This window comes from Mya arenaria, chromosome 2 (genome assembly GCF_026914265.1).
Source record: "Mya arenaria isolate MELC-2E11 chromosome 2, ASM2691426v1".
Classification (NCBI taxonomy): Eukaryota; Metazoa; Mollusca; class Bivalvia; order Myida; family Myidae; genus Mya; species Mya arenaria.
Genome location: NC_069123.1, coordinates 36,515,769 through 36,566,510, shown reverse-complemented (window position 1 = coordinate 36,566,510; position 50,742 = coordinate 36,515,769). Strand labels below are relative to the sequence as shown.

The 50,742-nt window shown below is 34.6% G+C and overlaps 3 protein-coding genes across 3 annotated transcripts in view; 1 reads left to right on the top strand and 2 right to left on the bottom strand.

The window, feature by feature from the left end:
- Positions 1-237: 237 nt before the first annotated feature.
- On the bottom strand, positions 238-11,821 carry LOC128214667 (visual pigment-like receptor peropsin). The gene is made up of 5 exons (XM_052921259.1): positions 11,744-11,821; positions 11,304-11,409; positions 8,867-9,048; positions 7,162-7,278; positions 238-342 (listed from the first exon to the last, which is right to left on the bottom strand). The coding sequence occupies exons 1-5, from the start codon at positions 11,783-11,785 to the stop codon at positions 238-240; spliced, it is 552 nt and encodes a 183-aa protein (XP_052777219.1). The 5' UTR covers positions 11,786-11,821.
- Positions 11,822-22,096: 10,275 nt separating this feature from the next.
- LOC128214663 (visual pigment-like receptor peropsin) lies at positions 22,097-34,811 on the bottom strand. Its single transcript, XM_052921245.1, has 6 exons — positions 34,749-34,811; positions 33,191-33,862; positions 32,458-32,563; positions 30,028-30,209; positions 28,621-28,731; positions 22,097-22,201 (listed from the first exon to the last, which is right to left on the bottom strand). The coding sequence occupies exons 1-6, from the start codon at positions 34,809-34,811 to the stop codon at positions 22,097-22,099; spliced, it is 1,239 nt and encodes a 412-aa protein (XP_052777205.1).
- A 14,893-nt stretch (positions 34,812-49,704) lies between these two features.
- LOC128214657 (neuronal acetylcholine receptor subunit alpha-7-like) overlaps positions 49,705-50,742 on the top strand; it is a 10,645-nt gene continuing 9,607 nt past the window's right edge. The window contains exon 1 of the mRNA XM_052921232.1: positions 49,705-49,873. Within this exon, the coding sequence (XP_052777192.1) occupies positions 49,705-49,873 (169 nt within the window). The remainder of the gene's footprint in view (positions 49,874-50,742) is intronic.

Here is a 50,742-nt window from a genome sequence, read left to right as displayed (position 1 = left end):
AATTATATGTACTTTATCATAAAATATAACTCCTTTTGTCTTCTTCAGTCGAGTAGACCCTACCATTTCTTGGACAGACAGAGTCAATATGTCCATCACTAAAATCACCATTTCTTAACTAGGACTCTTCTAAGTAGCTATCATACATATTTTACTCTTTCATGGTACTTCCCACTCGTTGATATAGTTCGTGGATTTTTGGATTGCTAACGTCGAGGGACTATTTCGATGTGATTTCTAGCACTCCACCTTTGCTGGCCCCTGTTCAGGCGCAGGGGCAACCTTGTTGGTGTTTGGGGCCGTCACTACTGTTGTTTCGGTAGTCTGATTTGCATTTTTCGTCTGAAATAAATTTAAACACAGAAGTGAATCTAAATATTGTTCCAGTCTTCAGTCCAGTTCTTCAAAGAGGCTTGCGATTACCACAAATACAAGAAAGAAAACTGCAATAAGTTGAAGTAACACACGCAAAAAGTAACTCTTTAACATCTTTAACTACCTATTTTCTCTATCATTCTCTGCCAAGTTTATTTCCCCATTCACTTGGTATACAAAGGTGCAATTTGATAAGAAATCTTCAATAGTTTTTACATTATAGTGCGCAACCCTCGCACGCGTCTTGTACCAAGAAGACGAGTTCAAGTTCTTGTCTCACGGGTCGTGCACATCAGGTTATTTATTGAAGAACCAGACTACACTACGGTATATGTCGCCATGCATTTGAAAAAGGAGACGCAGTCATTATCATCGCTAAATAACATAATATTTATAGAAACACTAGTCCACAATGAAAAAAGCAACTGTTTATCAACAGCATATTCGTCAGAATATTTTGAGACTGATTTTTTAACGTAACTGAGCAAACTTTGTTAAGAATTTCGCAGATATTTGTGACAAGGAAAATCAATATCAAACAAATAAGTAACAAAAGAATAAAGCCAGTGTTGCATGTATAGGTTTTTTAACATCCATTATTTTAGAATGTATTTATTAGGATGCGTGTATATATGATGTCGGATTTAGAATGTATTCCATGTATAGAAGTTTTATAATGAACAAGATTACAGACTTTGAGAACAAGTTCTTGAGGACTTTTATATCATGTTCTGGTACATTCTTATTCTTTTCGTATTCAGTATATTAGGGCAATCTTATCTGATCTGGTTAACATTTAAGTTCCTATTAAAGCTTTACGATTGCTAGAAAGACCCTCCATTGGCGCATAACGCCATCTAATTTCACATTGTTTACAAATATCAAGGCAGCGGAATTGATTTTTTTCTCTTTTTTGTCTTTTGTTTGTTCATAGTGTATTGCTGTTTATCTTTGTAAAAGTGGAGAATTTCACAGGCTCATTTGAGGCAATCAGGGTCCGCCGCGCGTACTGGCTATTACTTAAGCAAATGATAATAATAGTATACTACAAATTATAAAAGATGTTTTTTGGTAATCGAATATTCTGATATACGATTGAAAGAATTACAACTGCTAATAGAGCATTCTTTCTCGGAGCCAAATATACTCTGTAAAATGCTTTATGAAATTGTAATCTAGCGGAATGGATTTAGGCCCAATATTACTAAAAACAAATTTGCAAATTTTGTAAGAATTAAAGGCCCCTAAAGCACAAAGGTTTTAATATTCCAAAATAGGCAAGGACGAACCCCTGTGATTTGAGTTAACGTTGCAGACGACAAAAATGCCAATACTAATATGTTGATAGAGGATCCATATTTCTGGCCCGCGGCATATACTGTCGTCCATGAACGTCTAATAGAAGCTTTTGAAACGTTGAAACAGGCCACGATTCAAACTAACAGGACAAGAGGTCAATAACGGGCACGCGTCCATTCAGGTGGCTATTTTTGTATCACAAATGTCATTTGATTGCTTTACATATTGTGAAACAATTAGAGGAGCATGCAACAAATGTTTCTACCCATAGGCCAACAATGTGTAAGTTAAGCGTTCCAATAAACAGGTTCTGACTTCTTTTAAAATTGAGACTAGTCATCAAATGACTCAACGTCAAACAAAACAGTATCGATATTTATACGAAATTCCTAGAAAACACTGAGGTCGTGCATTTTGCACAAGAACTACCCATAGTTTCCACATCAGACATTGACATTCTCTAATCGGGCATTGATGTGATAGTGAAACTAACCACTGACTTGTTAATAGCCACACTAAAATTTAAACCGCTTATAAAATCATATTGGAATGAAAATCTAAAAACAATTCACAACAAGATGGAAGTTGCGTTTGCTTGGCTAACCGTTGAAAAGCCCCGTGACGTCACTTCCAGAAGGTACAAACATAAAACACAGTTAAAAGCATTACTATAAGTATGCATACAGTTTCCGAATATCTATCGATATGGTTACATCAGTTCTTAAACACATAAAAAAGAAAGCTTGTTAATATGATAATCTGTTTTATGAAAACTGCATCCACAGCGGGAATCTCTTAATTAAATGCATAACGAAATTGTTTAATCATATGTTACAATTCTCCGAATACTAAAATAATTGAAGAAGGTTGTGATCAAAGTTCTGTCCAAGGGATGCAACAAAATACAATTTGACCCGTCAATTTACAGAGCTATCTCCCGTTGTTCTAAAATGTTGACATTTTTTTCAGTTCTAAACATCTAAATCTCTCTCAAGGTGGCTTTCAAATGAAGATAAAAATACAACGAAGTCGTTTATGTTATGTGAATATGTAAATTCATTTACTACGCCAAAGAGATTAACTCGAAACTATTATACATGTTTTCTTGACTCCAAACACGCCTTCGATCATCACACTTTGTTTCTCTGAAATGTACAGAGCCGGAGTTGATATTTCTCTATTGAGAATATTAAAATCGTTATTTGAAATGTTTTACAGTTGTGTCAAAACAAACGGATCTTCATCTGAAGGGTTCCAAATTCAACATGGCACTCGTCAAGGCCAATGATCTAGTCCGCAATTTTATTCCCTCTTTTTAATGGATTATTGCATGCAACAGAGGCTTTAAGAAACAAAAATGGTGTACACATGCCTTACATCAGCTGACGATATAGTCATTTTTTTTTCTAATGTGAAAGGGACCTGGACAAACTTTTAGATGTATGTCGTTACTATGTCGGAAAAGTAAGATATTACTATAATCCATCAAAATGTACAGTTTTACTATTTTATGATAAGAATAATAGATTCATGACATAGAAACACACGGCCGATCAGTTAATTGATTAATCAGATTCGAAAAACCACCTTTGAGTACACAGTAAACTATATTTAAATGGCAATGAAAACATTACAGAAAACTTCCAGTATCTTAGAAAACGTTTTCCACTGTGATAAACGGTGAAAACGGAATAAACCCAATCACCTCAAAACGAGCGAAGGTACTCTAAGCCGCTCTAAACGGGAGCGAACTCTTGAGCGGTGTCACTTAGCACCAGTTGCTCTCATTGGAAAGAGTCCACCGACAAGTGGATCCAAGACGTCCTCAAAGACACACAGGGTCATGGCACTCAGTTGTCTTGGAATCCAACCAATTTTAATTATCATTGATTCGAAAAACAAACAAACAACATTTTAGTATTCTAGGCAAATATGAACTCAGATAATACCTTATATTTTTTTTTAATCTTCCAAATTTCCAAACAAATGTGTGTGGAAAATAATTAACTATAATCAGCTATTGAAAAAACATTTTACAAAATCGGGGAAAATAAGAACATGCGATGATGAAAACCTCTTAATATTCATCAACTTCTCAGTTTAGAACATGCAATGTTTCTCAATATACGACTTATTATGCAAATTACTTCCAATGACATAAAACATCACATGCAATTATTGTGATGCAGTTATACATGTTTTTTTGCATAAGGTGTTCTTTTATCCATATTTTGAAAATGAATAATTCCGACTATGTTCCAAACTTATAAACCTTTTAGGTGAAGAACACTTCACGCTTGGGTTGATCAAATCCGAAACACTGACTAATTGCGATCTAAAGAGGATTAACCGATCACTAATGAATGTCGAATTCAGGGTTTTATTATTGTATCAAATTCTGCGTAAACACATAAGTTGAAGATATGTGCCATTGTAACAAGAACACAATGAGTATTTAAACTATCTATACAAACAGATCATAAGCGTTTGTTACCGTCAAAACGCGAGATTCAATGGTTTGTTTGTATAAATCCTTATGTGTTTATATGTGTCCGCAATGTTTGTTTTTCTATGTAATTTATTTTGTATATATTGGTAGTGCTATAACAGTTTTAACCTATGGAGGATAAATAACAAGCTGAACAAAATTAAGCATTATTTCGGACACTCAATACTCGTAGAAATGTTTTTTTTTGAAGGGGCACTACACTACAGATGCGATATTAAAGATCCACTATTACTCCCAAGTAAGATTTAACACATTTAATGCAATTGATTTAATATCACAAAACGGATGACGAAATGTCGAAAACAGTGGTTTTTATGATGGATACCGAGTTTAATTTAAAAGAAATGTGCAGAAAACACGGTATTGCTACCTTATAATATGATAGAAGATCACAGTAAATCTTTAAGCATTCACCAATCATTTAATTTATTTTTTTGCGTTTTCGGCTATTAAATACACGGTTACAGTATTGTTAATAATAATTTATATTTCACATAAATGCATTATTTAGTAAGCAGTTGAGGGTGAATCACTAAAAAATAAAAGGGTTTTTAAATGTGTATGTATTGATTTTGAATAAGTGTGTCACTTTAATTTAATGTTATCATTGCAATGTTTTTTAATGACAATAACATGTCTTATACTGTAAACGCCAATATGATGAAATGTTTTAATTCTTATTAAAGAAATGCATCGTATAAACTGTATAAGTGCGGTTTTCAAGATACATTACTTATAATAATAATAATAATAATAATAATAATAATAATAATAATAATAATAATAATAATAGATATATATCAAAAAGTTATATCATGTGTTAAATCATGATCATCATTTTATGATATTTCGACTTTAGGGTCGGTCTCCATCAATGGGAAGTTATATCATGTGTTAAATCATGATCATCATTTTATGATATTTCGACTTTAGGGTCGGTCTCCATCAATGGGAAGTTATATCCCCTTTGTTATTTTCACTCAATGTTGAAGTTCTAGTGCTGTACAGTTACAACACATTGTAGACACTAGCTCGGCAATTAATTTCTTAATATTGTTATAATTTGTAGATGACATGACCATTGTAATCAAAATAACTGACGGAATTATACGGCATTTTGATTTTAGAATATTGTAATACCTATTAGGGTTTATCAGTTAATTCACTAAGTAATAAAATTACGGAATTTCGACAAAGGGGAGAACTATTGCCCAAAGGAAAAATGGACCTGTGTTAAACTACACTGGACATTATGTTTTAAACCAAGAAAATTCAATTGGCAAACACTTAAAATCTCTGACTTTATAACTATCTAAATGCCATAGTTAAAACATAAAACCAAATATACTGTGTTTGCTATGTTATGCTTATGTTGCGCCAATCTTGATTAATTATCCGAAATATGGGGAAATACCGTGTCGAAAGAAATTTAAAAAAAAAAACCCCAAAACATTTAAGTGTTTTAAAACGTCTGTGAAATGTTTGGAACAATGTATGTATTTCTGTATTGGTTTGTATGTGTTCATAGAGTTACTAAATACAAAGAAGACACGAATTTATAAAAGTTTATTTGTCAAAAAAAGGCAACTTAGAATGTTGCGTTAAAATGATATTTTGTTCATCCACACCTAATTTGATCATGGCCATATAATAGTTTATGTTTCAAATTTTGTATTACCTGTGCATCTACCATGTTTGTTTTTGTAGGTTATATATTTGGGGTTACAGAGGTGACGTTCATTGTACCAGTCTAAAAGAATTATGTGTTCTGCTGTGCTCTTACTCACGCTTCTTCTTCTTCTTACTTAACTAAGGTTACTCGTATATTAAATATTAGAAACGTTTTGAAATTAAAATGTGTCAAAACGTTGCTACCTAGCACCATTGCAATTTTACGAGTAGCACGGCATATGAACTTAATGCAACATTCAGTCCTTTTCTTAGATTTGACCACGGAAAAATCTTAACCATACTTTTGGGTGAGCTTTATTGTTAGGACCTAATTCTCTATAGCGAAATATGCCATCATTGGTCGGTTACGTCGCAAATATCGGTAAACCACTTGTTTGATGTCGTTCATTTGTCTCTTGTTGAGGTTGAGCTGCATACAACATATCGGTAACTGTCGAATCATTGTATCAGTTAAGGCCCAATATGCACCGCGTTACCATATGTAAGCTGAAGGCATCATTCAGCAGAACCCGATTAAATTTGCAATGAAGCAGAACGGAAAAAACCGTAAATAATTCGCAACTATCGACGCCGCCGAAATCATGAAGACTCGAACAATCTCTGACAAGGGATGGCAAGCCTGATTTTGCTCATTTCAGTCGATTTCCGTACCTGGACGTTAAGGTTACGTCTTGATGTTTGTCATTCAAGTCGAACTACTTCCATAACATGGAGAGGAGGCTAAACAAACGGAAAAGATAAAACATGTTGAGGGCATGCTCGTGAATCCCCATCTTGAAACTTTGAACGTTGAGCTTTTCTAACACGTATATGTGCCTAAATTATGACGTGAAATATTACAAACAAATCCATTTTCAGATATATTTAACTCTACCCATAGGGTGGTAAGGAACGGAAGGGAAGCGAGACACACGGCTTACAAAACTACACATGTACTTTGGATGTGAAGTTGCCATATCTAGACCAGACTCCTATCTTCAACACGAGGAAGATAATGGAAAGGAGTGAAAAGACAAAAAGGTTGTGAAACGAAGAAAAGAAGAGATTGCTTGTAAGAACGTACATGTGTGAGCGAGGAAATAAGATAATGAGAACGTGTCAAGATTGTTAGACCGTAACATTGCCTGATAAATGGTTGTGGTGCCTTCTTTTCTGAAATACATTTTGGACTTTGGAAAAAATGAGACGAGGAAGAAAATATGGGTATCAGTTTGAACATGAGTAGAGAAGAAGAAATTTCAAGCAAGAAGGAAAAAACCCATTAGAACATGATTTCCATTGCGAACCTGCGCGTTGGAGGCTGCGGGGGCCGTCTTGTCATCGAGATCCGACTCCTTAGAGGACTGTTCTTTTTCTTCTTCCCGCTTTACAAGTTTGTTCCGGATACTCTCGCATGGAAGCGCCTGAAACATTATAACATTTCTTACATTATTGTATGGGTTGACATACATTGTAGCAAATGTGTTTGGTGAAAAAATGTTGTTGTTTTTTCACTTAAGTTGTCAAAACAATAATTGGGCTTTCGTTTCTATTGTTCCATGTTGGTAAAAACATTTGAAAAACATCCGTTAAAAGCCTATTTAAAAAGGAAATATCGCATCGAAATTCTAGTGTCTATTTTGAATATTTAATGTAAAATATAATTATTTAAAGAAAAGACGAAAATTCTTTAACATTTAAGATTTTATGCAAAGCATCTATCCGTCATTCTAAGTTTCAATGCATAATTTTATTTCTATTACCCAAATTTTAAAAATAATGTGTACTAAAAATGTTTTGCTTTAGAGAAACACATCTGCGACTGACAAATTTAAACTCACTTACTTATTATTACAAACACTTTAATACAAGCTACTGTCCATTAATAGTTTTCTTTAGATTATCAATCATTGCAAATTTGCTATGTCGTGAACAATTTCCCGGATAAAAGATCGTGAATGAACCTGACTCTGTCGGCGTGAGAACAGACATCCAATTACTTCATCAAGAGGCATTGCGTGATGTACGGTCAATACACAATAATTCCGCTTCATTATCAGACTCAGCCATTCTATATATTTGCAGATTTTAAGATACAATCGTACTTGTAAAATTTCGGAAAGCTCTGACGAGGTTAAGACTTTCATCATATTAGACTAGAAATCGAGGCCGGTCGATGGCATAAACCTGAATATATGCCTGTTAATGAAAGAAAAATAATAAATGTAATATTCTCAAAGATGAGTTTCATTTCTGGTTAGAATGCATCAGTAAATATTATTGGAAAATAACAAATGTACTGAAATTTGTTGAACTTATTGCCAGTGATAGGAAAGCTACATGAAGAAAATTATCGATATATGTACATAAAGCTTTTGAATTAAGAAATACATTTATTTATATCTATAATCAGCTATTGAAAAACATTTTACAAAATCGGGGAAAATAAGAACAGGCGATGATGAAAACCTCTTAATATTCTCACCATTTTTCATCAACTTCTCAGTTTAGAACATGCAATGTTTCTCAATATAAGGCTTATTATGCAAATTACTTCTAATGACATACAACATCACATGCAATTATTGTGATGCAGTTATACATGTTTTTTTGCATAAGGTGTTCTTTTATCCATATGTTGAAAATAAATAATTCCGACTATGTTCCAAACTTATAAACCTCTTAGGTGAAGAACACTTCACGCTTGGGTTGATCAAATCTGGAACACTGACTAATTGAGATCAGTGATAGGAAAGCTACATGTAGAAAAGTATCGATATATGTACATAAAGCTTTTGAATACATTTATTTATATCTAACATATCTAATAAATTGACCTCTTTATAGCAACCACTGTCACCTCACTGTGGTAATATTATATATATTTAAGTTTGTATAATATAATAATCTAGTGTTTATTTTAATATCAAATGCATTTTGTATTGCTGTAATGCGTATATAATTATAACAATTGATGTAAAAGTTTATGTTAAAGTAAGTATAAGCCCGTACCGCATAGAACGCCTTGCGGAACTGTTTGTTGGTACCAACGTAGATGATAGGATTCCAGACGATCTGGGACTTGGCGGCAGCGGCCGGCAATTCCGTGAAGAAGAGCGGTATGGAGTCGGGGTCGCCGAACGCTTGGATCAGAGAGACGACAGTGTAGGGCGTCCACACAGCCCAGTAAACAGCTGTAAAGAGGGAGGTCGTCATGCACGATTGATTTGTATTAAGAAATCTAAAATAACATAAATGGCGTCAGTTACGTTATATTTTATTTTTGGCCTACGAACCAACATGAAGAACAATATATGCAAGATGACTAAATGCCTTACCGAAAACCACTAAAAAAGTTAACATACAGTCATGTTGACTTTCTTTTGCATTGGATAGGAATTTATTTGTGTATAAATAACTTATTTATAAAAAAATACTTCCCAATCCACGCCGGGCGATACCTTAAAGGGGCTATACTCCGTATGATGAAATAGGGGAAAAAAAGAAAATTGTCGAAAACTGACATAAACTTGGTATCGATGTGTACAATGCATTGAAACTTACTAACTGAAGTACCACATAGTTTACAATTAGTTTATTTTTTTGCAGGTTTTTCTTATTTTTCCATTAAAAAGATTACTAGGTATGTCTACCTAGTAGAATTCATTTCTTTTGCGTGATTGGCTAGTCGATGTTATCACGTGATATTACCAAGATAGGTATTAAGCTTAAATATTCCAACTGTTTAGGGTAAGCTTTCGTAGCACAGTGGATACAATACTGATATTATATTCTCAAAACATAATTCTACATGTATTTTCATCATTAGGCATACACTATGAAAATTGTTTACAATTTTGACAGCTTTGGGGAGGGATATATATGTTTGTTTAGTTTACCACGCCAACGGGAAATTCACGAAGTCGGACCCAGAGTATTAGTCTTTGTGGGCCATTTTCAGTGTGTGTATACCACGTAATAAATTGCGTAATAAATGCTACGTCGGAAGGCAACATTTTGCTTCGAATGAAGACTTTAAACAAAGATAACTTCCCTATTTCTTCACCATTTTAAACGAAACAAAGCGCAGTCTACGCCTCTTACGGAGCCCCGCATTCCGTCTTCTACCAGAGTTTGATTGAGAGTTTAGTTTCTAAAAACACTTCGACAAACCTTTTCACAAAACTAATCACCTTATCAAACTCCATAAATAAAACGAAGGCGGGGCTCTTTAAACGACATAGACTGCCCTTTGTTTCATTTAAAATGGTGTAGTAAAAGAAAAGTTATCTTTGATTTAAGTCTTCATTTTAAGTAAAATATTGCCTTCCGACGTAGCATATATGACGTGATTTATCACGTGGTATACACACACTGATACTGCACAAGCAGGATGTAACCCCTGTTTGAGCTTCTCTGTGTTTTTTTTAACGTACATCAGTGTATAAAACTGTCAGACGGGATCCCCGTATAACGTCTCTTCCGGTAGACGGTTATTTCTGTTAGTGCCGAGGCAGGGTAGCGAACCTGCGACCGCTATATTGACAGTCAAGTATCTCACAACTAGACCACGAATCAGTCACACATTCTACATTCGCGTTTTATGGTATTGCCTGACAATCATTGTGTAGCCTGATCGACGTCTGCGAAACTTTTGTAATTTCCCTTGGTAGTTCATGACACAGGTTTGAACGACTCGTAAACTTTAGATTACTGGCAAAAACTGTACTCAAGGTGAATGTTGCATGGTTTTGGCCCCCTTCTATATGCAAAATAAACATGTTTGAATTGAAATGTCGGGATTGTGTGTGTGGTTTGATGGTATTTATGAGCATTTTCCTCCCACCGGGACGGTAGGTAATTATGTATAACACACGGATGTTTGGTTTTAATATAATTGGGTAATTAGAAATTTGATCCGAGATGTTGTATTCCACTTGAGTGGATATTTTTATTCGAGTTTCACAAGACGTCCGACGAGGAAAATCAAGATCTTCTAAAATTCACAAGATTTGAATACGACATTCCGGATCGAAACGCAATTCTAATAATCCTTTTACTATAAACATTACTGCTTTAAATCTCTTAGAAGACACATGCTGTAATTTTAAATGTCATTCTAATGATGCACAGTTTTGTTTCTTTGACGTAATTTATCGCAATCATATTGTATGACCTGGCGTCAGCAGAGTGGAAAACGAAAACGGTCTAGGGTATTTTGCGATATGTATTGCGAGATTGGGGGCGTGCCGAAAAAAACAACTCAACGCTTCAGCGTGTTGGGATTTGACGGGCATAGCGCTGATGGTGAAGGGTTGATGGGTTAAACACAGCTCATGAAAAACCCAGCAGTTGGTCATGAGTTGAATCAGTATGGGAAGTTGATGACGCAGCTAAAAAGCGTTTGAGCGGAGCTAAAGGGTGATTGGATGGTAAAGCGGGTACGCACCACACATGATGACACAGGTCTTGAGCATGCGCTTCTCTAGCTTCAGGTTTTTCCGGGCCATTCGGCTCTTCATGTCCCATACCATGTTCTTGTTCACCGACCTTACCTGAACAAACATAATCAAGAACTAACTTATTCATTCATCTCAAATATTGATCGTAAGAAGTCATTGGCCAAAGTCCTACCACAGTTATTAGAATGCAGATTTATTTATAGATTTGCTTACATTTTTGTTTTGTTTATTTTTCATTCATTGCTTTTCAATTGTTTTCATATTCTTCAAACTTATTACATTTATATAAAATTTTGTTCAACATTTTCTAACGTTCGTTTGTATCATTGTGCCAACATGCAAATAAGCGAACTAGCTATGAACCAGTTACTATCTGGTGCGTTTAATGGATTTTATATAAAAAAATAAATGCAAATGGTATACATACGGTCATAAACACGTGGTAGTAGCTGTATATCATGACGCCCATGGGTACAACGAAACAGAATATGAAGATGGCGATCACGTAGCTGGTATTACTTAAACTCTTGTCCTCCCAATGAAGCCCGCAGAACACCCCGGGAGCCTCGAGCCCATAACTGCTCCAACCAAGGAACGGCATCAGCGCCCAGAAAAACGAAATCCCGAAACAGACGGCCACGCTAAGGAAGGCAACCTTTTTTGTGATCTTAGGGGAGAGAAGAGGCTTAGCGATGACGATGTAGCGGTCCACGCTGACGGCCATAAGAAGATACATCTGGGACAAGCCCAGAAAGTAGACAACAAAGCCCTCCCAGTAGCAGAAATATTCGCCAGCGAACCAACCTCCGTGTAGTGCGCTTGTAAAGGCAAGCGGGTTGCCCAGACACGCCATGCCAAAATCCCCGAACGCGACCCCTAGGATGAATATGTTCGTCGGTGACAACAATTTTTTGTTCTTGAAAAAAGTAAACATTACCAGAATATTTTCTATGAAGCCCAAAATGCCGACGCACATGAGAAAGGCACCAACCATCTGATGTCCCCATCTTGGGTACTCTAGACGCTTTATTTCTAAAGGCGTAAGCCCCTCGTAGGGATCCCCTGACTGGTCCGTCTCATTTAGCAACATTTCAGATTTTTGGCGCTGTATGTCCAATTAATAGAAACAAATACTATGACACTAGAAAGAGAGTTTGTTTTTCACATTGCGTTTCCTCCATGCAATTAAAGAAAAGTTTCTGTCTAAGCCAGTCCGGTAACTTGAGAATGCGCGAACATATTTTCCATTTTGGGTTTATATATGGATTAAACACAGGTTCACAGTTTCTGCCGAGTCAATTCACCTGAAGAAACTAATTCTGCCCAAATGGATTCATCTTACTGATGGATGTGAACGTAATTAATTCACAGACCACGCACCAAGAGTCTCCATTTAGTGCGAGATTCAATCAACTAATGTACACTCGAAAACCAGATACACGCTCACATATTCAGTCAAAGAAACAATTCGAATTTCCATTTCTCTTAGAAAAAAATCTCGCACATATATAGACAAACTTTCCAGATGTACCAACAACATATACGTAGGCTGGAACCGAATACCAATAGTATTATGACACAGTTACAACGATATTATATATATAGCTTTAAAAATTGAAGTACACAATAGTAGGATTACTATTAATTCAAGCTTTACAATGGTAGGAGAACAATTGATTGGAGGTATACAATGGTAGGAGAACTATTGATTGGAGGTATACAATGGTAGGAGTACTATTAATTGGAGGAACACATAGTTGGATAACAAGTATTTGAAGGTATACAATGGTAGGAGAACTATTAATTGGAGGAACACATAGTTGGATAACAAGTATTTGAAGGTATACAATGGTAGGAGAACTATTGATTGGAGGAACACATAGTTGGATAACAAGTATTTGGAGGTATACAATTGTAGGATAACTATTAATTGGAGGAACACATAGTTGAATAACAAGTTATTTGAGTTATGCAATGGTAGAACAACTAAAAATTGTAGGTACAATAGAAGGATAATTAGTTTTTGGAGGTACACATAGCTGGAGAAGTAGTTATTGGACGTACACAGTAGTAGGATAATTATTGAATGAAGGAACACATAAGAATGAGACCTTGTGATTGGAGGTATAAAATGGTAGAACAATTAATAATTGTAGGTATAATAGAATGACAATTAGTCTTTGGTGGTACACATAGTTGGAGACGTTGTTATTGAAAGAACACAACAGTAGGGAAAGTATTGAATTAAGGTACACATAAGTTTGAGATTAAGTGATTGGAGGTATTCAATAGTAGAACAATTAACAATTGTAGCTATAATAGCAGGATACTTAGTATTTGGAAGTACACATAGATAGAAATGTTTGAGGTTACAAAAGTATAGGAACTAGCTGTTACAAAATAGTAGAATTACTAGAAATTGGAGGTACCCATTTCTTAAAGAACTACTTATTTGACGTACACAGTCGGAGGAGAACGAGTAATTTGACGTACACAATTTTAGGCGAACTTATAATCGGAGGTATAAAATTGTAGGATAACTAGTAACGGGATGGCTACAATAGTAGGAGAGCTAGTTATTGGAGGTACACAAGTGAAGAAGAAGTAACATTTTGACGTATATAGTCAGATAAGAACTAGTTACACAGGTTCACAATTTTGGACGAACTATTGATTGAAGTTACACTCTAATAGGTGAACTGATAATTAATTGTTCAGTTAAACACGAGTTCACTGGAACACGAATTTTACGGGGGGTTAAACTAGTTTTAACGATCATAGCCGCATGCCTATCTCAACACAGACCAGAACAAAATAGCTGACAAATCATGATGCCCAGCACTTGTAAACAATGGTTATGTTACCGTTTTCACCCCAGGATCAGAGATCATATGTAAACAACAAAACAAGGTATTTATTTACGACAATCACGTGTTCATAGTATTTGTGTTATACACCACAATATAAAATGTTCAAAGTGGAAATATACATACGTTGATGTATTTAGTAAAAAAAGCAGGCACAAGCTCATAAAGCTACCTTTTATGATATGAAAGTTGTAAGCATTAATGGCAAATTAATCAATTCTAGACTATACATAGGAACACAGACTTTTGTCTGTATTAAGGCAAACAAAATGTGCTTTATGGATTTATACAGTTGGTCATATTGATAGAAACATCATACTTCACAGTTACATAGTTTTATTTTACTCTCATCACATAATACAAATATGTGTTTTGAGGTCTGCAACATGAATAATACAAAATGTTGTAAAAAACATGTTAAAGAACAATACTATATATTAACCAGGCTGTTGGGTTAGAAGTGTAGAACTAAGTAGGTATAAATATAAGTCGTTGAGTACATAAACGGATAGAACTATTTTTAAGGACAGTGGATGTTATAATTAGTAAAAAATCAAGTTATGATAGTAAGGGTTGCCAAGTGGGGTTTTAAAGGCTTGACATAGAATTTTGTCAAATTTGCTCAGGTTAATATATTAGTACTTTGCATGTTTACATAAGGTAAGTATATTGTAGCGTTCCGATATTATGTACACCTTTCCACTCGCAACCTAGGAATACCTAGGAATACCACCGAGTGGGTATTATCCACATATGTTTACAATGGAGTACCAACTACCGTGTACTTTTTATACACATATTTGACCTTTCAGAAGAATTCCGTCTATGCAATATACTGCCTGATAACCTGCCCCAGTGGGCACTATTTCGAGTAATGCTCGTTGTATAGATTCTCCTGCCTATTTACAGCTAAATGATGACCATTTGACAAGTTATTCTCAATAAACTTCTGAGTACTGGTTATATAAGTGCACATGTGGGTTCTCTCACCTTTACCCAAGAGTAGCTTTGATGTTGGAAAGCTTCGCTTTAGCTTTCAACAGCCACAAAAAATTATGTATTAATCTCATAATTTTCCTAAGTAAGTAATAATAAAACAAAGGATTACATGTTAACTATTTATTTGTTAATTTCCTAACAACTCTTCTAAACGTGTATTCAAAACTATGTGCAAATATCAAGAATAAGAATATTCATATAATTTACTCTCAATATATTAGAGCAATAATGTTGTATTCCCAGAATTTAAATAGGAAATTCTCTCCCTCTCATTCTCACCCAATCTTTAAGAAAACTATTCTTAAAGTAATACTCTATTTCTATTGAAATTGATTATAAAGAATTTAACCAATGACTTCAATACTTAATTCTTACTTATTTTGTATTTCTACTATGAATTGGTAGGGTGCAGGACGAAGTGAACCATTTCACAAGTGAACCAGTTCCTAAGTGTACCATTTCAGGACCAAGTGAACCACGTATGTATTATATAGTGGTTATTGTGTGATGGCACACTGCCTGAAAGGTGATAATAACTAGTAATTATCGCCATTTGAATGCATTACTTCACACATTTGCCACACTGTTAAAGATGTTTGTTTAGCTGTTAGAAATTGAAAAGGCATGAAACTTAAAGACTTTTACGTTTCATGACATTTAAAATAGTAGTTTTTTTCACTTCATGAAAGTAACATAAATACAATAGATGCATAAATATTATGATATTTATTACATATCAATAAATTAACAACACATGTTACAGTACAAAATAATTGAAACTATCCAAAATAAACCTTTTAAAGATATGACGAATAAGCAATTATATCAAATATACATGTATATGGTATTGTTCATAAGTCCATTGTGGATAATAAAGTCAAACAATTCAAAATAAATGTATTGCATAATATTGTAGCAACAAATTTAAATTTATTTACATTGAAGTTGAAGGATTGCCCTTAATGTATTTATTGTAATGAAGTAGAAGGCTACGAACACTTTTTTTTATAAATGTCCATTTTTGACAACTTTCTGGAATGCTATACATGAGATTTTTTAAAGATGTGGAATACAGAAAGAAGTTAAGGATATATAGTAATAGGTTATAAAATTGACCAAAAAGAGTATAATATTGTAAACATTGTTTTAAGTCAGATTGCCTATTGCATAAATTTATAAGACATACTTTATTTGTGAAAGGAGATCCAAACCGATAAATATTATGTACCATTTATATAATGATTTGAAAGTTCTTCAAACTCACTTGAACAATAAAAGCAATTCAAAACGTTTTTTGAACACTTTTGTTAATGAAATCACAATATACGGTTAAGGCATTATCAAAATGTTTACTATTCACCTCATTTGTTAAATGATACTGTTCCACTTCTATATATATATATATATATATTTATATATATTGTATGTAATGTTTGTTTTATATAAAAAAAAATAGACGTGTTGTCATGAACTGGCAGTTCCAAATAGAAAAAAAAAATTGATATAATAAAAGTCATATGCCACTATGTTTGTTCACAGCTTCTGTAAGTGAGCTGTTTACAAACTGATAAGGCCTATTAAAATTTGAGTACAATTATCCATTAATTACGCTTAAGACTTATTTGTTTTTGGGACATGATTGAGGTGTAAATAACAAACATAGAGAGGTTTTTGAACATATATTGAATAAAATTCAACAAAGTAGGATGTATTGATAATATATATTCATTATAAGGATTAAAAAAAAGGTATTTTGTTGTTCATTTTTCTTTTCTTTTTTCAAAACATTTTTATATCAAAATACAAAATTCTAATAATTAAACACTTTGATATGATTAACAATATATTCTCATTACCTATAAATTGAATCATTTATAACCAGGAAAATAAAATCTGAAACATAATATAACATTAAGACAATATTCCCTATATAACATATAGATGGTTCACTACGTCTCACCAAGTGGTTCACTTAGTCCTGGTTCACTTGGGAAGTGGTTCACTTAGTCCTACATTCGAATTGGTATAAATATAACAAAAATTTACTTCAAAATGAAAATTCAGCTTGTCGCTGTGAAAATGGCTGCCAGAGTCATTGATCGTCTGCAAGCTCGAGCTTATATACTAGAGCCGAAGGAACATAAAAATTTGTTCATTCGGTGAAAAAGTGTTCCTTCGTGAGTTTCCGTAAAAATAGAACGTTTACTACTGCTCCAATTCAAACAGTGCAGACATTATTATAATGAATGAAATGGTTTCTAAAATTTTGTATATGAATAGAGGAAAGTCTAATTTACATGACTGTCAAAAAGGCATACAAATCGAAATGCTAAAAAGAGAGAGATTACAATCGAGACCCCAAAAATCGGCAATTTTATGTCAGCATCTTGACAGTTGCTAGGGAGATTTCCCAGAATGCAAAGCGGAAGTAGCTCATTCAAGATGGCTGCCCCCATACATAACAACTTGCTCTTTAATAATTATTCGAAAAAGGGGGAACATATAAATTGTGGCTGAATAAAAGTGATTTATATTTATGTTTTCAACTGTGGTTAAAGCTTTAAAGGAAAATATGGATGCTGTCATAACATATTACAAAAGAAACAGCTTTGTTACATGGTAAACATTAAAAACACAAACATGTACATCATTTACGAATAATGAAGATTCGTTGAAAATTTGGGGATATTACAATATTTTTCTATCATTAACAAATTATAGGCAAATTGATTATTAAAATGTCTAACATTTATTAGAGACTGGATAAGGTTTTTATTGACATTAAGATAACATTTTTCAAGTTCTAATTCAATTTTATAAATTCTGTAATTAGTACATTTGGAGGAATTAAAAAAGACACATCACTATTCCAGGTCTGTTTGAACTGGCCTTTTAAACAGGATTCGACAAGATTCAACAAAGATTGCTTTGAAGCAGCATGATATTGGTTCTGCCATATATAGCTCAAACCACATTCATAAAGAATAGCTTTGACATTACTTAACCATCCATAATAATATTCATGAGCAGTAAAATATTTCAATAGAAACTTATACAAAATAGATTCTCAACTCAACTCAACATCTTTATTTCCCCCATGGCTGGAGATATTCATGGTATATACAAACATTTATAGACATAGAACGTATATAATATATGTATAATAATAGTACAGTTCTAAATTATTGCGTATTGGTGTCAAAATATTTATACAAACATTGCAGGATATAGCTTCATATCTAAGTATAAATAGAAAGCTTATATTCTACATGCAAATAAAATTAGTCTATTTGACTTCCATGATAGTATAGTTGTATGTGATTCGCCGCTTGGATGCAAAAATCTTGTCAAAACGAAATACAAGAGATTTGCAGCAGCGAGTTATAGCATACATAAATTTTGTTTACGTTAGAAGGATAACATGAGCATAGATTAATTGATAAGAGTAATCCATAAATTGCCTAGCAGTTTTATATGAAAAATGTCACTAAACTTCACAAGCATAGGGTAAAACAGGTACAACAGTTTTGTTAAATAACTACTTTTTTCAAGTATATATCAAGATCAACATCATTTATATCAATGCATAAGTTGCTGTTAATTAACATATAATGCAATAAATCATTTAAAATCAATGAAAACAATACAGGTGATAAATTTTCGCCTTGTCTGACACCGCTGCAACATTGAAAATATTCTGTTGTGTTATTATTCATTAGTAAACATGATTTAATGTTGTTAAACATATCTTTTACGATATCTAACAATTTCCCATCAATATTATATTTATCTAGTTTTTCCAAGAGGCCCGCTCTCAATACAGAATCGAACGCCTTTCTAAAGTCAATAAATGCACAGTTTTCTTATGCTTACACTATTCTGACAATAAATACAAAAACTAAATATAATTTCAATAGTGCTATGGGTTTTTTTCGAAAGGAAGCTTGATTTTTTAACAAAAAATCATTTTCTTCAATGAAAGCACATCATTTAATATTGCAGTTAATAGTATACCAAGGCAGCTTAGGATTGTAAATGGTCTGTAGTTTTCTGGGGACATCATGTCTCCTTTATTTTTATAGATTAGTTGTATAACACCAATAAGCCAAGATTCTGGTAGAATACCAGTTTGTAACACAACAATTTAACTTAGATACCAATAAAAATATAACGTGATGATTTAATGTATTCATTTGCTATTTAATCAAAGCCACAGGCTTCATCATTTTTCAACTTATCAATAGCTTCTGTAACTTCTGATTAAGTAATGTTGTTATCTAAACTATGTGATACATCTGGAAAATCTTTATGTAGCGTTCAAATTTTTAAAGGAATTCAAAAAAGCTTCTTCATCAACAGAATTGTTTCGAGATTTGTTTTTAAACTATTTACATATTTCCAATAATCTTTAAGAGATTAACTCTAACTTGATTTTAAGGTAAATTGTGAAATAACAATTCTGAAAGAATGAAATGCGTGATTGATGTCATTATCGGGATATGAGCGCAGTTTTGCTAATCACAGTATTTGGAGTACCAACTGCGTTCATATCCCCGATAATGACATCAATCACGCAACTCATTACTTAAAATTACACCAACAGTTCATTTATTTTTTCCCAGAATTGTAAGAAAAATACTTAATTTGAGAAAACCTTACACTTTTTCTCTCACGTTTTGTAAATAGAATGATCCGACCGTAACCTGAAACAATTTATCATATCTTGTCACAATAACGCGGGAAAAAAATAATTATATCAAATCACTATTAAACTATTAACATATCATAAATTTACACTTACTTACAGTTTATTATATAAATATTGAGTCATCCAGTTCCAATAAATCGCCTTTCGGCATTTGGAATGTTTTCCGATGAACACAACCCCTTAGGATATGCTCGGACCGCTAAATATCGCTTATTAATATGTATATATGTGAAAATGTATTCACAAGCGGAAGTAATCCCTATAGTAGGTATACAACAAAGAAAAATTTCAAAGCTGATGTACTTAAAAAAGTATATCGAATCATACAGATACAGTTGTTAACATTGTGATATAGATAAGCCTATTTATAAATATGCTTCGCCATACATGTATATATAAGCTATTGTATTATGTTAATTTGATCAAGGGTCATATTGGCCTATTTCATATATGTAGTGTGTTGTATATTGCTTTTGAATAAACTTTATTCTATACAATGTACATGTAAATTGAAAATTGTTGATCTTGTTATTGTTTGAATTTTGTCAGCAGGATACGAAAACTTATGAACACATTTCACTAATATAAGTAGTCATAGCAAAATGTACATGCAATTGGTACACAATTAAGCACATGTTTGTATTGTATTTGCTGGTTATTGGTGAAGATGAAATTTTATGAAAATAGCTGGTACCACGCAATATATGTACTTGTATACACGAAACATTTAATAAGTTCAGGTCAATATATACACGACTCAGCCAATAAGTTTATGTCAATATATACACGACACAGCGAATAAGTTTGTCAATATATACACGACTCAGCCAATAAGTTTATGTCAATATATACACGACACAGCCAATAAGTTTATGTCAATATATACACGACACAGCGAATACGCTCACGTCAATATAAAGACGACACAGCGAATACGCTCACGTCAATATATTCACGATACAGCGAATACGTTCACGTCAATATATACACGATACAGCGAACACGCTCACGTCAATATATACACGACACAGCGAATACGCTCACGTCAATATATACACGACACAGCGAATTCGTTCACGTCAATATATACACGACACAGCGAATACGTTCACGTCAATATATACACGACACAGCGAATACGTTCTCGTCAATATATACACGACACAGCGAATACGCTCACGTCAATATATACACGAAACAGCGAATACGCTCACGTCAATATATACACGAAACAGCGAATACGTTCACGTCAATATATACACGACACAGCGAATACGTTCACGTCAATATATACACGACACAGCGATTACGTTCACGTCAATATATACACGACACAGCGAAAACGCTCACGTCAATATATACACGACACAGCGAATACGCTCACGTCAATATAAAGACGACACAGCGAATACGCTCACGTCAATATATACGTCGACACAGCGAATACGCTCACGTCAATATATAGACGACACAGCGAATACGCTCACGTCAATATATACGTCGACACAGCGAATACGCTCACGTCAATATAAAGACGACACAGCGAATACGCTCACGTCAATATATACGTCGACACAGCGAATACGCTCACGTCAATATATAGACGACACAGCGAATACGCTCGAGTCAATATATAGACGACACAGTGAATACGCTCACGTCAATATATAGACGACACAACGAATACGCTCACGTCAATATATAGACGACACAGCGAATACGCTCACGTCAATATATACACGACTCAGCGAACACGCTCACGTCAATATATAGACGACACAGCGAATCAGCGGCAATACCGTCTCGGTCAATGTGTTCTGATACAACGGCCATGTAATTAAAAATGTAACGTTTACTACGTTAAGGCTTATACAAAGAGCGCCGCTATGCTTTATGTCAAATGGGACAGTCATGCAGATCAGTTCGTATTAAAATAACATACATGTTTTCACTATGACTCTTTTCGTATTTCATTACAAATGTGCCTCCATTTTCTCTTATTCAGTCGAGTTGACCTTACCATTTATTGGATTGACAAATTCAACATGCCCATCACTACGATTAATCATTTAAATAAAGCACTCTTCTCAGCAGCTTCTTTACATATTTTACTACTTCACCATATGTTTCCACTCGTTGAGAAAGTTCGTGGAGGTTTTGGCCGGTGACGTCTAGAAACTATGTCTTGGTGGACTTACGCGGATTATTAGCACTCCATCTTAGAGGGGCCCGGTTCGGGCGTGGGTGCAACCTGGTTGGTCTTGGCAGCCTTCGCTGCTGTTGGGTTCGTAGTCCGGTTTATAATTTTTGTCTGAAATGAAATCAAACACAATAATTAAACAATAAAGGCATATTTTTCAGCCAAGTATTCTACAAAAAGTATTTCGATTTCTGCAAATACCAAGAAAGAAAACGAAAATACAAATGTAAGTTGAAATAACACAGGCATATAACCAACTGTTAAACATCTTATACGATTTATTTTCCAGAGCATTCACTGTAAAGCTTATTTTCCCATTCACTTGGAATAAAATGTTGCCTAGCAATCTGATAATAAATCTTTAATATCTTTAATGTTTAAGTGCGTAATCACCGATAAAGCGCAGTACCAAGAGGCCAAGTTCTCAAGTTCTAGTCTCACGGGACGTGCACATTATGTCAATTATTGATGGACCAGACTACGTTACACTTTATATCGCCATTGTTAAACACATTGACATAGAGGACGTGATCTTTATCGACGGTAATTTAGATAATTTTTATGGGAACAATACGTCTTAATGTCTGTTAAACAATTGAAGGTTATTTGCTATTTTTTCCCAAAAGCAGATATTTTCAACAGTATATGCGTGGGACTATTTTTGGATCCATCGGTTGCGTATTTGAGCAATTGTCACAAACTGTGTTTAACTGAGTTTTGAATTTCGCACATATTTGTGACAAGGACTTTCAATTTAGAACAAATTTGATACAAGAATTGTTTTGCCAGCGTTACATGTTTATGTATTTTAAAATCAGAACTTCATTGTTAAATAAGCCAGTTCCATTGTTAGGTGGCCTATATTCCTTTAGGTAAATTCTGTCTTTCAGAATGTATCTATAAGGATGTGTGTTTTTTTGTAGTTCTGTGTAAGTATTCCATGTATACAAGTTTTAGAATAAACAAGATTATTGTAGACTTTGAGAGAAAGCTCTTGAGGAATTTTGAAGTATGTTCTTGAACATTTTAATATAAGGGCAAACTACTTCAATTTTGTTTTTGTTTAAATCTTGTTGCTGGTCTCTCTTTTTGTTGCATTAAGTGAACATAACACCAGTCAAAGTTTACCAGTATCTCTCGAATTCGTGATATTAAAACGAGGCTCAACGGAATAACTGTTCTTACCGGAACTTAACAATGAACAATGATTGGATTAATGATAGGGACTGATCATCCAAAATCATTAAAAGCTTAACAGCTTCATGAATAAAAATCACAGCAAAACAAATTTCATTTCTATTATTTCTTAATTCTGATTCCTGATAATTGCAATACAGACGTTATAAGTGTGTGTATACAACGTGATCAATTACGTCATATTTACATTAACACTTCATTCCTTAACGATGGTTGTTGTTTATCAATTTCACATTATTTCTGTATAAAATGCAATAGCATGTCCCATCGAAATCCCGTGCGTTTGTTCGATACTTCTTTCCTGTCATTGGGCGCAATAATACTAATGAGCGGGGCATATTTACTACTGAACTATTTTTTTTCAATGAAATCGTAGTAAAATAATTGGCGACATGCAAAACTGTAATCTGCAGTAAACAGTTAAAAGAAAAGAAGCAACGATAATTTGATTGAGTTTAATGTAGATGATTTCATGATGGATGGAACAGTTGAAAAAAATATTAAATGACAATGATGACGTTTTAAAAATAAAGCATCTGACAAAACATGAAATCGAGATATGAAACAATAACATCTTGTAGTGCACCCAGCAACGTCCAGAAGAAAGAGCTCAGTTCAACACTAAGTCTTCTCGCGTCCTCTGGCTTTCCTTCCGCGAAAGTTCACGTTACCCCACCCACCGCCACTGTCGTTTCGTCCAAATTGAATTTTAACTTCCAAAGAAATGACAATGCAATTGCTGATTTGTCCAACACCGTATTCCAAAATGATTTATACACCAACTGATTCTTCAACATAACGCTCAACAAGTAATTTGACTAGAATTTCTCTCCAATTTGAAAACTCGTGACTTAACAAACGCTAGTATCGCGTATTATCGCGATTTGTTTGCTGTTTTCTTGTTATTGTTAATTTTTCATAGCTCAAGTTATACGTTTTTCTACTTGTAATTCAGTTATAACGTATTTATAATATTCTTGACATTGAAAAGATAGAAAATAAACATATAAATAAGGAACTAATTTTTCTGCGCATTTATTGTTGTATAAAATTAGGTTACGATAGCTGCTCTAATTTACCCACCGTTGAGAACAACGAGAGAAAGAAAAAAGAGAAAATGCTCTTGAATAATCTATTAATTTTAGCAGAAATGTAGATTTAAATAAATGTAAATATAAGTATAAAAATCGACATGTAAATAAAATGCAACATGTCAAATTTAATCCTTAAATAAATGCTACGGCGTAAAGCAAAATGTTGCTTGAAATGAAGACTTTAAACAAAGATTACTTTCCATTGTATTCACCGTTTTAAATGAAACAAGGGACAGTCTATGCCGCTTCTAGAGCCTTGCGTTCGTTTAAGTTCAATAAGATAAGTTTCCTCAAACACTTCGAATAACCTGTTTCAAAAACATTTTTGACAGTGCTCAATCAGGCGGCAGTTGTTTGAAAATGTTTGTCAAAGTATTTTAAGAAACTAAACTCTCAATCAAACACTGGTAATAGACCGAATGCGGGGCTTTGTAAGCGGCGTAGACTGTGCTATGTGCTATGTTTCATTTCAGATGGTGAAGACACTGTAAAGTTACATTTGTTTAAAGGCTTCATTCGAAGCAAAATGTTGCCTTCCGACGAAGCATTTATGACGCAATTCATCACGTGGAATACACAGATACGCGTAAGTAATTTACATATTTTTAGTAATGAGTACATATTTATTGAGTTCTTGTAATATTGATGAGTGCCTTTTCCACAGAAGGCATTTCCAAGACTGCGTAACGCTTGTTAGCTGTATGTAAAAGATATTATAAACTGTACAACCAACACATTTTGTAAGGGAAATTATATTTTTTGGACACTCAATTTAGATTGCGGAAACGGCGCTCCATATTTTTTATTCTGATGTTGTTTGTGTTAAAACATTAAAATGATTATATAATATTTTATGTTGTATATGTCGATTATTTGATTATTATATCATTATAGTAACCGGCATATATTGTGGTTAAAATTGTATGAATGCGGTCTTCAACGTTTTTATAAATGAGAAATATGTATCCAAAAGTGTGATAAGGTGATTAGTTTCATCAAACACTTCGACAAACCTGTTTCCAAAATAATGTTTTGACAGTGCTCCGTCAGACTGCCGTATTATGGAAAGGTTTGTCGAAGTGTTTTAAGAAACTAAACTTTCAATCAAACTCTGGTAAAAGGCCGAATGCGGGGCTTCGAAAGCGGTAAACTGCGCTATGTTTCATTTAAAATGGTGAAGAAATAGCGAAGTTATCTTTGTTCAAAGTCTTTATTCGAAGCAAAATATTGCCTTTCGACGTAACATTTATGACGCAATTTATCACGTGGTATACACATACTGTTTAAAGCCCAAAAGTTTAGTGACACCTCTTACGATTTATAAAGTAAGTACTCGTTTAGAGCAGTCCTGTTCATAGAAGAAATCTGAACAATAATTATGAGTGCACTTTATGGTTAGGACTTAATTCGGCATATTATAGTTAGATGATTTGAAGTAAAAAATCTAAATGATTAATAATAAGCGAAATGAACGCTGCAAACGAGCCCTTCTTAATTATTAAGATTTCAGCTGACTTAGAGTACAACCTCATTTACTGACACATTATCAACGCAACATCTGACGCAAGGAATGCGTATCGGATGGTTGGCAGTAGGCGGATCTTTATACACTCGCCAAAGTAGATTTTTTTAATGATTAAGCATTGTACGTAATGATTGCTAAACCGCAATTGCATTTGCAAAAAATGAAGGTTGAATTCTGAAGAAAACCACTTGCTTGGCTTCGCCGGCGGTGCGTTCCGCATATTTGTTAAGAATGAGTTGCAGACAACATAACGACAAAGGTCAAATGAGTGCCCTTACAGTATAATTTTTTGGGCTCAAAATCGCTTGGCTCAAACTAGATGTAAAGGACCAATTTTTCTCTCTCGAGGCTTAAGGTATTTTTACCGGTCCTTTGAAGTTCGAGTCAACGGGGTTCGACTGTCTTTTATTTTTAGACATATAAGCTTGTAAAACATGCTACCGATATGAGCCGATATTGTATCAGTTATGGCCAAATATGCACACTACGACGTAAACCGATGTAAGTTGAATGCGCCAATCAGTGAAACCGGCTGAAATCGGGCAATGGAAACAGAGAGGAAAAACACGCAACTGTTGCATCACTATCGACGCCGCCGAGGGGAACTCATGAAAGGCATGCGTGAAAGATAGTTTTTAAGAAATGAGGTGTGGTTAAGAAAAACAAGATTAAAAGAATGGGAAAGAGTAAATGAGTCCGACATCTTGATCGAGTTTACGAATGCCTCTAACAGGTCGTAGGTTTACGATCGGAATTAACGATAAACACTGTGTGGGAACGGACACCGGATATAGCTCAAAAAGTGATAAGTAAACAGACACTTATGCAGTTGTTTTTCTTTACAAGTGGTAAGATCTTGCTGTGTTAACGCATATCTACCGTATCCACAAATGAATCAAGTGTTTGAACTAATAACTGAATGCTAAATTAGGCCTGTGGTATACTTTAAAGTGCTTACGATTTAGCAGACCTCGTAAAATGTTTCTTCAAATCTGAGATGATCACCTCAAAACTTACAGTATTTCGACAAGTATTGTTATTTTTAGGAAATATATCGAATAAATAAAAAATCTGAATCGAAGGATTTCACAAGCATAAGCTCAACTATTTTTATTGTAAGAAATGGCAATGGAACTTTTAAACTGGTAAAGATATGCCCTTATAAATGTTCACAGTACTGTACTGGGGATAGCCGTATTATGTACTGAGGATAGTTTCAAAGTTGAGAAATGTGTGTCCTGGTGATAACATGTAAAATGGGACAAAAATTTATAGTAAATATAGTTAATATACAATATACATGAATATGTCTATTTCGAACTTTCAAATAATCTGAAAAATGTGAGAGTACAATTTGATAAAAAATTATTGAGCAAACTTTAGTTAACAATGAGTTTGATCAATGCTCTCCTAAATGAACGTATATATGCAAGCTGCTTAAATATCAGGGAAGTGAACGAGCAGAGACCATTATTCTGTTTTAATACCAACATCGACCCAAGCTTAGAAAAAATCTTAACGTGCTCCAAATTTGATCACAATATCTCATTCCCTACTGGTGACTTTCTGTGTGCAAAAACGTACCTACTTGATTTACAAACAAATACTATATATATGAATAGCAGACACCACATAAATTCTACGGCAATATGTTTTATGTTACTCAATAAATCAGATTACCGGCGTATTTCAAATATTTAGATATTGATGCTTATGAAAAACACATCTTGATTAACTAATATGTATGAATAAAGCATTTTAAGTGCACACAGATACAAAAAACAACAACATATGTATGCTCTCATTCCTCGATATGAACAACATCGAACAATTTCCCTCGAGCTCGCGTATAGGTAAATAGCTGCAATCATTATCACAGTCTCGTTATTCTAAATACATCTTTACTATCCCAAGTCCACTAATAGCTATCCCATGTTCAGTTATTTATTTGCTTCATCTATCCCCAGTACACTGCCAGGGCATCAAAAGGTATGAATATCTCCGTAACAACAAAATATATCACATTGATATTTTACACATTACTAGATTATGCAATTACAATGAAATCGCTCGATTCATTTTTTTCTTCTTATTTTCAATTTGTTGATTTATGTTTGAAATCGTACCACATAAATGAACATTTGTGAGCGATCATGCAACTTTCGGCAAGAATTGGACTATTATACAAAATAGGAGACACATTTCCATCTTAGTCGTATATTGCACAGTATCATTTAATTCAAAACTCTTCGATTTAGTTAAATATATCACCATAAAATATGATAGAAAACTGTCCATGTGTCAAAATCAAACGCTTATCGATTTATCACTTTTTGAGCTATATCCGGTGTCCGTTCCCACACAGTGATAAAGCAGGTGCACGCTGCGTCTTTGAAACGGTGCCGATCGGTTATTTTGGTCATACTTCCAAAATCATTAAACTATCACCTTAACAATCGTTTTGAAAACGCATCCCTGGACGTCAAGGCTACAACATCATTTGTGTCATCCAAGTTGAACTTCTTCGACAATATGGAGAGGAAGATGAAAACGAGGCGTGGTGGGAAAATTGTGCCCCTTTTCTTTCCATCTAGGTCAGATTTTTTTGAGAAAAGTGAAAAATGAGAATACATGCTGGATAAGATGTGTAGGGAAGAAACAAGGAGCATAAACGGAAGAAAAAAGGACATGAGAAAAAGAGTGCTAGTGCAAACCTGCGCGTAGGACGATGCGGCAGCCGTCTTGTCGCCCACATTAGACATATTTGAGTCATTCTCCTCTTCCCGGTGAATAAGTCGGTCCCGGATACTCCCACACGGCAGCGCCTGTAACATTATTACACTTCGTACATCATTACATGTTTTTGGCACACATCACAGAAATGTGTTTGGCGAAAATAAAATCAATTCAGATTTAATTAACAGTCGTTAGAATTTCGTTTCGAATTTGATTATGTTGGTGAAAACATATATAGAAAGGGAATATCGCATCGAAATTCCAGCATGTAATTTTATATGAAATAAAAACAATCTGTAAGAATAAAAGATCAAATTTCTTTATAATTTTTATGTTTATCCTTACAAATATAAATAGTACTAACTTTGCTATGTTGTAAACAACTTCTGAAATAAATGGTCAACGATATATTTTTTTCCAATGGGAAGGAAGTATATCTCAAGTTTGCCTATGTATTTATTTGAGTTAATCAGTATCCAGCCGTTTAATATCAATTCAAAATAGGTGAAGCCGTAGATTTTAAACAGTAGCCGACCCATTGGGTAATTTAAAAAATATAATACAGACCGATTAAAAGAACTTAAATATTGTTAGTATGCGGCCCCAACATTTCTTTTTGTAGGTACACCCTAGCAATAACCATTACTTAAAGCTGCACTTTCACAGATTAACACTTTTGACAACTTTTTATATATTTTTTTTGTCTTTGAATGAGCTAATTTTTGCGTAAATATCTGAAAACCAGTCAAACAAGACTGCTGGCAAAAGATCAGATTGTAGTTATTCAAATGTACGTTCGAAAATTGATGTTTCATGGCTAAAAGCGTTACTAACACTTTAGGAAAAAATGAGTTTTGGGATCTTTTCAAAACAATTTGGATATGTTCTATTGTGAGTTAATATATTTTATGACTGAATTGAAGGCATTGATACCAAAATCAGCTGATTCTGAGACAAAAACTAAAAAGAAACGTCAAAACTGTCAATCTGTGAGAGTGCAGTTTTAAAAAGCGTGAACGAACCTGTGGATGCCGGAGTGTAAACGGGCGCGTGTAAACAGACATCCAATTACTCCGACCAGGGGCATAGCGTGATTTCATTACCCGGGTCTGCTTTTCTTTATATCAGAGAATATAAAATTGGGCGAAATTGAAATTACAAATAACACTTTTTTGATCTTCCGTCTTCAAATTTCAGCATGTTATGCAAAGAAATGTAAACATGTAGTTTAAGTGTTAATTGTTTTGTTCAGTTTGAAAATGCGGATCAAGCCCTCAAATAGGTATTTATTTTAATTTCGAATGTCTTCATTTTATTGCAGCCATGCTTACAATTAAACCAGATGATGTAAATGTTTAGGTTAAAATTAATATATATATTTGTACCTCATAGAATGCAATCCGGAACTTTTTGTTGGTAGCAACGTAGATTATTGGATTCCAGACCATCTGGGACTTGGCTGCGGCGGACGGCAATTCCATGACAAAAAGCGGGATGGAGTCGGGGTCGCCGAATGCTTGGATCATGGAGACGACTGCATATGGTGTCCACACAGCAAAGAAAACACCTGTAATGGCATAAAGTAATTGACACGTTTATAGTTCTTTATACACAACATTTTTGTATTTATTTTGCAAACTATTTTTACTAATTCTTCCGATTCGCGGCATATGGCATAAGTTTTGTATAGAATGACCAATAATAAATTTCAACAAACCACCGAAATCATATTTAAGTACAGCAAAAATAACGTTTTCTTTGATACCTAAAGTTTTTTCAATCCATCAAAATGTACACTCACGACATATTCTTCAAAATATTACTGCTAACATATGTATAAATGAGACATGTCCGTTTTAATCTCCTAACGTGGGAGGATACGTTTATGACAGGACGCCGTCGCAATATTCGCTCATCGACGTCGGACGAAGTACGAGTATAGGTCTTGTTAGACTGTTACCCATGATGCTACCATGGTTACAGCTGCTCTGGATTTTTTAATGCACTTTCACACGATAACCCCCTTTGACGTCCTTCCCTGTAGTATTTTTTTCTGTTTGGTGCTGAGGCGGGATGAGACCTGTGACCTAGTGAATTAACAGTCAAGTATCTAAACACAATACCACGGATCTCCACAAATAATGTATTATACAAATAATGTATTATTTGCGTTGTTATGGATAAATGACCAGACTTCCTGCGTTTAATTATTGCATGACATCACATCTGTCGCCTGATTTTCGTCCGCAAAATGATTTAAAGCTTCTATATTTTTCCATTGAAGCTCATGACACACAGTGAACGTGAACGTTTGGTTGCTGCCAACTATTCTTAAGTTAAGTTAATGTAACTTTTGCCTGGTTTGGGTCCACCCTCTTAAATACAAGCGCATTAAGAGACCTCTTCCAAAAGTCAAATAAAAACTCTAAAGTTAACTATAAATGTTTGATAGCGTTAAATTCATAATATGTCGCGGGTATTTACGCAATTGCTCGTTACTCCGGGACGTGAGAAAAATTGTTAAAAAGCAGGGTGTTTGGTTTAAATATAATCGGGTATTAGGTACTGCATCTTGGTCCGGGAGGTTGTATTCGCCATTTTAGAAATCTGCAAACAAATCCGCAAGAAAATGATTGGCATCTTATCCACGGGAGAAAGAAGTGGCGTCTTATTCACAAAGGCGAGGAGTGGCGTCTTATCAACGAGAAAGAGATGTGGCGTCTTATCCTCGAGAAATAGGAGTGGCGTCTTATCAACAAGAAAGAGACATGGCGTCTTATCAACGAGAAAGAGGGGTGGCGTCTTATCAACGAGAAAGAGACGAAAGAGGAGTGGAGTCTTATCAACGAGAAAGAGGAGAAAGAGGAGTGGCGTCTTATTCACGAGGGCAATGAGTGGCGTCCTATCCACGATGACAAGGAGTGGACTACTATCCACGAGGACAAGGAGTGGCGTACTATCCACGAGGACGAGGAATGGCGTACTATTCTCGAGGACAAGGAGTGGAGTACTATCCATGAGGACAAGGAGTGGTGTACTATCCACGATGACAAGGAGTGGCGTACTATCCACGATGACAAGGAGTGGCGTCCTATCCGCGATGGCAAGTAGTGGCGTCCTATCCACGATGAAAAGAAGTGGCGTACTATCCACGAGGAAAAGGAGTGGCGTACTATCCACGAGGACGAGCAGTGGCGTACAATCCACGAGGACGAGGAGTGGCGTACTATCCACGAGGACGAGGAGTGGCGTACTATCCATGAGGACAAGGAGTGGCGTACTATCCACGAGGACAAGGAGTGACGTACTATCCACGAGGACAAGGAGTGGCGTACTATCCACGAGGACAAGGAGTGACGTACTATCCACGAGGACAAGGAGCGTACTATCCACGAGGACGAGGAGTGGCGTACTATCCACGAGGACAAGGAGTGGCGTACTGTCCACGATGACAAGGAGTGGGTATTATCCACGACGACAAGGAGTGGCGTACTATCCACGAGGACGAGGAGTGGCGTACTATCCACGAGGAGAAGGAGTGGCATACTAGCCACGATGACGAGGATCGTACTATCCACGAGGACGAGAAGTGGCGTACTATCCACGATGACGAGGAGTGGCGTACTATCCACGAGGAAGAGGAGTGGCGTACTATCCGCGAGGACGAGGAGTGCAGTGGGGGTGGGGGGGGGGGAGAGGCAATTCATCCACGAGGGAAAGGACTGGCGTCTTATAGCAAGAAGGATATGGGGAGCTAATTATGCATAAGGGGGAAATAAGTAGTGGGGGAGTGGGTTGGTAAAGGGATTACGCACCACACATGATGACACAGGTCTTGAGCATGCGCTTCTCTAGCTTCAGGTTCTTCCGGGCCATTCGGCTGTTCATGTCCCATACCATGTTCTTGTTCACCGTCCTTACCTGAACAAATATACTTACAAGTGAACCTCTTTATAGATATCAAAACTAAATCTAAAGGTATTATGGGACATAGTCATATCACACAATAGTAACGTACGGATTAAATAATTGACTTGCTCATTCAATAGAACCCCGTTGGCTTGAACTCGCTTGGCTCGATGTATTCGTTGGCTCAAACTGGTACCAAAGGACAGATTTCTTTTTACAGAATGTAAGCATTTCCGCTTGGCTCGCATTTCATGAGGCTCGATGATTTTGGTCGGTCTCTGTTAGTTCGAGCTAACGGGTTTCGACTGTATTTTTCATACACCGTATTTGTGTATTCGTTCAATTATTCAATCTATAAAAAATGTTTTCATTTACCATTCCGCTCATTCTTTAGTAAAACATTTATTTATATATATGTTTGCTTATGGATTTTTTCCACTCTTTTTAACAGTTGCTTTTATTTATTGAATTTCATATTTGAGTTGTTTCATTATTTCGTTCAAATGTTCGTTCGTGGCAAACTGATAGCCAAATAATTGCCTGCGATCATGCAAAAAAGCACGATATGTTTAAAACAGTGAGTTGCCAGTCATGTTTATGAATTTTGATTAAAGAAACAAATGCAAATGGTATACGTACGGTCATAAAAACGTGGTAGTAACTGTAGATCATGACGCCCAGAGGTACAAAGAAACAGAGTATGAAGATAGCGATGATAAAGCTCGTATTATTGAAACTCTGATCCTCCCAATGGAGCCCGCAAAACACGCCTGGGGCCTCGAGCCCGTAACTGCTAAACCCCAGGAACGGCATCAGCGCCCATAGAAGCGAGACCACGAAGCAGACGGCCATGCTGATAACGGCAACCTTTTTGGTGATCTTAGAGGAGAGAAGGGGCTTAGCGATGACGATGTAGCGGTCCACACTGACGGCCATTATGAGATACATCTGAGACAAGCCCAGGAAGTAGACGATAAAGCCCTCCCAGTAGCAAAAAAATTCACCCGCGAACCAACCTCCGTTCAGTGCGCTTGTAAAGGCAAGCGGGTTGCCCAGACACGCCATGCCTAAATCCCCGAACGCGACACCTAGGATAAAGATGTTCGTCGGTGACAACAATGTTTTGTTCCTGAAAAATATGAACATTACCAAACTGTTCTCTATGAAGCCAAAAATTGTGACGCACATGAGAAAGGCACCAACGATTTGATGACCCCATTTTGGGAACTCGAGACGCTTGATTTCTAGTGGCGTGAGTCCCTCGTAAGGATCCAATGGGTGGCCCGTCTCATTCAGGAGCATTGCAGGCGCCTGGTGATGTTTGTCCAATTAATACAAACAAATACTCGTACACTAAAAAAGCCAATTACGGTTTTTCTTTCACTATCACAATTCCTGCCGAAACAATTCACATTAAGAGACTATTTGACAAAATGGATTTATCTTACTGAAAGATTTAACCTTAATAAACACACAGATCACGCGACAAGAGTCTACATTTAGTCGGCCATTCTATCAACTAATGTCCACCCACACACCAAATGCACGTTCACTTGTTCAGGAAAAAAGCAATTCGAAGTTCCAAAGACCAAAGACTAATCTCAAACATAATATATTGACAAACTTTCCATATGTGACAACAACATAAAGCTCGCCGGGACCTGACACAAGCAAGGTATTGCTACTAATTGCATTATTGTATATTGGTCACCACTGTTGAATATGATGCTTTAATACTGACATCGACTTGCCATATCGTAAACTTGGGCCTAATTGAGTCCATGAGCGGACTCTCCACTGGGACCATGAACTAGTTCCACGCTGGTGTGATTTGAAATGAGCCAGTTCGTTAAATAGCACGACGACTATGACAGACTGTCATCGAATGCTGCAAAAGCTTAGTTCTGTTCTGTAGTTCTGTGTTTTGTCCATTAGTGGCCAAATCATTGACCGTGTTATAGACAAATAAAGCCACACAAACATTGATCCTTTGTGAAGCGTCAGGTTCCTTTTTCCAAACCTTTTTACCCGACAAAAAATTGGCATAGAAACTATAATAAAGGGTAGGTATGGATTTCAGTGTAATATCGTTTTTTATAACACGATTCGCCGTAGAAAATATAATTTGTCTACGACCACGAGTGAAGTAAAATACAACCGAATGCTAAAAGCAACACATTTTCTTTTTGCTCTATACCTTTTCCCGTTTTCCCGTCATTTCCTTGCCCGCTTTATTCGGAATTCCTCGGTCATTTACCATCGAACCTTGGTCATTTACCATCGGAAACAACCTTGGGTGTGTATGGACGGATTACAACGTCAGACATTTGACTACGCTGCAAGTATAGATCGCGTAGTAATTTCAATTTAGCAGTTAAACGTAATGACTTTAATCTTGGGGATCTGAATTAGTTCTGCAACTATACGCTTTACCGGTAATAAATTTAAACTTACAAATACGAAATAATTGCCCTTCCTGATCGTTGGTATGCGTAGAAAGGCAGCTTTTAATAAAAAAAACTAATATCGAACACCTAAAAAGTTAAAGGCAAAAGTGTGTATTGACTAAAATAATAAACCGCGAGTCGGCGTTTGGTCCACTTATTTAAGTCAGTACATACTATTGGTCTTTAACCATTACTTGAACAATGGTAACGAAAGCCATTTATTGGAAATATAACATATATTATCATAAAGGCTGAGCCGATATTTATTCAGCAAATATTGTTAAGTGAGAGTAATAAGTGTTAACATAATTTAATATATACATTTAATATCTATAAATTGCAGCGGTCAGTGCGTGAAAATCTAGTCAGTCGGTCCATGCTACACTTTTTGTGAAGTTTGATGGAATAAAACATTTAATTTTGGAAGAGATTGATTTTATTGCACCATTTAGAAAATGTTTGGAAATTCAAAGAAATATTACAGATTTAACCTGATGATAACACATCAGTCATATTCATGACATTATGTGAATTCTTTAAATATGATAATGATGACAAACAGACAGACATGCATATTAAATTGTTTATTGTCAAAAACATATTATATAACATTTTCTTAACAATATATAATAAATATGAGCACATATATAAGTAGTCAGTATAATCACATCGATGCATGGCCTAAGTACAAAATAAACGGAAAAGTATAAATGAATTAACTTAAAGCATATACAAGAAGGTATCAAAACAAAAATCAAGAGATGCATATCAAAATCAAACTGTGAGATATACAACTAATAGAGAAATGAAATCTTATGGGATGCTATTAACAAATGTCATGATACTTAATAGATCAAAACGATTTTATTCGCGTACGGAATTATCTTCTCAAAATTGCTCAAGATCATCGATGAAAAGTGCAAATAAAATCGGGGACATTATTTCCCCTTGTTTAAGGCCGACAGCACAATCAAAATATTCAATGAAATACCCCTTCATTACTACTCCAATACTTTTCCTCCGAATTATTAAATTGTAGTATGTTTCAGTAAGGTGTCATGTGTAACTATCTAACCGTCTCACATATTAATGTTTTAAAAATTTGAAAACATAAGGCCACACTAAATTTAGTTCCGCGAATTTACCGCTCTTATCTTTTTTAAAAAATGTAAAAAAAAGAAAAAAAAAGTAGGTGACCGCACCTATATTTTAATCGCCAAACATATTTTTTCTGGTATTTTTTTAAAAAAAGCTGAAAATAATCAGTTATAATTTTTCTACGCTACGTGTTTTTGTTAAGGGAAGTTACCGATGCGCGGTGTTATTATGTATATCGATCGGTTTTGCATTGGTTTCAATAAATTCAATCAAAAAGGTGGCTTACGATATAAACAATGTGGCTCGAATGTTGGAAATTAAATCTTATTTTTGACAATAAATGTGTTTTGACAATGCTTGAAATAATTCTTCATCGTCTCATACACTAAAGGATCATTAAATGAATGAATAATAATGCAATAAAACATGTGTATCTGATGATGCAGGTAGCTATAATATTGCGTTGTTAATAGTGATTCGTTTTGGATGGAAATCGGAATGATGAACACTGACTCAACTTAGTATTATTTGATTCAAGTCATAATACAAGTGACTAATATTTTACCATTTGACGTTGATGTTGAAGAGGACAGCATCACTTAACCGGAAAATGGTTCATTGTTTGGTCCAAATTGATGTATAAAAGTCATTTTTGACCAAATGCTGACAAAACAACAGTTTCAAACAAATATCTTTTCACAAATAGCGATATAAACACTGGTCCGGATAGACCTAAAAATAGGTAAGCCTATCCTTGTTAGTTTATTACCTTTAATCCTGTTTTCTTTTGCAGCATAATCCGGAATTATAAAAAAAAACACCTTACTGACCATAAAAGTACTGACTGAACATACCCATGTACTTTTTTATTTCCATAATCACATGCCATTGCATTTACTATGATAATAAAAACGAATTAAGTCTAGAAATTTAAATGCACATTTGTATATGGAGTCTGTTGTTTGATGATGCCAGTGTAAAAACATAATTTTTACACATCCGAAATCAATCCTGTGGTATCAAAGTGATTCAGACAGATTTTTATATACGTCGTTTCAATATTTTTCCTAAAATGAGAGTTATTCTTTTTATGAATGGTTGTTAAACTTTAAATATGTTTCAATTATTTTAGAAATTCTATTTATTCATATGTGTGTACTAAACACAGATGAATAAATAGTGTGTATTTGGACATTTTCCCAATGTCCATAAGAGGTTCAGTTCAATATTGCATTCACATGGGCAATTATATTGAGCAATCTTTCTAATTTATATTGATCATACGCAAAAAATAATATTTTCGCTCATCGCTCGCTTCAGGTTTTATGAAACTGACAAAATTGTATTTTTTTTTCGCTCGCTCTATTCAATTTATTTTGGCAAAAATCCGAGGAACGAAACATTAATTTGGTGTGGCCTAATCATATATTAGATACGGATTTGTATCCATTGTAAGTATGTAAAATGTTTGCAATGCCTCAGTATGTATATAAGTCATGTCCTCATGTTCTTTTTATCTTTTTGTGACAGGCGTTCAGATGAATAAACTTGGAAGCTTGGAAACTTATCAAATACAATTGTAAAAGTAATATCATTTAGTTCTCGCATATTTTTATATTATAGATACATTGTGTGTATACCACGTGATAAATTGCGTCATAAATGCTACGTCGAAAGGCAATACTTTTGCTTCGAATGGAGACTTTAAACAAAGATAACTTCACTATTTCTTAACCATTTTAAATGAAACATAGCGCAGTCTATGCCACTTACTGGGCCCTGCCTTCGGTCTTTACCAGAGTTTGATTGATAGTTTAGTTTCTTAAAGGTACTGTATCCCAGATTGGCACCCAAAAAAAGTTTTTTCTGTAATGAATCTCAGGACAATTTTTTAATAGAATGTGATACGCTTTGATATAACAATTGTAAAAAAAGAACCAAAATGTAAAAAAAATGTGTCGGAGACCGGGTTCGAATCCGTGTCGCCAAAATTGCGGTCGTGCGCTGTATCCACTGAGCTACGAAGGATTACTATAATGAGTGGTATATTTAAGCTATATACCTAACTTGGTAATATCACGCGATAACATCGACTAGCCAATCACGCATAAGGAATGAATTCTACAAGGTAGACATACCCAGTAAACATTTTTAATGGAAAAATACGAAATAACTGCTAAACCTAAATAAATTGTAAACTATGTGGTACTTCAGTTAGTAAGTTTCAATGCATTGTACACATAAATACCAAGTTTATGTCAGTTTTCGACAATTTTCTTTTTTTCTTGCAAATTGGTCATCTGGTGCACAGTTGCTTTAAAACACTTCGACAAACCTTTAAACAATAAGGCCGTCTGACGGAGCACCATCAAACCATTATTTTGCAAACAGGTTTGTCGACGTGTTTGATGAAACGAATCACCTTATCAAACTTTGGCAATAAAACGAAGGCGGGGTTCTTTAAGCGGCATGAACTGCCCTTTGTTTTATTTAAAATGGTGTAGTAAAGGAAAAGTTATCTTTGATTTAAGTCTTTATTTTAAGCAAAATGTTGCCTTCCAACGTAGCATATATGACGTAATTTATCACGTGGTATATAGACACACTGAGATAGCTTAATCAAAATAAGGTTGAAGCGCAAAGCTCAAGTTTTTAATAACTCCAATACGCGGGTCCTCGATGCAGTCAGTGTGTTATACCATATTTTCAATCAAACATTATTTATGTATTTATACAACCCTAGGCGCTTGCAAGAAATGACTGGCGATAGTTCTAGTAATAGTAACTGCACCCACTACCAATACATGAAATTATAAACAGCGAGCGCGAATAGCGGGTAGTGTATTCATGTACTTTAAATCGCAAAGATAAGGTGCACTGACTGCTTTTTTTACTTAATTATAAGTCATTTTCTTCAACGAGTACCGGGAATATATCTAAACAGGGTAATGCAGGTTATCCATATGCTGCTTATTCCACGGAAGCTAGTAAGCTCTGCTTTCTTTAACTGTCCTGATATAAAAATCAATGCATTGACAAAAACAAAGATTAGAAAACACTTTCCATTCTAACATCTCAACACGTAACGCGGTTGATTAAATTATTTTAATCATTTGAGCCATAATTTCGCCACTCGCATTAGTGAACTTCTAACCCAATAATACATAGAAGTTAAGCCCATTGGTCAACAAAGTCATAAGCAAAAATGTCTGAAGTTGTATACTGTTAAAGAATAGTCGAGGCCATTATAAATATATGTGTAATATTTATTATATTCCTATCAATTTCCTTTTCAATATCCAACAGTGAAAATACAGCACGCCGTATTGAAAAATCCGTATCACCATACTGTCGTTTTCTGATTCCGTACCATGCGAGTTCCGTGTGTAGTCTAGGAACTACTTTCGAGTCGATAAAATAGCGTGACAAAGGTAACTGATAAAACATGTCAAATTTAACTTAAATAACAGAACAGAACAGAACAGAAATTTTATTCGACTTAAGCATAAAAAGCTCATCGTCACAACAATATGTATAGAAATAATGCATGGCATGTGACAATTATAACATAAGTTCTATTAATAAATCAATCATAAGTTTGATATAGATATTGTGAGAGTGTGTATGACAATGACAAGAATGTCATCGATATTAAGGTATAATATGAAAAGGTAAAGATTTCGGTGTTATATAAATCTATATGAATTTCTCTATATATATAAATACTGCTCAACGTTGATTAATACAGCCGCAAGGTTCAAGCTGCCTGGTACATACAACTTTGTGGCTACTGTGTAAGGATATGAATATTACAAAAAGACAACAAAAACAACAACAAAAACACACGCACACAAAAGGAACAAGAATATGTACATCTCGTATGTCCTAAGGATCTACAGATTTATGTTTAAACAATACCGTTTATGATACAATCAAAATAACAAAGAAACATAGCAGAAATTTATACTATATTAAGGAATCACGTAATTTGAGGACTTATCACAGTAAAGCGCTAACTTTCTTAGTGTGGTTTGGTTGTTACTTTGCATTAAAACAATATATTTCATCAAACTCGTATGAGTGTAAAAATACTTCGGAATATATTGACGTCTAAGGTCCGCATATACTGGACATTTGAGGACGAAATGAAATTCGTCCTCAATATCATTTAGATTATAGAGTGAACATTTTCATTCATTCCTAGCTATAAGAACCTTACTGTGTCGACCTATTTCTATATTTAGTTTATGGGATGATAGGCGTAATTTAGATAAATTACTTCTATACTTTGTATTTTCAGCAAGACTGAGATATGAAGATTGTTCAAAATTTGTCTTTATTTCTTTAAACACATCTAAAGACGGAGACAAGTCTAACCCAGACCTCCAATTGCTGATATAAACATCTCTGAGTCTACTTTTTAGTACGGGAACAAATACGTCCATTTTTACCGACTCAGGGTATAACCATATTTAATAAGACCTGATGATTGGAGAATTTCCTTAACCTTTGATGCCCAGTTCGTAGAAGAATGATTTTCAACACTATAAATTTGATCCTGTAATATAACATTTAAAATGCAATTATCTTGCTTGACTCTATGAAGTTTTAAGAAATATTTAACCATTCTTACATGTCTTTCGATATACAATGGGAACCTGCCCAACTCTCCGTACAAAGCCAAAGTATTGTTTCACATTTAATACCCATTTACAAAACTTTTGTGGACTCTTTCTACCACGTCCGAATTTATATAACCCAAGACTTCAGAACCATAATTAAGGACTGATAATACGTATGCATCAAAAAGATTAAACATTATATCTATTGGCACTTTAATATTACGGACTAGTGCCATCAAAGAGTGAAGTGATCTCAACCCCTTTCAAGCTAAAGTTTTTGTAGCTTGCATAAATGCACCGCCACTACTAAATACAATTCCTAAATAATTAAACGATCTAACAATTTCCACGTCCTTATTGTCATAAAACCATTTATCATTAATACCTAGTCTTCCACCCTTCCTGAACACCATTACCTTAGTCTTATCTATATTAACAGTGAGGTTCCATTTGCGACAGTATGAATGTAAACTATTTAGAGAATTCTGCATTCCTGCCTTAGTCTCTGATACAATAACCGCATCGTCGGCAAAAAGCAGCAAATAAATTGAAATATGGTCAATGTTAATTCCGACGTCAATGTTTTCTTGTAAATGCATTTCAATATCATTAAGAAAGAGAACAAAAATATCGGCGAGGTTATCTCTCCTTGAAACAGGCCAATGTCACTATTAGAAAAATCTGATAATGTTCCCAATTGTTTTACACATAGTTTCACTTCATTATACATTGATCTTACTAGGGACAAAACTTTACCATCAATTCCCAACTTAATAAATTTATACCAGAGTCTGTTTCTATCAATGCAATCGTAAGCTTTTTTATAATCAATAAAACAACAGTAAAGCTTTTTTTTTTCTTTCTAACTGCTTTTGAAATAATGAATGCAAAATAAAAACAGGATCCACGGTACTATTCTTATTTTTAAACCCAAATTGCGCATCTGTTAATATACTATTTTCCTCCGCCCACGCTTTTAACAGTGAATAATTTTGAAAAACAGCTGGTAAGAGTTATCCCCCTATAATTATTTGGATCTGATTGATCACCCTTTATATAATATATTTTAATAACACCAGATGCCCAAGCCCTTGGAAATGACTTCATGTCCAATATATGATTAAAAAAAAAGAATTCAATGGCCCAATGATTAGTGGAACTGATACCTTAAAATACTCGTATAACACATTGTCAATAGAAGCTGCCTTATTTGAGCCTAGTTTCCCAATTGCTTTTTTAATGTCATCATTTGTGATAGGTGCATCCAACAAAATCATAATAGTCATCATTATCACGAGATTCAACACCTGACATGAGGTTACTAAAAAAGTTCGAAATTCCTCGTTAGTGATATTATCGGCCCCATTTACCATCTTTGATGGTTTAAATATTTTCCAAAATTCTCTTTGGGTCTTTCGTCTGAGATCATTCATTTTACGACAACGTGCATAGTTAAATATATTTTTAGACTTCCGACACTGATACTTGTAGTCTTTCTTCGCGTTATACAAAGATGCTCTATCAACATCAGAATGGTTAAGATTAAGTTGACGCACTGCATTTTTATATATTTCATATTTATGTTTACACAAATCGTCAAACCATTCCCGTTTCCTATTTCCATCATGAAATCCGACATTTATTTTTTTAGATGTTTTACGAAAATACTTATTTCCGTGATCTCATAAAAAGATTGTAAAAATCGATGTCAATCTATCAACATTCCCCTCCCCGCTAATCTCAGTATTTAGATCATGTATCAGGCTATCAATATTTTGTGTTATATCTCTCACAAAAGAAGCCTTGTATTTTGTATCAAATTTATAAAACATGAATTCATTATTTCCATCGCTTGGATCCCGATGTACTGTCTTTATTTTAAATGAGAATGACACAGGTGCATGGTTAGAAAACGTATTAAAATCCCCGACTGTGAAATTTGCAAGCAAATCAAAATTATCATGGTGTGTCAACAAATAATCAACTACACTGGCCCCGTTATAGGTATAAATAACACTACCTAAGTTAACTCACGCCAACTCACGTCACCAGTAGCATGTACATATTCAGGAACACTTCCGCTCTTTCTCAGTTAACAACTAGTTGTTTGCTAATCGTAAGCCAGGTAAGCATGAGAACCACGCGAATACAATACGAAGGTGAATTCGCGCCATCGATAGTGATGGCGATTGACTCAGGAATTTATCTCGGTTCTGCGTACAATGATCGTCAAAAAATCCTGCTAACATTCACTTTTGTGAAAACGCCGTATTACGAGGCTTTTGTTGATACTCGTTAAATAAGTACCGTTTATGGTTGTTATTTTTTGTGCTGTTACTTTAAATAAACGTATTAGCAATTTATTAAATTTAGATAAAAAACTTCTTATTTTGCTCAATAAAGTGAATTTTGTATCTTCTGACTTGTTCCGCTGGAGTAGCCTCCCTTGACTTCAAAACTCAAAGGTACGTAAAATATTCATACGCGCAAGTCATTCCATATTTGGTCATTAGACAGAGAATGGTAAACACAATTGAGACCGAAAAATAAAAGGAATAAAAAGTAAAGTATATAATAAATTGACTATTGCGAAAGGAGGCCTTTCTTGTGACCTGCATCACATCTCGTTCGGTTTGTAAGCACGTATCCGTCTCGACCGCACCTCGTTGACGGATACATGTGCACACTATGCACAAAATAGTTTCAGCGCAAAATACATTTTGACCTTATTTTGTTTTACAACGCTGGGTGGAGAAAAGGCATCTACCATGGCTGCTCGAGTAAGACAGGTTCACCCAGACCCTCGGTAAACCTCATTTCCTCAAGAAATTCGCTGCTTGGGTTTGGATGAACTTTTCTCCCACCTTAGATAAGTAGATCCAAAAATTTAACCATGCTAGAAATTCTTTTCTTGCCAACGGGCAAAGATAAAACGCCCGTATGGAACTTCTTTTTAAAGGTCATCACATTGGAATCACCTCCCTTGTTGAAGACTGTCGTCTCTAGTATCCTAGAAATCTTGTCTTGTGGCAATATTTAGAATGCTTAATAAATTAATTATTTCTCGCTTCAAATGTCACCATAAAAAAGTGTTCACGCATCTTTCAAGAAATAATGCTTCACTCTCCTTAGAACTATTTAAAGACCGATTTCACTATTAACATAATCTGAATTACACTGCGCGCAAATCCATGACAACCACGAATTATCACATAACCATACGCATTTATTTTCACTTCGCACAAAAGAGTTGCAGCAAATAAATACATTTTTACTTAATTTTGTTTTACTGAGGTGGGAGAAAAAGCATCTACCATAGCCACTCGTGTAAGCTAAGTACATCCCAACCCTCGCGCAGGGTAAACCTCGTTTCCGCGAAACACCCTGCGCTCGGGTCGGGATGAACCTATCTTACACTCTTGGCCATGGAAGATACTTATAATCTTACGCTCTAGTCCATGAACAGTTCTTATGTGGTAAAAAAAACAAAAACAAAAACGGTCTCCTTTCTTTAATCAATTCGGATTAACTTATTGGGTAAAGTGAAAGTCTATCAAACGCGATAACTAGTAGTGGACACTTACTTCGGGATCGCATTTGGGGTTTGCAGATCAAGGTCAGTATTGCTGCCCATATTTAGTTACCCACAAAGGTTTAAATGGTCCATATCATAGAAAGTGGTTTCGCTGTACCGCGACATATCTTGTTATCTTGAGCGTTAACCATTTTATTTACAGATGTATGGAAGCGTCATATTGCCTAGTCTAATTATTACAAGAACATATATCATAATTAAGACTAAAGCAAGCATTAAATAAGTCCTTAGTTGGAGATACTTTCTCGTTATAATGAGGTTATATCACTTAGTCGTAACTCTAACCCTTGTTAGTATTTTAAACATCGATGTCGTAATTAGGACTTACAACTCCTTATTAGGAGATCCTTCATTAAAAATATGACGCACTGTTGCACTAAGACGCATCCATACATATCTCCTAATGTTTAAATGTTTCTGAGATATGGCCAACATTAAGGTGCCAAAGACGACGACGACAATAAATGAAGGTTTTAAATATTAATAGGATTATTAAATTAAATAACATAAAACCATTAACACCTTGATTATTTTGCAATCCATTGTGTTTAATGTAAGCATTCCATACACACATGCTCTTTTACTGCCTTTGAAAGTTAAATTAAGAAAAGTTAGGCAAATAGATTCACATTTGACATCTATGTCCACCTACCATAAAACACATCTGATATGATGTTCCCCTCCCACAATACACGTCTAACTCTGAAGTTTGCCTGCCATAATCATGACAAGGTCGATATCTATATTCGCCTATCCTAATTCACGGTCGATATTATTATACACAGCTAATACTGATGTTTGTCCACCATAATACACGTTCGATACTGAAGTCTATTTTTGTCTTGGAATGAGTCAATTTCTGCGTAAATATCGGCAAACCAGTGATATAAGACTGCTGACAAAAGATGAGATCGCAGATTTTCATATTTCCATTCTAAAATTAATGTTTTAAAGCTTAAAGCGTTACTAACGGTTTAAAAAAATGCATAAAACATCAATTTTTGAACTTGTGTATGAAAATCTGCGATATGATTTCTTGTCAGCAGTCTTGTATTACTGGTTTTCATGCACTTTCGCATAAATTGGCCCATTCGAAGACAAAAAATACAAAAGTTGTCACAAAGTTCAATCTGTGAGAGTGCAGCTTTAAACTTCATATTAAGTTTTTGTTTGGTTTGAGCCTTATTCTTTGCTTGCGAAACATAGGTATGTATTCGTAAAAAAACAAGACACAAAGACATTTCGAGAAAACGAAAAAGTAAATTCACTCAGATAACATACAATGCACAGTTTCAGATGTTTTAATGAAGGAACAAAAGAAAACGTATGATTTCTTATAATGCATAATACACTTAACAGAGTATTTCTATTTCGTATTAATTCCTCATCCCACTAACTAGACACTACCTCGAATTTTGAGTATGTTGCATCTATCGCAAACGAAAGGGTGCTGGCCTGAACAACTTTTTTTTTCAAATTGTGGTTCTTTCGAGTCGACTTGCAAAGTATCAAAGATATCACTTTCTTAGACATTTACTGCGATATTTTTGATTGCCATAACGACAGCTCCTCACAAAAAGCACGTTACCTGTGTAAATCATTGAGAAAAACTGTCGCGATACTGACGCAAATGGCAAAATGATTTCTAAGGTTCATTTGACGCTTCATTTTATTTTCAGTAGGGGTCTTTCGACACATGTGATCGCGATATCGATTGGTAAATTACACGTGCAATTAATCTGATCGTTGGTCGTTGTATTTTCTTTCAAGAAGCATCGGTAATCGTAGATAAATAGGAATTGTCACGAGTCGTCAGATAATTCAAAAATGTATACAACGAGTTCAGGAAATATGTAAGTAAGCGGGCCTTTGGCGAGCCTACTTATATATTTCCAGGACGAGTTGAATTAAAATGTGTATTTTATGACAAAAAGTGTCAGATTATTTTTATCACAAGCTTTTTCAGTAATAATAGCATACCTGTTTTCACCTGATGTCATAAATTGTTGTATGTTTATGACATCATTTCCTATTTAAACGCATCAAGTTCCGAACGTCTTTAATTTATGTTTTTTGCGCACTCCTCTTGGATTTAGATGGAAACTGTTCTACTGTTTTTATATAAATCTTTATCATGTCTTCAACACGAGATACAAGCTTACGAGTTGCTGGAAAATTGCCAATAAAACAAATATTTTGCCAATTTATAAGTTTACAAACATGCGGAATTATATATTTTCTTATCAATAGTAATTGAGCAATGTAACATAACACATATAAATAAAGTAAGTAATCAAAATACGTATTGGCTATAGAAACCCGGAATCAAAAGTTTAGCATGTGATATAATTCTGTTGATTTAAAGTTACCTATACCGTATTTTGGCAAACGGAGCTAAAACTTTTGGCGCAAACGGACGCTTAATATTACTTCAAGATGGCATGGCCTAAGAGTAAGCTTATACTATAAAGTATGTCTATATCCCTTTTGTCGTTTAAATGATATAAGAAAAGAAGAGACTCGTTCGCTGCTCTCACTTCTCCCATTCTTAATCACTAGGAATTCACTTCATGTCATCTTACTTAAAGATGCACTCTTACTCCCAAATAAGAATTACCACAGTTAATAATATTGTTTTAATATTCCAAAAAGGGTAAATAAACGTAAAAAAATAATGGTTCTTATGAAGGATACCTAGATTAAATTGAAAGAAATGAGCCTAAAAGACGCTATTTTACCTTAGAATACTGTAAATCTTTTAGCATTCACCAATCATTTAATATTTTTGCGCTTTCTGCTTTTAAATTTACGGTTACAATCTTGTTATCAGTAGTTACTATTTTCCATTAATGCATTATTTAGTAAGTAGTTTGAGGTTTATCTGTCAAAATTTATGTTTGTTATACATGTGTAAGCATTGATTTTGAATAAGAGTGTCACTTTAAAGTTGGCCATTTAAGGAATGAATTGCGGATTGATGTCATTATCGGGTATGAATGCAATTGGGTTGGACAAAGTGTGTGGAGTCCGAAGGATAGAACGATAGAACGACCTGACTGTAACCGGAAACGTTTTATCAAATGACGTCACGATAACGCGGGAAAAGATCAACCACTTGAAATCACTTTTAAACGTAAAATTGAAACACTTATGTCAACGATATATATTTAACATATCATAATTTAACACTTTCTGAAATGTATATTTATATTTTACAGCACCTGCAATAACAAGATCAAAAAAACCATGTATATTGTTATGCGATGAATTGCGATCCGAGCATATCCGAAGATGTTGCGTTCATCGATTGATGAACGCGATTGCCGAAAGGCAGTTCATTTAGGGAATGGAAGTTGAGGTGTAAATATATGTCGACATATAATCACAGCGACGAATATTGTAATCACGCCAGTTCAAGTTCACGCCGCTATGTCCAGAAACAATCACAATCAAAAACTAATCTGTTCATTTCGCAATCGTAAGTTTAAGCAACTTACAAAACAGCTTATAAATCGAAATTAAACTCTGGTCAAAAGGTTACTGAGAGAAAGGATATACAGGTTTTAGTTATTATTCACCATTAGTCGATCCGCGACTCACTGATTGAATTGTGCATCATTTTATTAGGATCGTGTCAAGTTACAAGGAAACTAAAGTAAGTCATAACGTGTTCTCTTCGATAATATTTGCTAAAATGTTTGATGTTGCGTTAATAGGTTGAATATTATTGTTTCAGTGCAAATGAAAGCGTAGAAATTTAGCAGCCTAAAGCCGTTGGAATCTTAGCGATCTGATGTTTTGAAATAATTTCAAAGGCATAGGAAAATTAAGCTCCTGTTTATTTCGATATAACTTTGGGTGACAAACAAAAGCATAGAAAATGACCAAATGTCAAAATCATAGAATCAGAACAAAAAATGTTAAGTTAATGAATAAGAGGTTTTTCTAAAATATTTGCTAAAAGTGTTTGTTGTTTTTTTATGGTCGATTATTTATTTTTTAGTTTATGACTATCTTTTTCTTTTATATAAAATCCCACATTTGTTTTTTTCTAAGAACAATTATAGATAAATGGACATATATTAGGAACGTTTACATAATGAAAAATCTAAACAATTATGAGGTATTTTAACTACTTGTTTTATACTTATATACATATGTAAGTTAAAACATTTCCGAAACACCATTTTGATAAGCAATATATTATATTTTCATGACAGTTTAATAAATACTAATCTTAGTTATATTACAGTTGTTTATATTTGACTGTAGGATATTTATTCCAAAACTTGTATTTATAAACATCTTAAAGCTGCACTCTCACAGATATACAACTTTTTTTAATTTTTTTTTGTCTTGGAAAGAGCAAAAATGCATAAAACATCAGTTTTTGGACTTAAATATAAAATCTGCGATCTATTTTTTGTCAGCAGTCTAATATGACTGGTTTACATTAATTTTCGCATAAATTGGCTCATTTCAAGACAAAAGATAAAAAATTGTCAAAAAGGTAATTCTGTGAGAGTGCAGCTTTAAAAGCTTACTTTGAACATACGATATCGATTTTTTTTGGATGAGATTACCAAAACGTATGAGCCATTGAACCCTTTTATCGCCCCATAAACCAATATACAGGATTTCATTATATCGGGCACAAAAGGAAATTAGCCTTACCAACGACTCATAAACCAGGCCTGAAAATCAATTAATTTTCAGCAAAAAAAACAAGCTTATTCATACTTATGAAAAAACATATTGCAAAAATGTTAGCTGAAATAGGACATAAGCCAATCAACAATCCATAAAAGGTGTCAGGAACCCTGCTATGCTATAATTAAAAAGGGCATAAAAAGAAATTATCCTACATATCTTTAACTCAAAATAGTAAAAAATCAAAACATGTTCTATCTATTTGCATCGCTACACTGAAACGAAGTAAAAACAAATGTTAAATATTGTCCTAAATAAAAAGTGTTATATTTGATAATGCAGCTGCAATGCCAAATATATTATAAAACAAATCCTTTGGTTATTGCACTGGTGTCAGAGCATGGGTCAATTTCCTGTGTATTTGTTTATTGGCTCAGGGTCATTTAGAGTGGACACTTTGGAGTCTAACTAATAGACAGACAGACGGACGGACAGACGGGCGGGAGACGGGCGGTAAGGCGGACAGACAGACATACAGACAGACAGACGGACAGACATATAGTTTACTTCGACTTGTACAGTATACATTGTCATCAACACATATGTTATGCTGAAATGTACAAAGCTATGTTTCTTAAGACGGAAAGTAAACACATGTAAAAGATATTCAAGAAAATCATTGATTATGTGTTTCCGGTACGGATGATAACCGAATTCTATATTTTCTAAAGGGCGTCGAAGATGCGCACCAATGTCGTGTCCTCTGTTTGCTTCCTGTTGCTCCTCGAGCTCTTCTCCAGCGGCGCCGGCTCCAACGTCACAGACAGCAATCAGCTCTACGATGACCTGATTGTGACGGCTGGCTACAATGCCCGGAATATCCCAAGCGCCAACTACTCAGTGCCCTTACGTAATGATAGTTACATTGTATAGATATATATATAACTCATCTTATGTTTCCTATTTCAATCTATTACATACCAATTATACATTATGCATGTATGTTAATAAATAAGTGATTTGATATTGTCCCTGTTATTTGTCCGAGGGCAGTCGTATTGGCACGAGGCCGAAGGCTGTACGACTGTCACGAGGACAGATAATAGGGACAATGTCAAATCACTAATTATTGACAATTTTATTAAATAACTTCATGCACTTAAAGGATTTTAATTTAGTTAAAAACACTTAATTAATTAAAACAAATATTAACATATAACAAAGACGAACGTTTTAATCCTGACTTTAAAATAAAATGGTTGTCGTTTCCAAATTTCCAGCTGCGAATCTATATAATTTTTTGGCCCTGTTCAATGAGCCAATCAAATTCTTTAAGATACGGACGTTATATCTAGATCACTTTTCGGCCCGGTGCCGCTTTATGATATAGATATTTGCGCTGTTATAGAGGAAGTCTTTTATTATTTGACCCCCCCCCCCTCACCCCACCCCCAAACGATATAGGTGTGCCAAGGACGGGGCAAAATTGTTCGAAAATTGAATCACATACAAGGCCAGTGGTTCCAAAAAAAGATTACCATCTAAAATACATGTCTTCACTGTTTTAATAGATATCCAGAATAGAAATGACACACTGCTAAACAACCTTCGTAAAATGCCGGCAACCACTGCTGAACCCGCTCAGAAATTACCATTACTTGCGCTGTCATTGAAGTAGAAAATACATGTCAGAAAAAAAATATGCATAATACATGGTCCGAAAATGATGTATACAACAGCAATTCAATTTATAGCCATCTAAATACAATTTCAAAATGG

Coding starts and splice junctions, on each gene's coding strand:
- LOC128214667 (XM_052921259.1), bottom strand. CDS start 11,785: ATGGGCGTCATGATATACAGCTACTACCACGTGTTTATGACC. Junction 11,410..11,743: donor ACTACCACGTGTTTATGACC/GTATGTATACCA, acceptor ATGTTTGTTCAG/GTAAGGTCGGTGAACAAGAA. Junction 343..7,161: donor CCGCAGCCTCCAACGCGCAG/GTTCGCAATGGA, acceptor AATTTATTTCAG/ACGAAAAATGCAAATCAGAC.
- LOC128214663 (XM_052921245.1), bottom strand. CDS start 34,811: ATGGTAAATGACCGAGGAATTCCGAATAAAGCGGGCAAGGAAATGACG. Junction 33,863..34,748: donor TGACGGGAAAACGGGAAAAG/GTATAGAGCAAA, acceptor AAACATCACCAG/GCGCCTGCAATGCTCCTGAA. Junction 22,202..28,620: donor CCGCATCGTCCTACGCGCAG/GTTTGCACTAGC, acceptor ATTTCATTTCAG/ACAAAAATTATAAACCGGAC.